The 70,378-nt window shown below is 48.3% G+C and overlaps 3 protein-coding genes and 1 pseudogene across 5 annotated transcripts in view; 2 read left to right on the forward strand and 2 right to left on the reverse strand.

Annotated features, from left to right (window-relative positions):
- Window positions 1–6,262: 6,262 nt before the first annotated feature.
- Window positions 6,263–36,679, forward strand: TBC1D20 (TBC1 domain family member 20). Its single transcript, XM_008140983.3, has 8 exons — window positions 6,263–6,442; window positions 13,133–13,318; window positions 16,010–16,090; window positions 32,524–32,710; window positions 32,880–32,981; window positions 34,757–34,898; window positions 35,861–36,048; window positions 36,322–36,679. The coding sequence occupies exons 1-8, from the start codon at window positions 6,373–6,375 to the stop codon at window positions 36,575–36,577; spliced, it is 1,212 nt and encodes a 403-aa protein (XP_008139205.2). The 5' UTR covers window positions 6,263–6,372; the 3' UTR covers window positions 36,578–36,679.
- On the forward strand, window positions 17,134–17,814 carry LOC103285595 (rho-related GTP-binding protein RhoN-like; annotated as a pseudogene).
- A 5,669-nt stretch (window positions 36,680–42,348) lies between the features above and the next one.
- On the reverse strand, window positions 42,349–60,551 carry RBCK1 (RANBP2-type and C3HC4-type zinc finger containing 1). Of its 2 annotated transcripts, XM_054724306.1 has the most exons (12): window positions 59,894–60,551; window positions 58,489–58,633; window positions 54,657–54,750; window positions 54,358–54,556; window positions 52,674–52,792; window positions 52,425–52,598; window positions 51,171–51,331; window positions 50,062–50,173; window positions 46,411–46,590; window positions 45,734–45,832; window positions 45,278–45,421; window positions 42,349–44,345 (listed from the first exon to the last, which is right to left on the reverse strand). In XM_054724306.1, the coding sequence occupies exons 1-12, from the start codon at window positions 59,913–59,915 to the stop codon at window positions 44,265–44,267; spliced, it is 1,530 nt and encodes a 509-aa protein (XP_054580281.1). In that variant the 5' UTR covers window positions 59,916–60,551; the 3' UTR covers window positions 42,349–44,264. The 2 variants fall into 2 exon arrangements, with proteins under 2 accessions (XP_054580281.1, XP_054580282.1); XM_054724307.1 differs by lacking the exons at window positions 51,171–51,331; window positions 54,657–54,750; window positions 58,489–58,633; window positions 59,894–60,551 and having other exon boundaries at window positions 54,358–54,538.
- Window positions 60,552–66,845: 6,294 nt separating this feature from the next.
- Window positions 66,846–70,378, reverse strand: part of TRIB3 (tribbles pseudokinase 3) — a 13,409-nt gene continuing 9,876 nt past the window's right edge. For both annotated transcript variants that reach the window (XM_054723829.1, XM_054723828.1), the window contains exon 4: window positions 66,846–68,194. In XM_054723829.1, the coding sequence (XP_054579804.1) occupies window positions 67,702–68,194 (493 nt within the window). In that variant the 3' untranslated portion in view covers window positions 66,846–67,701. The remainder of the gene's footprint in view (window positions 68,195–70,378) is intronic.

The following is a 70,378-nucleotide window of genomic DNA, read 5'->3' on the forward strand; positions in this document are numbered from 1 at the left end:
GCAGAGAGATATTTGGAGGAATAAATGTTGGGAATTTTCCAAAATTGACAGACACCACATCATAGATCCAAGACACTCAACACCAAGCAGAATAAATTTATACACACAAGGCATATCATGTTCAAAATGCTTAAACAGAAAATCTTAACCCAGGGAATAAAGTGGTACATACAGAGGATACTTAAGAATTACCAGACACCATTCAAGCTAGAAGACAATGGAATGGCTTTAGTGCTGAAAGAAAAAAAACTCAACCCAGAATCCTATGCCCAGTACAAATAACTTTCAAAAAAGGAAAAATACCTTTCTCAGATAAAAACAGAGGAAATACATTGCCAGAAGACGTATAAGAAATACTAAAGGAAATTTTCCAGGCATAAGGAATATGATACCTGACAAATTTAGATCTATACAACAAAATTAAGAATACTGAAAGTGGGCCCTAGCCAGTTTGGCTCAGTGGATAGAGCATTGGCCTGCAGACCAAAGGGTCCTGGGTTCGATTCCAGTCAAGGGCATGTACCTTGGTTTCAGGCTTCACCCAGGTCCAGGCCCTGATCAGGGCTCATGCAGGAGGCAACCAATGATGTGTTTCTCTCTACATTGATGTTCCTGTCTTTCCCTCTCTTTTCACTCTCCCTAAAAATCCATGGGAAAATGTCCTCAGGTGAGGATTAAAAAAAGAATACTGGGAGTGGAATAAATGAAATATTTTTATTAATTACCTTTATTGAAGTCTAAAGTATGAAGTCGGCAAACTTTCTGTAAAGGAGCAGATAAGTATTTTAGGTTTTGCAGGTCATGATTTCTACTGCAACCACTCTACTGTTGTAGCATAAATAAAAGCAGTCTTAGGCAATAGGCAAATGAGCATGGATGTTTCAATAAAACTATTTTTGGACTGAGATTTAAATTTCATATTTTACGTGCCACTAATCTTTTGATTTTTTTTTTTCTCTCCATTTAAAATTGTTAAAGGCCATAGAATGTCAAGTAGTGGACTGGTTTTGGTTTGTGAATGGACCATCCTTTGCTAACCCCTGGTCTAAAGCAAAAATATTAGCAATGAATTGTGTGTTTATAACATATGGATAAACGAATTGTAAAATCATACGATGAAATGTTGAGCAATAAAAAAATAAACTTGATACATGCAGCAACATGGATTAGTCTTAAAATAATTTTGTTGACTGAAAGCCATACCAAAAAGACTACATTCTGTATGATTCCATCCATTTAAAATTCTAGAAAATGCAAACTATAGCCACAAAACATAGTTAAGTGGTTGTCTGCAAGTGTGGGGCGGGGCAAGCAATGGGAAGAGATGGGGAAAAGAAGGGATTTTAGAAGAAAATAGAAGTATGATAACATGAAGAATAGGAGGAAGGAAATGGGAATCTACTGTTGTAAGGTCTTTAGACTTACTCTACATGAAGCAGGCTATTATTTGAAGGCAAACTGAAACCAATTAATTAAAGATGTGTGTTATAAATCCTAGGGCAATCATTAAAATCTTTCACCTATTCCCCACTCAGCTTCAGGGTTTTGGACAAGGCTTCATCCCTGGCTCAATGGTAGAGCCTAAGATTCAGCCCTCACCAGTGGGCACATGGTGACTGCAGTGACCGGTGCAGTCTAGGCAGGTGACAGTAAGACAAACACTCCTCTTGGAAACGCTGAGACAAAGAATTTAAGGTATTCACAGTCTGGCGTAGAAAGTATGGTGAGACCAGGTTGTCAGGGTCGTGTTAAGACCCTGAAGGCCTACGTGCGGTTGTAATTCAGTCAACATGAAGAGGTGGGCAGCTGAGAGGTAGAGATAGGGGATGCAGAAGGGCAAGAACTTCAGTTATGTGAGCCAATAAATCTTTGCCTGAGCTTTTTTTTTAAAAATATATTTTATTGACTTTTTACAGAGAGAAAGGGAGAGGGATAGAGAGAAACATCGATGAGAGAGAAACATCTATCAGCTGCCTCCTGCACACCAACTACTGGGGATGTGCCCGCAATCAAGGTACATGCCCTTGACCGGAATAGAACCTGGGACCTTTCAGTCTGCAGGCCGATGCTCTATCCACTGAGCCAAACTGGTCAGGGAACCTGACCTTTTTTGGGGTGAGATTTTTCAGTCGCTTGCTGTGTAACAAAATACCACAAATTTAATTATGTTAGTTTTTGCAGTGCAGGTATCCAAGTGTGTGTTAGGTCCTTTACTCAGGTCTCACCAGGCTAAAATCAAGTCAGGCAAGGCTGTGATCTCACCTGAGACTCCAGGCCCTCTGCCAAGCTTACTATTGGCCACATTTAGTTTCTTTTGGTATAGGACTGAGGCCCTCCACTCCTAGAAGCTGCCTGCTATACCCTGTTTGGCCTTCTCCACAACATGGGAGTTCATTTAAAAAGCAACAGGAGAATCGCTGCTTTGAATTTCTCCTTCAGAGAAGGCCCCCAACTTCTTTTAAATGAATCATTTGATTAGGTCTACCCAGGTCAAACTCCCTTTTTAGGGATCCTGGTTTTATCTGCAGAATCTCTTCATCTTTGCCTTATCACCTAATCACAAGAGTAAAATCCCATCATATTCAAAAGTGCTGCCCACACTCAAGGGGAAGAGGATATGTTACAGCCTAGCATGGGTTTGGTGTTCCATAAACAGTTGTAGGGGTAAGTAAAGGTGATTCTTATATTGGAAATGAAGATTAAAGTAGGTGACATCAAAGACCACGTTCACTGCTAAAAATATTTAATTCTACCCTGCTGATTTCATCCAGTCCAAACCCTCGAGAGTTCCTGCCTGACCTGTTCTAGCACACATCTCTGCCCTCACTAGTGTCAAAGTCCACTTTCTCTTTTATACTGTGCTATAAGAACACTAAAGCACAGTTTCTAGACTGATTTGCTTTCTCTTAGCTTCATGATAGTGCCTGTGCTATTTTCTCAGCTAAAATGCTCTTCCCTACACCAACTGACTGACTGTTACCCACCCCTCTATAAAAACTTAGAAATGTTCCTTCATCACCCCTCTATGTGGTTTGGGCTTCTACAACCTCTAAGCTTCTTTCCCCCTTTCTAGAACTTTTCCCCTCTTATATTTGAAGAGTCCATCTCCCTAACAACCTGAGCTGTCCAGGAAGGTAGAGAAGAAAGCTTCATTATGTTGGGTCCTATGATCTCTGAACACACTGGCCTGGACTGGTTAAGGTCCAGGAATATTTGTTGAGCAAACAAATGGGTTCAGTAATCTACATGTTTGTGATTTGGGATCTTCCAAGATACATGTGCTTCCTGGTGTCCTTGGCCCCATGGTAGACCAGCCCAGCAGGCTCGGGCTTACCTACAGGCTCCAAGCTCGTGTAACAGGGCAATGGACATGACTGTTACAATGCTTGAGTAGGCTCATCTCTGTTGACCCAGGAAGGCTTTTTTAAAAATTCCCATCTCACTCAGCCAGTGTCGCTCAGTATTTGAGCATTGACTCATGAACCAGAAGGTCACTGTTCTATTCCCAGCAGGGCACATGCTCCAGTTTGCGGGCTCAATCCCCAGTAGGTGGCGTCCGGGAGGCAACCAACCATGATTCTCATCATTGGTGTTTATCTTCCTCTCTGAAATCATTTTTAAAAAAATACATTTTAAATAAATTGCCAAAACCGGTTTGGCTCAGTGGATAGAGCGTCAGCCTGCGGACTGAAAGGTCCCGGGTTCGATTCCGGTCAAGGGCATGTACTTTGGTTGCGGGCACATCCCCAGTAAGGGATGTGCATAATCGATGTTTCTAACTCTCTATCCCTCTCCCTTCCTCTCTGTAAAAAAAAATAAAATATTTAAAAAAAATACATTTTAAATAAATGGTAATTCATTATTTTAAACAATTCTCATTTGCCACCTAGATCTCCTTTCAAAGAGAGGGCGCATTAGGAATTATGAGGCAAAATGACTGACATAGAGTTCCATGGTAATGAACTGCAATTAGACAACGTGCTGCACACAACTTGGGTATCAGCCTGGGACGAGAATGGGTTATCTCCATCTCACTAAGCACCTGGCAGTTGCTTGACCCTCTCTCTTTTCCCTGAGAGCCAGTCACTTTCTTGTTTTACAGAGAATGAGAGCTAGCCCAAGCCTCACAATAACAACATACTGTTTAGCCCTAAAATTGTGATAATGGGGAGGAGAGCAGGTCCTTGTCCCATCATTACTATAGGCAAGAGTCCACCAGCCAGCACAGTAACAAGGAAATAAATACCCCAGATTGCTTGAGTATATTACTCCCAAATTGGAACGACAATTCTTTAGGACAATAAGCATCTTTTAACCTCAACTACAATTTATATATTTTTAAAATATATTTTATTGACTTTACAGAGAGGAAGGGAGAGAGAGAGAGAGCTATAGAAACATCGATGAGAGAGAAACATCGACCAGCTGCCTCCTGCACACCCCCTACCGGGGATGTGCCCACAACCAAGGTACATGCCCTTGACCGGAATCGAACCTGGGACCTTTCAGTCCGCAGGCCGACGCTCTATCCACTGAGCCAAACCGGTTTTGGCTCAACTACAATTTAGAATCACGACTAGACATGTTTTAAACTCTCAGTACTAATATTTTTGCATCAAGCAATCTATGCAAAAATGTGATGCTTTAAATTCTTATAATATTTAAGATAATTTTGGAAATTCTAACAGATTCTTGTACTGATTACAAACATGTATTTGAATAATAGATTTGACTTGTGATTTTAAGTCGAAGTCTTATTAAATTTGTATTGACGCATTTAAAAGAACTCATGACTTAACATATACACTGAGTGGCCAGATTATTATGATCTCTGACGCATAATAATCTGGCCACTCAGTGTATATCCTATATAATAAAAGGCTAATATGCAAATTGTCCCCTAGACCAGGAGTTCAACCAGCAGGCAAGCCAGCCAATCACCCATGACCTTCCCTGTGGCCAGGCTGGCCAGACCCCACCCATGCACAAATTCATGCACCAGGCCTCTAATATATATATATATATATATATATATATATATATATATATACACACACACACACACACACACACACACACACACACAGAGTGGCCAGATTATTATGCATTCAGAGATCATAATCTGGCCAGTCAGTGTAAGTTTATTTCAGTCACAAGAATTACATAAAAATTCAAGAGGCTTTGTTAGAAAATTGTGATACTTAGAAAAGTGAATTATTAAATTTATAAATGCAATTTCAAATCTTCAAAAGGAATTTAAAGTTTATTCATGGGACCAATTATGTGATTGTTAGAATTGACTAGATTTATGAATGGAATTGTAAAATTTGTTCGTTGAAATTAAGAAAACTCGATGTGGGGATTTCTAATGTTAATAAATTAAATATTCGTTTTAAAAATCAAATTAACCTCAAAGTAATCGTTTCTGCTCATGAAACCTATGCAGAGGACCTTTTGAAAATGACTTGTAATGGCAGATAGACCATGGAGTTTGAATTGAACAGGATGAGCATGAAAGCAAGGGAGGCCAGTATCAAACCCAGTGGGCTAGATGTCTGGAGAGAATAAAGAGCTGTTTTGGTAGGGGTCATCCAGCAACCAGAATCTAGGGAACTTGAGGTGTGGGGGGCAGTTTCTGGCCTCAACAATCAGTGTGTGACCGAGGGAATGCGTGGTCAATCGGAGATGAGAAAGTGGTCAAAGATCTGATAAGACATGTTCATCTTAAATGAGTGGTCAGTTTTGTACAACTCAAAGGGGGACACTGGTCACATAATCGTCTGTGTGAAAGGCGCCTCCTGGCGTTGTGCAGTGAACAGACTGCGGAACCACATAAAATGGTTCTGATAAAAGCCTGAAGTCGCCAAGTATGATGACAGGAGTATGTGGGTAGGTGAGACAAGAGGTGAAATCCTTGTAAGCACAAACACGAGCTTTTAATTGTGAAGCAGTTACTATATGCTTGGTAGTTAGTATTCTAAGCACTTTCCCAATAACTCTGAGTTCAGTACTCTCATTATTATCAGTATCACTTTACAAATAAGAAAAGCAAAATAAATGACAAAATCTGGTCCGAAACGCACTTGCTCAAGAGCGCCACGCTCTATACTTCTGGTGGAACTCTCTCGGGCGCGCTCCCTGCGCGTTCTCTCCGTTTAGGGCGCCTGTGCGCCTGTGCGCCTGCCCGGAGACCGGCGCTCGTTCTCGCGTAGCGCACGGTCACGTGCCGGTACGGGGGCGGGGCCCGTGCGCAGATGCCTAGGCGCCTGCGCGCAGCGGGCAACCAAGCCGGGCCTGCCGGGAGGTGCGGGCGCGTTTCCTCTCAGCTCCGCCACCAGCCGGGGCTCGGGCCCGGGCCCGGGCCCCCGGGACATGGCCTCCCCAAGTGCGCAGGGCGACGTCCCCACCTCCAGTCACTGGGACGACGACGCGGAGACGGCAGGTACGGAAGCCGGCCGGGGCGTCGAGGGGTGGCCTGTGAGGACGGCCCGAGGGACAGGAGCGACCCTAGGAGACGGGGACAGCTGTCGGCGGAGCGGGTCCCGGCGCCAGCGGCGCTGGACGGGCCACCTGGGTGCGCCCAGGGCCGTGGGCCGAGGGCCGGGTGGGTCGGGACGGCGGGAGAGGAAAAGGCCGAAGGGAAAGAGAGCCTAGTCTAGGGGGTCCACGGATGCGGAGACCAGAGGAGCCATGGTGGCAGAACCGAATCCCCAGTGGGAAGGACGGCGGGGACTCGGCCCCGTCGCGTCTGAAAGGGAGAATTGGGTCTGAGAACTGGGGCTGAGCCTCACCCGGCCCGAAACTGTCGGCCACGTCCACAGACTCCTGCCTCCTCCCTAGTTGTAAGGCAGGTTTCCAGACTTCATCTGTCGCCGTCTTGACTTCCGTGGTGTGAGTGAACACATATTTCTTTTAATTGCCATAACATCCAATCCTTTTAAAGTGCACCGTTCAGTGGTTCTTAGTACTCTCACAGGGTTGTGCAATCATCACCACTGTTTAATTCCAGAACATTAATATTCCAAAAAGAAAGCCCATCCATCACTCCCCATGCCCCAATCTCCACGGTTCCTGGTAGACACTAATCTACTTTATGTCTCAATCCTGTCCCATCTGTGTTAATGTTATTTAATTGTGTAAAAAGCTATTTTCTATTTTTATACTGTTTCATCCTAAGCAATTATTTCTATGAAATCATGATTTCATTGTGCATTGTTTTCAAATACGTTTTACATATTAAGATATGACTGCTAAAAAGTATTCATGTTTATTCTGTACCAAGGAAAATAATCCCTTTTTCCTCTGGGGAAGATAATTAGCTTTCCCACTTTTTCATCCTCTAATGGGTGGTGTCCATAATAGAACCAGTTGACATATTCAACCCACATATTATGATGAAGCACCTGGTATCCACATCTTGTTTCTCTGGGCTCATTTTCTGTTATCCCCCTTTTCTCCTGCTCTAGTCCTGGATGGAAGTGGAACTCACTCATCATATTACTTCCCTGGGCCCTTTGGCCTTGTAACCCTTTGGTGGTGTATGACATCTGTCTTCATGGCATAATAGCCCAGGCCCCAAGTGGTACAGGTCTTGTGACCTGTTGTAGTGCAATTGTTTTGAGACTCTACCTCCCAGTTTCCTTCATTTTATTTCTCTGGATGAATGGGAGGAACTTAGAAATCAGAGTATTTTTATTTTGTTTTGTTTTGTGGTTTTTTTCCTGTTTGTTCTCGTTGTGGTTTTAATCATATTGGAGAATTGGACAGTTATTAACACTGGAAGCTCTCCTTTGTAGAGGTCATGGTTTACGCTCTAAAATATTTTTCTGCATTGTTGAGGTAAAGCAGTCTTTCTTAATGCACACTTGTTTTTATGTTTCAGTAACGAATCTCTGCTAACTCTGGTACTGTTCGTTGAAACTAAATAGGACCTCCAAAAACAAAGGCTACTATGTTTTATTTAGTTTTTAATAGGAACCTTACTCAGAAAAAGGTAAGGTTTTCTTCTCCCACTGTCTTTCTCCAGTACAGATATGAAGTTCAAGCATAAAATTTTAAGTTAATTTTCTTTGTTTGTTTTTAATTAATTTCAGAGAGGAAGGGAGAGGGAGAAAAACATCAATGATGAGAATCATTGATCAGCTGGCCTCCTGCATGCCCCCTACTCGGGATCAAGCCCCCTACTGGGGATCAGGCATGTGCCCTTGACTGGAATCGAACCTGGGACCTTTCAGTCCGCAGGCTGATGCTCTATCCACAGAGCCAAACGGGCTAGGGCTTAAGTTAATTTTCAATATCAACATCAAGAGTTCAAGGAGTGGGGTAGGGCAATATCTGTCTGAGGGGATGGATCTCTCCCTCTCTGATTGGTTCTTTCATTGTTTGATTAAGGCTAACATTGCTTAGTTTGAGTTTAACTTCTATTTAAAGACTTCAAAGCTTTCTTGATGTGCAAGCTTAAACCAAATAAGTATGGAATTTTGTACTCAAACCAATTAAGTATGTAGACCTTTTACCTGATGTAAGCCATTAATGTGTATTTTGCTGATATGGAAAAACTTTAAGAGGAACCATAGCTAGTGTTCATCTTTAGTCCTTTTCCTTTCCCTTTATATCCAGTTCCCAAGCCAGGTGTTTTTGGAAATAACCTGTTGCTCTGAGGAGGCAGAAATCTTCACCTGGGTTCTGTAGCCAGAGTTGGAAAATATTTGAAATAATAACAGGCTCATTCATCTTTTATCTGAACTGTTAAGAACTGCTGCTTCAGTGCCCTTATTAAAATGATCATTTTAATGGAGAGTAGGCCAAGTAATACCTCTATCCTTTTTTTCTGTGTTGAATGAATTGCTTTTCAGGCATCAAGAATTTATTTATAGCAGTGTCTTATATTTTGCAGCCAATTGTAGGATAATTATTTCATTCTGTCATGGTTATCATAGCCAAGATCTCTTACTGTAAAGGAATTTGGAAAGTCTCAACTTTGGAATATGTAATACATCTCTCTTATAAGGGGGGCAAAAAGGAATTGGAGAAGAAAGGATTTGGGGAATTGGGATTACATATATACTACTTCCTAATGAAATGTGGACTTTTATCCCAAGCCCAATATTAGCATTCTGGAGTCAGGAAGTGTGTGTCCCACCCCAAAATCCATATATAAAATTTATCTTAAAGTTAAATAGTAGGCATTAATTTTTATATTTTCCTGAGCATCCCAAGAATAGTTCTATAATTTTTCTCTGAGATGAAGAGGATGCGTGTAAATTGGTTTCAGTTGAGACTCTGCTAACCTTTTTTTCCCTCTTTGTGTAATCTAGCAGTTGACTTTATCATTCTATAATTTATACATTTCTAGCTTACTTGAGTTTTCTATTTTCTCTTCCCTTTTTATGTCACAATGGAAGTTTATATATTAAGTGTAATAAATGTGGGGTGGGGACACACTTAGGAGTGCCTTCTTTATCTGCCATTAATACTTAATCATTCAACTGTGGGATTAAGGAAGGTGATATTGGGGCCTGAAGAGACCCCACATTTGAGCAGCATCCAACTCTGGGAAGTACCAGTAGCTTTAGAAAAAAGCCAAAGAATCTGCATCTCTACAGTCATATGCTGCATAACAGTGTCAGTCAATGATGGACTGCATATACAAAGGTAATACCATGTAGTCTAGGTGCATAGTGGGCTATACAATCTAGGTTTGTGTAAGTGCACTCTGTGATGCTCACACAACAACGAAATTGCCTAACAACGTATTTCTCAGAACGTATCCTCGTTGTTAATTAGCACATGACTGTGTTTAGAGTTGTGCAGTAAGCATATTCTTAACAGTAGTATGGGCAAAATTATGTCATTTATTATAGGCCAGTGTTTCCAAAGGAACAATAGCTAAGCTAGCTTTTCTATTCTGTACATACTTACTGTGTTCCCACAGAGCACCGAAAACCGAAGGTAGTAGTAAATTTTGTAATGCAGGATTAAAAATAGAATTGGAACTGTGTTAAGAGAACTAAGTACAGGAGCTGTGGTTTGGGTTTAGAAATAGTAAAAATTCTGGCAGATTACTTACTCAAACCTAATAGAAATCCAGGTGATTGCAAACAGTGTTATTTCCTTCAAGATACAAGCAAGGATTTTCCTTTCCCCCAGATTGCTGAATGAATAGCTTACTTGGAAAGAGGGGCAGGGTGAATATATGTCTAAACAAATGAAGGAAATTTTTCCACACTCTTAGTAAGTAGGTTAACAAGATTTCAAAAGTCAGCTTATCTCAAACAGTATTCATATTACCATTTAATTGTTCTTAATTTGTAATGTGTAGAAAATACAAGGAAACTAAGTAAAAAAAAAAAAACAACTTACAGGCTATCTGGTACTTTATATTCTTTGTTGGAAATTAATTCAATTCCTGCTCATATTTTAAATAAAAAGTCTTCTCGCCCTAGCTGGTTTGGCTCAGTGGGTAGAGTATTGGTCTGCAGAATCAAGGGTCCCATGTTCGATTCCAGTCGGGGACACATGCCTGGGTTGTGGGCTCGATCTTCATCGAGGGGCTTGCAGGAGGCAGCTGATCAGTGATTTTCTCTCATTGATGTTTCTCTTTCTCTCTCCCTCTCTTTTCCTTTCTGAAATTAATTAAAAAATATATATTTTTTAAAAAGTCTTCTCTGTGTCTTATCTGTGATCCCTCTTTGAAAACATACAGCCTTCTGGATGGCCCCTCGACCCTGTCTTTCCTGAGTGTAGGATAAATCAGCCCACACTCTTCCATAAGCTACATTTTTTGCAGTCCTTCAAGTCTCTGTCCTCTTCTTTTAACTAACACTTCAGCCTCATAGAATTATCTCTGTGTTTTCTGGACATGATATGTCTTTCATGTAACAAGGTCTTTGCACACACTCCTCTCCCTGGAATGCTCTCCCTTCAACCACTCTTCCATGTGCAGTTTTCTTTAAGAAGATACCAGATATATTCTTGGCAAAGCCTTTCCTGATTGCATGAGAAGTAGTCATTCTTTCCTCAGGAGTTTCATAATTCTGTTATATCATGTATAATAATTGTACCCTCCCTACTGTGAGCCTCTCAAGTGCTGGGAAGGAGTCAAATTAATCTTTTTATCCTTATTACAGTGCTTACTATAGATGTTCATTAAATGATAGGCTGATAAATGTATGGACTAATGGACAAGTGGGTAGATGGACAGATGGATGGATACACTCAAGCCAAGAGCATGAAGCACCTTGTAAATAAACATTTAACTAGTTAGGTGCCATGCTGACAGAGGAAATTGGGACTTAATTTTTATGATTTCTAGATAGAGTAACCATTTAATTTAGCATCCAAGCTCGGACATTTTTGAAAGTACAGATAGCAGGAGGGATTTGCTATGAACAATTAGGCCAGAATTATAGGTGTGAGCCAGGAATCTCTCAAACTTGAAAGAGATGATCACTCTACTTACTAGGTTACCAGGGAAAAGAACATTCTAGACAGGAGTACAGGTTTACCTAGGTGAAAAGTGACCTGTGTTATTTTCCTGTCTGCACCTCCAATTGCATGTGACTCTAAAGCAGTTATTTTATGTCACAGCTCTCATAGGTAGGTAACCATGACCACTAGGTACCAACTTTCATTTGTGTTAATAATGTGCAGCTTTGTTATGGAAACAATTTGTAGACTGTTGCCTCAGAATAGAAAATTATTGAGGATGACTGCTTGTTTAGAAAGTGTCTCTTCTGAACCTAATCTACCTTCCGTTAATCTTCTCTAAAGCCTAACCTACTTTCTAGTGTTTATCTTCCCCCTTCTATTACTCCAGTGCCTTACACCTAATATATGCTACATATGTATTTTCAATGATCTGTTTGCTATTAAAGGAAAGGGCCTTGTGTTTCCTATCTCCAAGCTTTTTTCTGCTCTCTGCCTCTCTTCCCAGCCCTCTCTGTCTCTCTTCCCAGCCTCTTGAAATCCTCCTTTTCCTGTTTTTTAAAACATGTTAACTTTATTATATATATTTTTAAATCCTCACCTGAAAACATGCTTTTATTGGTTTTAGAAAGAGAGGACGGGAGAGAGAGAGAAACATCAATCCGCTGCCTCCCCCAGGCGCCTGACTGGAGGTAGAACCCGCAACCTGGGTATGTGACCTAACCGGAAGTCGAACCTATACGTTTCGGTGTATAGGATGACGCTCTAAACAACTGAGCTACCTGGCCAGGGCCCTCCTTTTCCTTTGTAAATTATACTCTTTGCTAATGCTTTCTCAGTTTAGTCTGACTCACAGCATTCTCTGAGCTCTTAGTGTCTGCACATTCCTCTTTTTTTTTGGCAGTTATAGTGCACTTCTTTGTGGCAACTCTTTTATGGTGTCTGTTTAACTTTTGTTGTGTTTGCTGTTCTTAAAATTAGACATTCTGCCTGAAAACTCTAGGAGCCTGTTACTCCATTATTTTAAATAGAATAATTATAATAAGATAAACATCAACCACAAATTCTCAACCAGTTTCCTAAAAAGACAATTAAACACAGTAAAATGCCTAAGTATAAATAACAAACTATCACATAAGGATGTAAGATGCTTAAAATATAACTTCCTGATCACAGTAATTAATACGGTTTTTAAAAAACAGTTGTTTTGTGTGTAGTATCATGCTTCTCTTACCACCCACACTGGAGACCCAAGTATACCCTTTGACATTCTGATTTTGAAAATATTTCTGTAATTTTGATATTTTATCAGTAATTGGGAACTTTTGTGGTTTGTTTTAAAATGTATTACTGAATTTTGGTGGCATGTATATACATTTTTCCTCTATAAACAACAGGAAAAATATTAAGAGATATATATTAAGAAAGAACAGGCATTCTATTAGGAAAACATTAACAGTAACAGTTAAATATGCCTGAATTTACTGAGCATTTATTATAATTTCTTGCTGATTACTTACATGGCTTATCTCCTTAGTGTTTTATACATAATGTGCTAATTAAATATCTGTAGGTTGGCTTTAAATATACCTACCTGTACCTCAGACCAAATAAGGAGATTGAGCCCTAAATAGAAAATGTACACATGCTGCATATGTGCCTAATGCCCCTTCAACCCCTGTGTGTTGTTTGTTTGTTTTTGCAGGCTTTAATGCCAAAAGGAGAAAGAAAGTAGCAAAGATATACCAGGCTCTGAACAGTGATCCCACTGATGTGGCTGCCCTTAGACGCATGGCTATTAGTGAAGGAGGGCTCCTAACTGATGAGATGAGACGAGAAGTGTGGCCCAAGCTCCTCAATGTCAACACCGATGACCCACCTCCTATATCAGGTAAGATGGGGAGTACTGTGAGGGGAGCTCATTTAGGAGGCAAGGAAAAAAGAATTTCAGAATCTTTGATTTTTATGCTAATGTCAAACCAAGAGTAGATGAGTAAATCTAAAGCATTTGAGGATATGATTGGTCCAACTCTGAAAATAAGGCCAAACTAATAAGTAGAATTTTATTAAAAAATGAAATGAGCTTTTATTGGCTAAGTAGAGAAGTTTATTAAAAATGTATATTCCAGCCGAAACTGGTTTGGCTCGGTGGATAGAGCGTCGGTCTGCGGACTGAAGGGTCCCAGGTTCGATTCCGGTCAAGGGCATGTACATTGGTTGCGGGCACATCCTCAGTGGGGGGTGTGCAGGGGGCAGCTGATAGATGTTTCTCTCTCATCGATGTTTCTAGCTCTCTGTCCCTCTCCCTTCCTCTCTGTAAAAAATCAATAAAATGTATATTTTTTAAAATGTATATTCCAACCTGGCCAAGAACCAGGAGATCAGGCTCAATTCCTGGTTAGGGCATAGCCCCAGTTTTGGGCTCAATCCCCAGTAGGGGTGGTGCAGGAAGCAGGCAATCAATGATTCTCTCTCATTTATGTTTCTTTCCCTCTCTCCCTCTTCCTTTCTCTCTCTGAAATCAATTAAAACATCCCTTGCCGGTTTGGTTCAGTGTATAGAGCATTGGCCTGTGGACCAACGGGTCCCGGGTTCAATTCCAATCAAAGGCATGTACCTTGGTTACAGGCTCCTCCCTGGCCTGGGCCCTAGTCGGGGCTTGTGCAGGAGGCAACCAATTGATGTGTTTTTCTCACATTGATGTTTCTCTCTGTCTTTCCCTTTCTCTCCCACTCTCCCTAAAAATCAATGGAAAAATTCCTCGGGTGAGGATTAATAACAACAAAAAATAAAAAATAATGTTGTTTTTTTTAAATGCATATTCCAGTCCATATTCACTTAGAGATGGGTTGTAGGAATCTGTATTTTAATAAGCACTCCACCTAATTCTTTTTTTTTTCCCCCCGAGCGGTTGGGATCCAGCAACTCCATCTAATTCTGATATAGATGGACTACATTTTGAGAAACAGGCTATGGGGAGAAATAATATCTTTTAAAAAAAACAAACACAAAAGCCCTAGCTGGTTTGGCTCAGTGGATAGAGCATCGGCCTACGGAGTAAAGGCTCCCGGGTTCGATTCCAGTCAAGGGCACGTGCCCAGGTTGCCGACTCGATCCCCAGTAGGGGGTGTGCAGGAGACAGCCGTTCAGTGATTCTCTCTCACCATTGATGTTTCTATCTCTATCCCTCTCCCTTCCTCTCTAAAATCAATGAAAATACATTTAAAAAAAAAAAACACAAAAGAATTTTTATTGGGAAATACTATGCTCATTTTGGATTCTAAAATTCTGTAGTTCTGTGAAAAGCTATAACTTTAACTAATCTGCAAGGCCTGTGTGGTAAAAGGAGTTCCTTGGAATATAGTGTAGAATACAGATAGAAGTACTACAGAACAATGAACCCATTTTGTCATTCACTCAACAAACATTTATTGCTTTATTGCTATGTATGGCAAAAGTCTGGCTCTTGGGGATTCTTTCACTCATTTGGAAGATATTGGTTGTGCTCCTGTTGTGTGCCAGATACTGGAGACAATTAAAACAGCCTCTGCCAGTAAAAGTTCACAGTGTCATAGTGCAGCAAGTAGGTGTTAAGTTGCCACTTGTTTAATCTTTAAAACTGGCTGCCTTGGAGCAGTAAGCCTTTTGTTGGGAGGAAAAGGCATTACCATGTTCACACTCTGAATCCTGAGATGGTATTCTTCTATCAGATTCCAGATTTCCCCTATCTTTGTAAGATGAAGTTTGTGTGGGGAAGTTTTGCCCAGGCTCCTCTGCTACCTTTTGATTTCGGTTTGTGAAGGAAATGTAGACTTGTTACACAACACTCAGTTTGGGTTGAGGGAAATGTACACTTGTTATATACGTATATATAACAGCTAGAGACTGCCTCCTTACATTCACACTGTATTGGGCTTATCACCTGAACAGAAATACAATGTCCTATTTGCAGTGTGTTAGCTTTAGAATTTCTGGGTCAAGACAAGTTAGGTTCTCCTTTATATGAGTTTATTTTAATACTCCTTTCTGAACAGCTCAGTGCTTCCTAGACTTTACATATGTTAGAGTTTTTTTTAGTGGTCTATGGTTTCCACATTTATGATCTTATTTGAAAGATAACCTGAGAGGTATATTATAGAAGGAAACAATGCCATTTTTATAGATGTGGACTTTGAAATTCAGAGCAGTTCCCCAGTGATACCACAGGAAGCCTCTGTCCTATTTGATCCTTACAGTAACCTGAAAGGTACATTATGGAAGGGAATATTGCCATTTTATAGATGTGGACTTTAAACTTCAGGGCCCAGTGACAACACAGGAGGCCCCTGGCCTCCCGACTTCTCTGCAGCTTTTCCACCTAACTCGATTACCTCTTGGACAATGCGATGCTTCCTCTTAGGTCATCAAGACTGCATGTTTGCAACTAAACTAGGATTTCTCTCCAATTGTATTTTGGGTCATGTTCTTTTCAGGAAAATGCAGGAGTATGTCCTCCTGGCCTTTGGTATAATACCACAATATTTTGTTCCTGATCTGGCTTCCCAGACATTCCTACAATGACATGTTCCTTTTTTTCCAATAGGAAAAAACCTACGACAGATGAGCAAGGACTACCAACAAGTGCTGCTGGATGTCAGGCGGTCCTTACGGCGGTTCCCTCCTGGTGAGAAGCTCTCTCCGTCTGTCTTGTTACATGGAGGTTTCTGTCCCAGTTGCACTTACTTTCTTGTGTTGATGCTTGCCAGTTCCAGGGAGTTTCCATCCCAGCACACAGTGTGACCTAATATCAATTCCCATTCTGCTGAGTCATTCTTTATTCTTTTTTATTCCTAAAATTAATTTACTCTATCACACTCAGACCCCCACTGAAACCCTGAGCCAAAAGTAATTTCTCTTGGCCTAGAAGTGGTAAATGAGAGAAGTTTCTTCCCCCTTTCAGAGCCACAGAAGAGACTTCATAGAGATTGCTAGAGCCATGAGTCTGGCTTTAAAGAGCAGGTTGGTTTGAAAGGGGGCATTAACAAGAACTTTTTTCTTTTCTTTTTCAAATTTTTACTGATTTCAGAGAGGAAGAGAGAGGGAAAGAGAGAGAGAAACATCAGTGATGAGAGAGAATCATTGATTGGCTGCCTCCTGCACACCCCCCACTAGAGATCGAGCCTGCAACTCGAGCATGTGCCCTGATCAGGAATCAAACCGTGATCTCCTGCTTCATAGGTCGATGTTCAACCACTGAGCCACGTTGGCCAGACTAACAAGAACTTTTAACATCTTCTTTGATTAGATTTATAAATAGTGATATCTTGCATATATATGTATTGAGTTCCTTGGACTAGATGGGAGGCCATTCTCTGCATGTTTAAAGAGTTTATTCCTAAAATTGCCTCCCCATTCCAGGAAGAATGAGAAGAATAACCATTGTCTCCATTTTCACAATGAAGGCAGTTGGGCAACAAACCTCATGTTTATGATCTATTTCTCTTTTGGCAACTCCACATTTAGGTCCATGAAGAGAGGAGAATTGCTAACAGAAAATCAGTTGCCATGGCAAACCAGTGTGTCCCAAGAAATTTTAAGGGGTTGGGGATGCAACAGAGGGGGCGCAATAGCCTGGGTGGAAGCTTAGCATGGTCCTAGAGATGTGGAGATGCCGGTGTCTGCAGTGAGGCCTGGGAGGTAGAGCTGTGCCAGGTACGGCTCTGGATCATGTTGGGGCAGACCCACTGCTGCACCATCATGTTGGGGGATTTGGGGAGTGTGGCAAGACAGCACTCCTTCAGGTGTTTGCCAAGAACACCTACCCTGGGAGTTATGTCCCCATCATGTTTGAGAACTACACTGTGAGCTTTGAGGTAGACAAGTGCGCATTGAGCTCAACTTGTGGGATACTTCAGGTTCCTCTTACTGTGATATCGTCTGGCCTGTGGCCTCTCCTAATTCAGACGCAGTGCTCATCTGCTTCAGCAGCCAACAAGAAACACTGAATAGTATCCTCAAGAAGTGACAGGGAGACTCAGGAATTTTGCCCCAGTGCCAAGGTTGTGCTGGTTGGCTATAAGCTGGACATGTGGACTGACCTGGCCACACTGAGGAAAGCTGTCCAAACAGTGGCTTATCTGTTGCACATGAGCAGGGCACTGTGCTTGCCAAGCAGGTGGGGACCGTGTCCTACATTGAGTGCTCTTCCCGTCCTCTAAGCACAATGTCAGGGATGTCTTCCATGTGACCAGAGTGGCCTCATTTGGCAGTGACCATAGGTAGCTGTGCTGTAAGGACTCACACCTGCGACTGCAGCAATCTGCTCAGCTGGCAGAAAGGCCAGACTGTGGGAACAGGAACAAAGGCGAGATACACAAGAATCGAGCCAAGCATTGCAACCTCATGTGAAGGGCCAAGGAGGAATAGAGTGTCAGGAGAGGTGGTGAAGGGCACAGTTGTTCCTCTGCTCGCACCTTGTCTTCCTGACCTCCTGACTTTGGCTAGAACTTCAGGGCAGGCTGAATGAGCAATTCTCTTAGGCAAGGGACCCAGAGGCAGAAAGGGGTGCCACCATTCCCCATATCTTCATCCCCCTCCTCTCCATAAGAAGTTGAGGGAGCTAGCAGGGCAGGCATCTGGGCCCGGAGCTGGGAGAGGGCAGGGGCGTTAGGGAAGCTGGCATTAAGCAGTGACCTTGGTTGAGTCTCGGTATATGAAGGGTGCCTTCTCTCCCCACCTCCAGTCTCCATATCCGGGTTCAGGCTTCCTTCCCTAAGGAAAGTGTCCATTCTATGACCTTCCCTCTTCCTCTTCTCTCACTTCTACAGCTGTTCTCACTCATCCTAACCTCCAGGCAACTAATTTTAAAAAAGCAAGTTGAAAAGCCCCTTCCCCTATATATCCACCAATCCTAGCTCCTCCCTCTCTTCCTCCAGTAGTCCACAAATAAAGCCCATGTCCATGGGGGGGAGGAGGCTTTTTTTTTTAACATGCAATAACTATTTAGTCAGGGCCCATGGCGGGGGGAGGGGGGAGGCAGTGTCGATGGGGTGGAGGAGGATTTTTTTTTAACATGCAATAACTATTTAGTCAGGGCCACTGATCTCTTTTTCCTTAGCATGTCAAATTTTAAAATAACAACAGATGATACAAAAAAAAGCCATCTGGTGTGAATAAGTCAAAATTATACCTTTTTCTTTGGTCAGGTCAGCAAAAAATATAAAATATTTTAGTAATGTGTTTAGCAGAATTTTAGTAGTTTATGTGTGCCATGAGATAAAAAAGGTTGAAAAGCATTGCTAAACCCATTGCTTCACTCTTCTGAAACCATGCTTTGGCTTGGATTTTGTCGGTTAAAGAAAGCTTTCTTTCCTGCTTATATCTTTGCTCCCTGGAGGGCTTCTTGTGATTCTTGTGTAGCCAATGACCTGCCATCTTGGTTTTTAATGTTTATTTTATTTATTTTTATTGAGGTACTAGAGGCCTGGTGCACAAAATTCATACACGGTGGGGGTGGGGGGAGTCCCTCAGACCGGCCTGCGCCCTCTCGCAATCCTGGACCCCTTGGGTGGGGTCCCTAGGCCTGGCCAGTGATCAGGGCCTATCAGGGCTTTCCTTCCCCCGGCTGCTGGCAGCTGGCCCCGCCTCCACCGCTGCCACTTTGCCATCTGTGCAGCACTGCTCCTCCCCTCCCCCGCCACCGGTTGCCTCCCTCTGCAGGCGACAGACATGCAGTGCAATCACTTGGCTGGCCTGGGTCTCCCTCTGTGGGGCGATAGCTGGCCAGCCCCGCACACCCGCCATAGCGTCACTGGTCAGTGGCCTGGGCCTCCCTCTGTGGGGTGATCACAGAGCTCCCCGTGCCCAACACCTCCCCGACCCCCAATTGATTGCCCCGCCAGCCGGTGGCCTGGGCCTCCCTCTTTGTTGCTATCGATCGCAGAGCCCCCACATCGATCGCCCTGCAGAGGGTGGCCTGGGCCTCCCTTTATGGGGTGATCGTGGGGCGATGGCAGGGCCCCCCTGACCAATCGCATCGTGCCCGCCTTGGCTGGCCTGGCGCTAGTGTGTGTCATAGCGTGGTCATCCGGAAAGTCATCCAGACGGTTGTTCTGCTGTTCAGTCTTTCAGTTGATTTGCATATTATGCTTTTATTATTATAGATAATTGGCATATAACAATATATTAGTTTCAGGTGTACAACATGATGATTCAGTATTTGTATATATCCAACTTGGTTTTAATGAAAACATGTGCCCATAGTCCAATCCCCATTTCCCTATCCTGTTACTTTTATTCTTTTTTTTATTTGTGTGTGTGTGTGTGTGTGTGTGTGTGTGTGTGTGTGTGTGTGTGTGTTTAAAATATATTTTTATTGATTTCCGAGAGGATGGGAGAGGGAGAGAGAGATAGAAACATCAATGATGAGAATCATTAATTGGCTGCCTCCAGCACGCCCCACACTGGGGATCGAGCCTGCAACCCAGGCATGTGCCCTGACCGCAAATCAAACCGTGACCTCCTGGTTCATAGGTTGATGTTCAACCACTGAGCCATGCCAGCCGGGCTTATTTGCATGTTTTATAAAAATAAATTTAATTTAGGTTTTTATGTTGAAGATCAACTTTTTAAAAAGAACTCTACAGTGACATTTATTTTTTTAATTTTTTAATTGTAGTTGACATTTAATATTAGTTCAGGTATAAGGCATAGTTAGACATTTATATAACTTATGAAGTAATTTCCCTGATAAGTCTAGTACTCACCTGGCACCATACATAATTATTACAATATTATTGACTACTAGTGACCCGGTACACGAAATTCGTGCACGGAGGGGTGTGGGGTTCCCTCAGCCTAGCCTGCACCCTCTCCAATCTGGGACCCCTTGAGGGATGTCCGACTGCCTGTTTAGGCCCAATCCCCTAAATGGGCAGTCAGATATCCCTATCACAATCCAGGACTACTGGCTCCCAACCGCTCGCCTGCCTGCCTGCCTGATTGCCCCTAACCACTTCTGCCTGCCAGCCTGATCACCCCTAACTACTCCCCTGCCAGCCTGATCAACGCCAAACTGCACCCCCGCCAGTCTGGTCACCCCCAACTGCCCTTCCCTGCCGACCTGGTCTCCCCCAGCTGCCCTCCCCTACAGGCCTGGTCGTCCCCAACTGCCCTCCCCTGCTTGCCCGGTCACCCCTAACTTCCCTCCCTTGCCAGCCTGGTCGCTCCTAACTGTACTCCCCTGTAGGCCTGGTTGCCCCCAACTGTCCTCCCCTGCAGCCCAGGTCACCCCTAACTGCTCTCTCCTGCAGGCCTGGTCCCCCTCAACTGCCCTCCCCTTCCGGCACAGTCACCCCTAACTGCCCTCCCCTGCAGGCCTGATCGTCCCCAACTGCCCTCCCCTGCTGGCCTGATCGCCCACAACTACCCTCCCCTGCTGGCTATCTTGTGGCAGCCATCTTTGACCACATGGGGGTGGCCATCTTGTGTGTTGGAGTGATGGTCAATTTGCATATTAGCTCTTTATTATATAGGATATTCCTTGTGCTGTACTTTACATCCCTGTACTATTTTGTAACTACCAATTTGTACTTTATAATCCCTTCACCTTTTCCCCTAGCTCCCTGGTAAACATCAGTTTGTTCTCTATGAGTTTATTTTTATTGTTCATTTAATTTTGTTTTGTTTTTTGGATTCCACACATAAGTGAAATTGTATGCTATTTGTATTTCTCTGTCTGACTTATTTCACTAAGCATAATTACCTCTACAGCATGATCCATGTTCTTGTAAATGGTAAGCTTTCACATTCTTTTTTTATGGCCAAGTAATATTCCATTGTATATATGTCCCATATTTTCTTTATCCAATCGTCTGTTTATGGACATTTAGGTTGCTTCCATATTTTGGCTATTATATATGAAATGCCCTTCGTGGTCGCTTGTTTATAGCCTTTGTTTTAAAGTCTATTTTGTCTGATATAAATATTGCTACCCCCAGCTTTTTTTTTATTTCCATCTGCATGAAATACCTTTTTCCATCCCTTTACTTTGTCTCTGTGTGTCTTTTTTCAAAATTTCTTTTGTTAATAATTCTTTATTCTTGAAAGTATTACATATGTCCCCTTTCCCCCCCCCCCACTGACCCCCTCCAACCCCCCCTGTGTATCTTTTTAAAAAATACATTTTTATTGATTTCAGAGAGAAGGGGGGGGAGAGAGAGAGAGACATTGATGAGAGAGAAACAACAATCAGCTACCTCCTGCATGCCCCCTACCTGGGGATCAAGCTTGAAACTCTGGGCATGTGCCCTTCCTGGGAATCAAACCAGCAACTTCCTGGTGCATGGGATGATGCTCAACCAACCAACTGAGCCACACCAGTTGGGCTCTGTGTCTTTTGCTCTAATGTGGGTTTTTGTTGGCAGCATATGTATGGATCTTGTTTTCTTCTCTATTCAGCCACCATGTTATTTGATTAGAGCATTTAATCCATTTACATTAAAGTAAATGTAAATGGATTAAATGTTCCAAATGACATAAGTATATAGTTATTGATAAATGATGGGTATATAGTTATTGCTACTTTATTTTCATACTTTTGGTCTCTTTTTTCTCCCTCTTAAAGAAGTTCCTTTAACATCTATAATAATAAAAGCGTGATATGCAAATCAACCAAACGGCCAAACAGTGGAATGACCGTTCGGGTCACCTTCTGGATGACCTTCCAGATGAAGCCGGGACTGTGAGGGGCAGCCGGGGCTGCGAAGGCCTACTCTTGCATGATTTCGTGCATCGGGCCTCTAGTTTCTTATAATACTGGTTTGGTGGTGATGAACAACTTTAGCTTTTTCTTCTCTGGGAAGCTGTTTATTTCTTCATTTCTAAATGATAGCCTGTGCAGTAGAGTAATCTTGGTTATAGGTCCTTGCTTTTCATCACTTTGAATATTTCATGCCAATCCTTTCTAGCATGGAAAGTTTCTGTTGAGAAATCAGCTGACAATCTTATGAGAGCTCACTATACATAACTAACTGCTTTTCTCTTGCTACTTTTTAAAATTTTTATTGATTGCTTTTTATTTATTCTTAATTTTTTTAAATTAAGAATGAGAGAGAGAAAGAGAGAGAGAGAGATACCAGTTTGTTGTTCCAGTTACTTATACATTCATTGGTTGCTTCTTGTATGTGCCCTGACCAGAGATTGAACCTGCAAACTTGGTGTATTGGGACAATGCTCTAAGTGAGCTACCTGGCCAGCGGTAGCTCAGTTAGTGTGTTTTTGTTGTTGTTGTTAATCTTCACCTGAGGATATTGATTTTTAGAGAGAGTGGAAGGAAAAGGGAAAGACAGAGAGAGAAACATCAATGTGAGAGAGACACATCAATTGGTTGGGGTTGAGTCTGCAACCAAGGTACATGCCCTTGACTAGAATCGAACCTGAGACCCTTCCATCTGCAGGCCAATGCTCTATCCACTGAGCCATACCTGCTAAGGCTTTCTTGCTACTTTTAAGATTCTCTGTCTTTAACCTTTTGCACTCGGATGTCGAGTGTGACTCGACACGGTTAGCATTAGAATAAAGGAATCGAGAAAAAAGCAAGCGAGTGCAAAGGGTTAATCTTTGGCCTTTTAATTATGATCTGTCTTGGTGTAAACCTCTTTGGGTTGACCTTGTTTGGGACTCTTTGTACTTTTTGGACTTGCATGTCTATTTCCTTCACCAGTATAGGGAAGTTTTTTGTCATTTTTCCAAATAGGTTCTCAATTCTTTGTTCTCTCCTTTCTCCTTCTGGTACCTCTATAGTATGAATGTTGTTAAGGTTGAACTCAACCCTTTGCACTCACTTGCTTTTCTCGATTCCTTTATTCTAATGCTAACCGTGTCGAGTCACACTTGACATCCGAGTGCAAAAGGTTAAAAAAATTTTTTTTCTCTTCTGATTGGGTGTTTTCTACTTGTTTTCCAAATCGCTGATTTGATTCTCTGCTTCATTTAGTCTTCTATTGATTCCATTTAATTCTTCACTTTTGACTGGTTCTTTTTTTATGGTTTTTATCTCTTTATGAAGTTCTCACAGAGTTCATCTATTATTTCCCTTAGTTATTGAGCATCATTATAACCAGTGTTTTGAACTCTGTATCTGGTAGATTGTTTGCCTTCATTTTATTTAGTTTTTTTTTTTTTTCCTGGAGTTTTGTCCTGTTCTTTTATTTAGGACTAGAGGCCCGGTGCACGAAATTCATGCATGGCAGGGGTGGGGGTTCTCTCTTAGGCCAGCCTGCACCCTCTCCAATCTGGGACCCCTCGAGGGATGTCCAACTGCCCGTTTAGGCCTGATCCTGGTGGGATCGGGCCTAAATGGGCAGTCGGACATCCCTCTCACAATCCAGGACTGCTGGCTCCCAACTGCTTGCCTGCCTGCCTTCCTGATTGCCCCTAATCGCTTCTGCCTGCCAGCCTGATCACCCCCTAACCACTCCCCTGCCAGTCTGATTGATGCCTTACTGCTCCCCTGCCAGAGTGTTTGCCCCTAACTGCCCTCCCCTTCAGGCCTGGTCAACCCTAACTGCCCTCCCCTGCAGGGCTGGTCCCCCCCCAACTGCTCTCCCCTGCAGGCCTGGGTCCCCCCCAACTGCCCTTCCCTGCAGGCCTGGTCACCCCTAACTGCCCTCCTCTGCAGGCCTGGTCACCCCTAACTGCCCTCCCTTGCAGGCCTGGTCCCTCCCAACTGCCCTCCCTTGCAGGCCTGGTCCCTCCCAACTGCCCTCCCCTGCTGGTCATCTTGTGCCGGCCATCTTGTGTCCACATGGGGGCAGGATCTTTGACCACATGAGGGCAGCCATATTGTGTGTGGGAGTGATGGTCAATCTGCATATTACTCTTTTATTAGATAGGATAGAGGCCTGGTGCATGGGTGGGGGCTGAAGGGTATGCCGGATCAGGGTGGGGGTTCACTTGGGGTGTGGGGCAGCCTGGGTGAAGGGCCTGTGTTGGTTTGCAGGCCGGCCATGCCCCCTGGTGACCCAAGCAGAGGCCCTGGTATCTGGGATTTATGTATCTTCTACAATTGAAACTTTGTAGCCTGGAGTGGAGCCAAGCCTCCTGCTCACTCTGTGGCCGGCAGCCATTTCTGTTGGAATTTATAATTGAAACTTTGTAGCCTGTAGTGGAGGCCTAGGCCAGCCAGGGCTGCAGAAGCTTTGCTTCCTCCATTGCCAGGGGGCAACCCTTGCCTCCTGCTCTTTCCAGCTCTGTAGCTGCCGCCATTTCTGTTTGGATTTGTTTAACTTTTATAATTGAAACTTTGTAGCCTTGAGTGGAGGCTTAGGCCTGCAAGGGCAGGGAAACCTGTTGCTGGAGCAACCCAAGCCTTCCTCCTGCTCTCTGTGGCTATAGCCATCTTGGTTGGGTTTATTTGCATATTTGCTCCTGATTGGCTTGTGGGCATGGCTTGTGAGTGTAGCAGAGTTAGGGTCAATTTGCATATTACTCTTATTAGGTAGGATACTAGTGGCCCGGTGCACGAAATTTGTGCACATTAAAAGGGGATTAATTAGAGGAAATATTTTAATATTGCTGTTTGCCCTTTCTCTATAATAGAAGTGTCAGAGACAAAAGAAAATTAGTAAAATGTATATGAAAATCTTCCTCCTGCCAAAACCGGTTTGGCTCAGTGGATAGAGCTGCGGACTCAAAGGTCCCAGGTTCGATTCCGGTCAAGGGCATATACCTTGGTTGCAGGCACATCCCCAGTAGGGGGTGTGCAAGAGGCAGCTGATCGATGATTCTCTCTCATCGATGTTTCTAACTCTCTATCCCTCTCTCTTCCTCTCTGTAAAAAATCAATAAAATATATTTAAAAAAAAAAAAATCTTCCTCCTGTCAGAGTCTGGGGCGCACCATGGGACCCAGAGTCAAGTCCCCGCCCACCTGCAGCGCCTCAAAATTGCGCGAGACCCAGACCCAGCCGGCCCCACCCCCGTCAAGCCCCACCAGGTGGGGGGGTGCAGCCTCAGGACCCCCGTCAAGCCCTGCAAGGTGGAGGGTGCAGCCTCAGGTCTCCCATCAAGCCCCACCGGGCAGGGGGCACAGTCTCAGGTCCCCCGGCCCTGCACTGGGCAGGGGGCACAGCCTCAAGTCCCCCAGCGCACCCTCAGGTCCCCCAGCCTGGCGCCGGGACAGGGGGCGTGGCCTGAGGTCCCCTGGCCCGGCACCGGCGTGGGGGGCATGACCTGGGGTCCCCTGTCAAGCCCCACTTGGCGGGGGGCACGGACTTAGGTCCCCTGCCCCAGCCAGCAGGGATGATGGGAAGAACTAATGCCATGCAGCCTCAAGTCCCTGCTGATTGCTCCTTAAGGCTCGTTACGGGAACTTGGCCTCTGCTGTGGGTGCAGCCATCTTGTGTTACGGAAACCCTGCCTCTGCTGTGCGCGCAGCCATCTTGTGTTACGGAAACCCTGCCTCTGCTGTGGGCGCAGCCATCTTGTGTTACGGAAACCCCGCCTCTGCTGTGGGCACCGCCATCTTTTAATGGTGTGATGGTCAATTTGCATATTCCCTCTTTATTAGATAGGCTGTTTCTTTGTTTCTTCATTTTGGCTGCCTCTCTCTGTTTGTTTCTGTGTATTAGGAAGATTTGCTACATCTCCCAGTCTTGGAGAGTGAGTGGCCTTCTATTGGAGTGCCCCATGGGGCCCAAGGTTCAGACTCCCTGGTCACCTGAGCCAGGTGCTCCAGTGGTGTCCCTTTTGTCAGTTGAGTGTGTCCCTCTGTTGTAGTTGGCCCTTGACTACTGTTAGCACGTCACTGGGTGGGATTGATCCTCAGGCTGACTGACTGTGAGGACTGACCGTGAGTATAGCAGATGAGCTATTGTGCAGGGGCTGACCCCACAGAGCAGGATTCAGTTTAGTGTGGCTCTGGTGCCTGCCAAGTCCACTCTTTGGGTGTGTCATTTGTGGAGCTAATTGGGTGGTGCTCTTAGATGGTCTGAAGCTGGCCATTGGGTGTATTGGTTCTGGGGCCTCTTGGGAGGAGCTCTGGCGCAGGCTGAAGTCTGCCACTGCCTGTCCTCAGTCCAGGTTTACCTGGTAGTAGCTATAAAGTGATCTGTGGTTGGTAGCTGGGTATGCTGGACTTGGAGGTACCTAAGAGATGCTGCAAACTGATGCCGGCTGTCACTAGTGCCAGAGCCTGCTTAGCAAGAGGGACAGAGCATACCGAGGCCAGTGGCTGCTTAATTAGGGTTTGTGGACCTTTGAGAGGTTTTAGGAAAGTCTGCAGCGTGGGCTGAGATCAGTAGCTTGTGAGCAAGAGCTGTTGAAAGAGGTTGGGGCTGGTACACAGATTGGGTGGAGCGGTCAGGGTCTCCCTATCCTGCTGCTTTGGATGAGACCACCTAGTACAGATGCCTCCCATATTTTTTCCCTAGGAACCCTTTATCCTTTTTCTTTTTATGTAACATCAGCCTATGGTATTCTTTTTGTAGGCTGAACTTTCCATGTGGTTTCATATTCTTTGTGCATTCATGTTCTTCTTAGCTTAGCTGAGTACTCTTATACTGAAAATTCAAACAGGGTTTAATATTTTCTATTATTACTTTTACTAGTGGCCTGGTACACAAAATTTGTGCACGGGGTAGAGGGAGGGATGTCCCTCAGCCCAGCCTGCACCCTCCAATCTGGGACCCCTCAGGGGATAACAGGCAGTCGGACATCCCGCTCACAGTTCAGAACTGCTGGCTCCTAACCGCTCACCTGCCTGCCTGATTGCCCCTAACTGCTTCTGCCTTCCAGCCTGATCATCCCTAACTGCTCCCCTGCTGGCTTGATTGCCCCTAACCACCTCTGCCTTGGCCTCGCACCTAGGACCCAGGATTCCCTCCTTCTGGTCAACCATAAGCACCCGGGACCCAGGCCGGCTTCTCCCGGGCCAGCTGCAGCCGCAGGGGATGGTGGGCAGGTGGCTTCACCCGGGCCACATCTGCAGGCACTGGCACCCGGGACTGTGGGGTGGGCGGCTTCTCCATCTCCCGGGCCACAGCCAGCCACAGGTGTTGGTGCCCAGGACTGCCAGCAGGTGGCTTCGCCCAGGCCCGGCTTTGTCAGGAAGGACGTGCAGATGTTCGTCCGGAAGATGTCCAGTCTAATTATCATATTACCCTTTTATTAGTATAGATCATGGTGTGTTTTTTCTTGCCATCATTAACCATAGTAACTGTTGCTTATGTATTAAAGTTCTATTCCTGCTAAGTCTAGAAGCAGCCTCAGAATCCTTCTCACCATTTATCTTAAGTCTGATGCTTAGTTGATCAGAATTAATACCTGAGGTGAAGCCTCTTACTGCAGATGTATCCCAGAATGTATGGCATCCTCTCTGCTTTATGATCCAGCTAATAATACATCGCCTCAATCATGTTGATTGAGGTCATTTTCCCCCTTTCAGTTTCTAGTAGTAGATTACCATCTATGCCTAGGAAGCAAACTGACTGTCTCCATGTAGATCGCAAAATAAGGTATTTTTCTCATCAATAAAATTTCATTCTTTCAGCATGAGTAATTTTGTCAACGTTTTGAGGTAGTAACAGTTTATAACAAATTGAGTAAACTATTGTTTCAGGTACTGTGCTGTGTCATACACAGATTTCATTTTATCTTTGCAATAACTCTATACAGTAGGTACTATAATTACACAGATGAGAACACTGAGGTATAGAGAGATCAGGTAACTTTATCAGTAAAACCTGAAAGTGGCTGAGTCTCATTTCAAATCCATGAGCCATGCCCTTTAACCATTATACTCCACTCTGTATTGTGCTGGAGCCTGCTCTTACAGGCTCACAAATTTTCAGGAGTTTGGTAAGCTGTTTGTTAAAAATTGTTCATTATTAAAAATTAAATTATATGATCTTAAAAGTGAATAAATTACATTAAAACCAAAGGTAATACATACTCTAAATTCATCACTCCTCAGTTATTTACTACACTTTACTGTTCTGACTCTTGACATTATATCTTTTGGGTCTTTCTGGTGGAATATAATAGTGTATTACTGCATGTTTCTCCTCAGCTCTGCATTTAGTGGCATCACATTAGCAGCTGAAATCAGCCATGGATGGAGAATTTATGCCACAGAAATTGGCCGATACTATCAATCAGGGTTTTGTTTTCTTTGATTGAGAGCCAGTTGTTAAACATTTACCAGCACAACACTGACCACATTGGTGGCGGTGGTCTCATCAGAATGTGTTATATTATGCAGATGAAAATCTATTTAAACAGACTTGATATAGATATTTTCAAAGATGGAAGAATTGTCCCTGTCAACTATTATCGTTGATTCATATCTTCACTGATTGTCATCATTGCAAAGTTTTCAGTCCCCACATGGATTGCTGGATACACTATGTCTTGCCCTGTCCCTGTCCCCTCCCTTTCTAGCCTTTGTTACTTTAAGGACTCTAGTTTTCCATTTATATGTTTAAGTACCAACCTTACCTGCTTAAAAATGTAAGCTTTTAACACTGCTCTCTCTGTTCCCTATCCTTCAGATGAAAAGTGGAGTTGGGTTGGGGCAGCAGAGAGAAATTCAGAAGGGGAATACTGGAGTAATGACTGTAGTGGGAGAAGAGGGAACCTATCTCCCGGGCCGCAGGCGCTGGCGCCCTGGACCACAGGGCTGGCAGCTTCTCTGGGTGGCTGCAGCCTGGGACCTCAGGGCAGGTGGCTTCTCCGTCTCCTGGGCCACAGCCAGCTGCAGGCGCTGGCACCTGGACCGCAGGCAGGCAGCTTCTCCATCTCTCCTGGGATGCAGTGTGGGCGGCTTCTGCTGCTGGCTGCGGCCTGGGATCACGGGGCAGGCAGCTTCTTCATCTCCCGGGCCGCAGCCAGCCTCAGGCGCTGGCGCCCGACTTCTCCATCTCCCACGGACCCGGAGCGGCCAGCGGGGGACGCTTGCCACCGCCAACTTTGTCACGTTAATTTGCATATTCCCTCCTGATTGGGTTGGGTGTCTCGGAGTGATGGTCAATTTGCATATTTCCTCTTTATTAGATAGGATGACTTGACCTATTCATAGTACTTGATTTACTTTGTTTTCTTTTTTATTTATCTTTTACAATGTTCTCTTTTGAAAGGGGTGGGGTAAATATAGCCAAGAGATGAGGTTTGCTTTCACCTTAAACCTTTCATTCAGTTTAGTCTGGGCCCTTACATTAGCTGTTTTGTCTCACAGTATCTTTTTAACTGACAAAGCTAATGGTGTAGGAAAACTCGGCTGTGTGCTGTTCTTCTAAAGCAGTTCACAAGGTCAAGATTTGGTCTTTTTATACTAAAAGTCAGATGAGCTAAGGAACCACACTGACCACTGCCAGAACCAGCTGCATTCTCAGAGCTCCCAAGACGGCTCTCTTTTTCCAGCCATATCTTTGGAGCAAGGAGATCAATATTTCCTATATTTAGTTTGCTTTAGTAGGGAACATGCAATTAAGTCTTTTCTTGTTTTTATATGATTTCATACTTACAGAAAGTTACAAAAATAGGACAATTTCCCACATACCTTTTACCCAATTTTCTTATATGTTAATATCTTATATTTGCTTTCCCTCTTTCTCCATATACATACATATAAGTTATTTTTATTTCTTTTTTTTAAATCTTTATTGTTGAAGGATTACATATGTCCCCTTTTTCCCCCCATTGACCCCCTCCAGCCTTCAGTCCCCCACCCCCACCCCAGGCCTTCAGCACCCAATTGTCTGTGTCCATGGGTTATGCATATATGAATACAAGATCTTTGGTTGATTACCTCCCACCCACCTACCCTCCCCCAGCTTCTGAGATTCCACACTCTGTTCCATGCTTCCATGTCTCTGGATCCATTCAGTTCATCAGTTTATTTTTTTAATTAGATTCCACATATGAGTGAGATCATGTGATACTTGTCTTTGACTGACTTATTTCACTTAGCATGATACTCTCCAGGTCCCTTCATGCTGTTTCAAAGGGTAAGAGATTCTTTTTTACTGCTGCATGGTATTCTATGGTATAAATGTACCACAGCTTTTTTTATCCACTCATCTGCTGATGGGCACTTGGGCTGTTTCCAGATCTTAGCTATTATAAATTGTGCTGTTATGAACATAGGGGTGCATCCATTCTTTCTGATTGGTGTTTCAGATTTCTTAGAATATATTCCTAGAAGTGGGATCACTGGGTGAATTGGCAGTTCCATATTTAATTTTTTGAGGAAACTCTATAATGTTTTTCCATAATGGCTGCACCAGTCTGCATTTCCACTAGCAGTGCACTAGGGTTCCCTTTTCTCCACATCCTCGCCAACACTTGTCATTTATTGATTTGTTGATGGTATCTATTCTGACAGGTGTGAGGTGATAATTCATTGTTGTCTTAATTTGCATCTCTGATGATCAGTGACTTTGAGCATTTTTTCATATGGCTCTTGACCATCTGTATGTCCGCTTTGGAGAAATAGGTATTTAGGTCCTTTGCCCATTTTTTAATTGGATTGTTTGTCTTCCTTTTGTTAAGTTGTATGAGTTTCTTATATATTTTGGATATTAACCCTTTATCAGATGCATCATTGCCAAATATGTTCTCCCATACGGTGGGCTCACACACACTTAAGTTTCTTTCTGAATTATTTAAGAATAAATTACAGCCCTAACCGGTTTTGCTCAGTGGATAGAGCGTCGGCCTGCGGACTCAAGGGTCCTAGGTTCGATTCCAGTCAAGGGCATGTACGTTGGTTGCAGGCACATACCCAGTAGGGAGTGTGCAGGAGGCAGCTGATCGATGTTTCTCTCTCATCGATGTTTCTAAATCTCTATCCCTCTCCCTTCCTCTCTGTAAAAAAACAAAACAAAAACAAAACAAAAAAAAAACAATAAAAAAATATATATATATAAAAAAAAAAGAATAAATTATAGACATGGTGTCCCTTTGTTCCTAAATATTTCAGGGTGTAGTTCCTAAAAAACAAGGCACATATATAATCACAGTACGTTTATCAAAATCAGTAACAACGTTAAAAAATACTGCTGTCTAATCTACAGATTTTATTCAAATTTCATCATTTATATCACTTATGTTCTTTATAGGAAAAGGAAACATAAATTCATGCATTTCCCATTCAGGCATCAGATCTCTTTAGCCTCATTAACCTGGAATAGTTTGTATTTTATGACAGGCCAGTTATTTATTGATTTCAGAGAGAAAGGGAGAGGGAAAGAGAGAAACATCAGTGATGATAGAGAATCATTAATTGGCTGCCTCTGCACAACCCACACTGAGGGTCGAGCCCGCAACCGGGGCATGTGCCCTGACTGGAAATTGAACCGTGACCTCCTGGTCCATAGGTCGACGCTCAACCACTGATCCATGCCGGCTGGGCAACAGGCCAGTTATTTTATAAAATTTCCCTTAATTCTCACCAGAGGATTTAAAATCAATTTTTCCATTGATTTTTAGAGAGAAAGTGTAAGGGAGGCAGGAGAGGGAGAAAGGGAGGGAGGGAGGGAGGGACGGAGGGAGGGAGGGAGATGTGAGAGACACACATCGACTGGTTGCCTCCAACCAAAGTACATGCCCTTGACCCAAACGAGGGAGGGAGGGAGGGAGGGAGGGAGGGAGGGAGGGAGGGAGAGAGAGACACACATCGACTGGTTGCCTCCAACCAAAGTACATGCCCTTGACCCAAAATCTAACCTGAGACCCTTCCGTCTGAGGGCTGATGCTCTCACTACTGAGCAATTGGCCAGGGCAGTTTATACACTCTTCATAGGAATACCACAGGAGTGATGCTGAGTTCTTTTCAGTACATCAGCGGGGACATGCTGTCAAATAGTCACACCTCTGGCCTTGTGAACAGTGGTGACTTAGTTAAGAAGGTGACTGGGCTCCCACTGTAAGGTTGCTAGTTGGTGGCTCTTTTCTGTATGTCACCTATTTCCTATATGTGTGTGGATCTAGAATTGTGTTATTAAGCTGCAAATTTTCTTTTATTAAATACTTTCTCTGAAAATCCATTACTGTCCATATTCCTAATCTCTGTTACTAGGCTGCTTGCCATACTTAAGTGCATCTCTCCTCCCCACCCCAGGCATGCCAAAAGAACAGAGAGAAGGGCTCCAGGAAGAACTGATCGACATCATCCTCCTCGTCTTGGAGCGCAACCCTCAGCTGCATTACTACCAGGGCTACCATGACATTGTGGTCACATTTCTGCTGGTGGTAGGAGAGAGGCTGGCAACATCCCTGGTAGAAAAAGTATCTACCCACCACCTCAGGTACCAGCACAGAGGGATATAGGAGACTGGGCATCACTTCCCAAACCCCCTGGGGGTAACTCCACAGGCCATTTTCTAATCAGTGTTTTCAGTGGTGTTAGCTCCATTCCATTCTCACCCTTATCTGAGTGTTTGGTCTGATCATACTCATTGAATTGTCTCCCTCTAGGGATTTCATGGATCCAACAATGGACAACACCAAACATATATTAAACTATCTAATGCCCATCATTGACCAGGTGAATCCAGAACTCCATGACTTCATGCAGAGGTATATATGTGTCTATATTTATGTGTACACACACACACCCCTTCAACTTTCTCTACCCTTTATTTCTTCCTCACAAGTCTAGCTCATCATTATCTTACTTGAGGCCCGGTGCACAGATTCGTGCACCAGTGGGGTCCCTCATCCTGGCCTGCACCCTCTCGCAATCCAGGACCCCTCGAGGGATGTCAGACTGCCGGTTTTGGCTCTGCAGGGATCAGGCCAAAACCGGCAGTCCGACATCCTCCAAGGGATATAGTAGTGTACGAAGCCGCAGGCAGCCAGGGAGGAGCCCAAGCCCAAGCCAGGTGCCATGCCGCTCCCACTCATTCCAGCCCCGCTGAGCCTACTGTCACAGCTGTGCTTGCCAGCCGTGAGCCTGGCGTCTGGTGCCTGTTGGACAGCTGAGCAGCGCTCCTGCTGTGGAAGCGCACTGACCACAAAGGGGCAGCTCCTGCGTTGAGCGTCTGACCCCCTGGTGGTCAGTGCGCATCATAGCAACCGGTCAATCGGTCATTCAGTCTCTTAGGCTTTTATATATTTAGATAGATATAGATATGTATATACTGATCTTCTGAGTTTTCTTTTGTTTAAAATATATTTTTATTGATTTTAGAGAGGAAGGGAGAGGGAGAGAGATAGAAACATCAATGATGAGAGAGAATCATTAATCATCAGCTGCACCACACTGGGGATCAAGCCAGCAACCCGGGCATGTGCCCTGACCAGGAATCGAACCGTAACCTCCCAGTTCATAGGCCGACACTCAACCTCTGAACCATGCTGGCCGGGCCTGAATTATTCTTTCTAATTAACCAGCGATCTGGATAATTCAGTTCTGTACACACTCTAAGAGCACATTTTGAGTGCTCTGCTCTTTTGGGGATATATAGGAGATGTGACAGCTCATTCCCTTGAGGAGTTTACATCTACAGGGAGTAGTTGGACAAGTTAAGTATGTCAACGTAGACTTTGAGGTTATTGCCATAAGAGAAGTACAGAGTCCTATAGGATCCAGGGGTAAGAAAGACAAGGCCATCTGTGGTTGGTAGTATTTACCAAGTACCAAGGAGAAGAAATACTTTGCAAATTTCATATGATTTATATTTCTCTTCTGTTTAGTTGGAAATTTGTCCTTGGCCAATGTCTGACTTTTTAAAATTTTTATTGACTGATTAATTGATTTTTAGAAAGGGAGAGAAACATCACTTTGTTGTTCCACTTAATTTATGCATTCATTGGTTGATTTTTGTATGTGTCATTACTGGGGATTGAACCTGCAGCCTCGGTGTATCGAGACAACGCTCTAACCAACTGAGCAACCCAGCCAGGACCTTTTCCTTTCATATAATAGCTATGTCTTAATATGTTTCAGTCACCTCATGTTAACTAAAAAATTAACAGAGTTGTTTTCAATCCTGAGAATATGTACCTGTGCCCCCCAAAAGAGCATGACTTTCTCAGAAGGAAAATTATGCTATAGTTTTCTCTAAATTAGGTACTTTTTGTTCCTGTAGTAGACATTTGTTGGTCATTAGGAGAGCACCTAGTGAAATAAGGCAATCAGGGACGTATTATAGTGTTAATATCATGATGGGGGGTACAATTTAAGGACTTTGTGTTTTTTGAGGAGAAAATGCTGAATTCCTAGGTGGCTGAATTTTCCATAAAGTATATTTCTCAAATGCTTCCTTCTAATAGCACTGGGACAAAGAGGGCATAGAAAAAGGGAAGGGATGACTCAGCAGGGAGCCTAACATCTGTTTCCTTGTTTCTAGTGCTGAGGTCGGGACCATCTTTGCCCTCAGCTGGCTTATCACCTGGTTTGGGCACGTCCTGTCTGACTTCAGACACGTGGTGCGGTTATACGACTTCTTCCTGGCCTGCCACCCTCTGATGCCCATTTACTTTGCAGCTGTGGTAGGTACAGGCCATAAGCCAGCAGCTAGGTTCACATCACCCAATCCAGCTTGATCATTTCCCCTAAAGGGAAACCAGGTGGTTGGAAAGATGCAGAAGACAGCGTTTCCCAGGCTGGTGTGCCTGGACACCATTTTGTGCAATGGTAATGGGGAATGTCATGGGGGGAAAAATGTTTTGTGTAACACTAAGGTTGGGAAATGTTGGTTAAATGAAGATAAACAGATTTGTTTAGTACATGACTAGAGGCCTCATACACGAAATTCGTGCAAGGGGCTCAGCCCTTGCAGCCCCAGCTCGGCCGGCCCTCGCAGCCTCGGCTTCGTCCGGAAGGTCGTCCGGCTGTTCGGTCTAATTAGCGTATTAGCTCTTTATTATATAGGATTCTTCTGAACATTTAAAGTGCTTCCCCACACTTGAATTCTGTGTTCTTGTTGTCATCTTCTGGAATGAGTGCAAATTGCCAACTTTGGGTCTAAGAAAAGATGGGGTGTGGTATTATGATAGAAAGTTGAGATGGTTTGGGGGTACTCCAGTTATTAGAGGGCCTGAATCATTGGGGTGGGGTGGAGGTGAAGGTGTGGACTTACAGGCACTCTTCATTGTTCTTTAATGAGAGCAAGACCATTCTTTCTGCGGTTTTGAACCATTATTTCCTGTGCTGGAGCTCCAGGAATCTTCCAGGAATCCCTCTCCTCTTCTCCCTCCTAAAAGAATCTCCTTCATTTAATTGGTCAGTCTTTCACATCTTAGGGTAGAAGTTTGCCCCCCACAGGAAGACCCAGCCCAATAGGAAAAGCACTCAGATATGTACATTATTATGTCGTAGATGGATACAAGTGTTTGCTGAACATTTGGAGTGAGCCCTGTCACCAGTTTAAATTCATCTCTAAGGAGAATGAAATGCACATGGCAAGACTTTGTATGTTCTGGTCCCTGATGTAAGGCCTTGCTCTTCACAGATCGTGTTGTATCGAGAAGAGGAAGTCCTGGATTGTGACTGTGACATGGCCTCGGTTCACCACCTGTTGTCCCAGATCCCTCAGGACCTGCCCTATGAGATGCTGATTAGTAGAGCCGGAGACCTTTTTGTTCAGTTTCCCCCATCTAGACTTGCTTGGGAAGCAGCTGCCCAACAGCAAGCCAACAGGTGAGTGGACCCAAGCCACTGGTTGGGGGTGGGAGGTGTTTGTTAGTGAGCAGAAGTGATGGAAGATGGTGTCTGGTCAGGACAGGGCTGGGGAATGTTTCCAGAGTTCTAAGCTTATCCAGCAGAATCCCTACTTCAGTCTTGATGGGTCTTTATCAAGAAGAGTTTCTGAGCAGTGGATGGCTCTGCCCTCAGCCTATGTAATCTAGTTTTTCTTTCCTGCCTTCTCTGTTACTTTCATATTCTTCCTTTCTCCTGTCTCCTTTTCTCCAGAACGGCAGCCTCTACCTTCAAAGACTTTGAGCTGGCATCCACCCAGCAGAGGCCTGACATGGTGCTGCGGCAGCGGTTTCGGGGACTTCTTCGGACTGAGAATCGAGCAAAAGACGTCCTGACCAAACCAAGGACCAACCGCTTTGTGAAGCTGGCGGTGATGGGGCTGACAGTGGCACTTGGAGCAGCCGCTCTGGCTGTGATGAAAAGTGCCCTGGAGTGGGCCCCTAAGTTTCAGCTGCAGCTGTTCCCCTAAATGCCAGAGGAGATTCTTCCTCTGGCATTACGTTAAGGTCTCGCCCTTCCATGGAAGGATGGGGAGGGGTGGGATGTCCTTTATTAAAAGGGTTTCTGTCAAGGGTTTTGTATTCCTACCACCCTTCCCTGCCACTCCATGGTTTGCCTTTGCTTCAGAGGCCAATAGCAGAACCTGTGTGACACTGGGCACTTGGGGCCTGGGCATAGAACTCTTCTCCCTCACAGTGGGCTTCCGAGTGTGCTCTCCACTGCCTCCTCTTGTGTTGGAGGAAGTGGGGTTTTTAGCTCCCAGCTGCCTTTGGAACCTGCTGGGCCTGGTCACTGGGGACCTTTTGGCTGCTGCCTAGTAGTAAGCAAGCTGGACCTTTGAATGCCCGCCTCACAGCTCCTCCTGTTCTGTCTGCTTTGGCCAAAGAAGTCCGACGGTAGAATGAAGGCAAGGGGGCAGAGAAGGCAGCCCAGGAACAAGATTGGCCCTTGTTAAGAGCAGCTCTATTAGCTGGTCAGAAATCAAAGAGACAGTTGGGAACTGGGTTACTGGATAACTCCTACTGATTTTCAGTCTAGAAATCACAGTATTTCCCAACAAACAGGAAGGAATGTTAAGTTGTAGGGCCCAGATATAGACTGGTTTTGCCTACCGTTTTTCTTTTTTTAAATCCTCACCCAAGGATATCTTTCCATTGATTTTTAGCGAGAGTGGTAGAGAGGGAAAGACAGAGAAATATCAATGTGAGAGAAACACATCGCTTGGTTGCCTCCTGCATGCACTCTGACCGGAGCCCAGGCTGGGGAGAAGCCTGCAACCAACGTACGTGCCCTTGATCGGAATCAAACCCAGGACCCTTTGGTCTGCAAGCTGATGCTCTATCCACGGAGCCAAACCGGCTAGGGCAGGGCTTTTTTATTTTTAATCCTCACTCCGAGGATATGTTCCTTGACTCTAGGGAGAGAGAAAGAGTGAAACATCGATGTGAGAGAAACATGGATAGGTTGCTTCCCTCACTCACCTTGACGGGATCAAACCCGCAACCTAGGTATGTGCCCTGACCGGGAATCGAACCTGTAACCCCTTTGGTGCACAGGATGATGCTCTAACCAACTGAGCCACCCAGCCTGACTTGTCTGCCCTTTTTTTTTTTTTGCTACCTATTCTCTTCCACAAGCCACACAAAGTTGCTTTAAAAAAGATACTTTTATGACTATTTTTAGAATTATGTAACACCCAATATATAAAGCACCCTCGCTTTAAAAATAATAGTTCCTTCATGGAAGAAAATAGTTCTCATCGGAAGGATGAGCTTCGAAGACCGTGAGGGTTCCTTTTTACCCAATTATTTAACATTTCACATCAGCCAGAGCTGCTGTTTGTAAACAGCCCCACCCTCCCAAAGTGCCCTCCTCGTGTCTCCCTTTCCTGTTTTCCTCAGATCACCTGTCTGTTCCAGATAGGCACCCACTCACTACCTTGGCTCGTTTGGGGGTTTGATTTATCTCCTTAACTGCGGTCTCTCCTTCCTGGTTGGAAATGTCAGTGGAGACGTTCAGTTCCCAGAAAAGCCTGAAGAGCGGCAGGAGCGGAACAGGCCACTCCTCACTGTAGCCTGAGGGAACAGGCCTGGGACAGCTTTTCCTGTGAGCCACGCCAGCTTTGTTTTAGGCGAGCTCTGGCTTGGAAAAAAGTGCCTTTTGCTTTAAAGAATTCGGGTGTATAGTCTGAAGCAGCCATGGTCTCTCTCCAGCACTGTTCTATCTTGACAAGTGCTTTAATGTGAACGTGCCAGAAGCACTCTAGCTCCTCTGCTCGGACCTCCCCTCCTTCCCGTATGCCCCTGTGTGCAGAGTGGAGGGCATGCAGCGTGCCAGGCAGCTGGCAAGCCCAGAGACATTCAGAGAGGCGGCTATACTAAGTTACGCTCAGCACTTTAGAACCAAAAAAGCTCAGTGATGGGTCATTCTCCATAGCAGGAGTCCCACCTGGGGTGAGTGTGGTGTGGATGGGTTAATCCAGAAAGTGGAAGATATGTCAAGACAAAGGAAATTCTTTCAGGATCCAGAGGTGATGACGTGACATATTCCCCGTCTTCTCCCTCAGCAAGTTTGTCCTCTTGTTACAAATGGACAGCAGCAGCAGCACCTCCTGCCACAAGCACTCGAGCCTGTCTGTAATACTGCAGGAATTGGGGGAGAGGAAAGGAGGTGCACATGATCAGGGTCCCAAGGCCACAGCTTTTTGGAACCCAGAAAGCAAGTGGCTTTTGCTTCAGTTGTGGCCTAAGAAGGAACAAGTTCATTTGTGTGATAAGCTTTGCTGACATGAGGATTCACCTTGTTGATGAGAAGAAACCATTATCTTTTTACCTTCAGGTGGTTACTATTCTGTAAAGAATGTGTGTAAATATTTTGTACAGAGCCATGTATGAAATACACAGTCATATGTGGTTACTAATCTCTCTGTCATTCTGTCCTGTCTGCCACTTGGTAGGACTAGACTCTGGTCTTAGACAAATGGCCTTCATGCTCCCTGCCTTCCACCCTGGCCTGGGACTGTGCTCTGGTCTCTGGACTCCTGGTCAGCCTTGAGTTGCCTGGAGAGCTGGGATGATACCTGCAGGTCCTGTTTCTGTTTCACCTGCAATAAGTATGATCTACACACGCCGGCTGCTGCCAGGTGCCACTGGTTAGTTAAGCAGCAAAAGTGGCGTGGGGTGTTAGTCTGGGCGATCTTGACTATTTTTCACACTAATCTGGGGATGCCCTTGTTTCCAAAGGCTGACATTCGGGTTTGGAACCTAACCAGAGCCTCGTGAACATAACTTTGCCTCCACATGTAATTTCTGTCCCAGAGGAGCTGTGAGCGCTTTTTCTTGCCAAGCTTTTCCAACATGACACTCCCAGCAGTTGGGTATTGGGAGCCAGAACAGTTGCCAAGTGCCTGTTGCCGCCATCCTGTGGATGGGCCCATCACAGAGGCAAGAATCCATGTCGTCTGGGATGTTTATTGTTTCCCTGTCCCTGAGGGTGAGGGGAGAGTGCCCAAGGTTGAACGGCATCACAGCCCCCTGACCTTGTCCCATCACTATAGCCAGCTGTCCATGCTGCCCTCTGATCTGACGCGGAGAAAGCAGAGCTGGGACACAGGCCAGGACACTGCTGGCCTTGAGCTCACACCGGAGTTGCATTGAAGGAACAATTTGTTTGGGTGGCCGATTCACTGGCAGTTTCATGGGAATTGATTAGTGTACAAAGTAGAATTTTGAAAATTGGAACATTGAAGGAAAGGTGTACGCTGTATGAGAAATATTTGTGTGGGGGTTTTTTGTTATGTTTCCCTAAAATTCTTGGAATTTCCTGTTAGGAGTAGATGGCTTACAGTGGGACTGCTAAATGGCCTCAAAATGGGGCAGGTCCCCAGAAAGGCCAAAGTGATTAGAGAGTGGGGACTTTTGGCCCCATCCCCTGACCTTCTAGGAGAGGGATGGCTGGAGATTGAACTCCACAACCTTGATTCAGATTCTGAGAGCTTCTGGGGTGGTGAACACATCGAAATGCTGGGAGGGGAGTGCACCCAGAGAGGACCTGGGAGGTCTGCACCCTCTCTCCACACCTTGCTCTATTCATTTCTTCCATTGAGCCGTTTCTGAGTGATATCCTTTATTAAAAATTGGTAAACGTGTTTTCCTGAGTTCTGTGAGCCCTACTAGCAAATTAATTGAGTCTGAGGGGAAGTTGTAGGAACCCCTGAATTTGAAGTTGGCCAGGAAGTGTGGGTAGCCTGGGCACCATTTGCGGTTGGCATCTGAAGTGGGCCAGTCTTGTGGGCCAGCCCTTTAATTTGTGGGATCTGACGTTAACTCCAGGTAGTGTCAGGATTGATTGTTGGACACCCAGTTGGTGCTGGAGGATTGGAGAAGTGCAAGGCTGAGGGGGAAGAAGTACAAAAATAACAGCAGAATAAAGTGTGTGGGTGTTCTGTAGACAGCAGAGCCTGGGAGGACCGGAGTTTGGGATGTGGAGATGGAGAGGGCAATGGCAATGGAAGGTGCTTAGGGTTCAGGTCTGGGACAACGTTGAGCTGTGGAGGAGAGTGGGACTCTAGGCGATTTGGGGGTGAGGATGGGCCCAAAACTGGGTCGAGAGAGAGAATTATTGGAAGCATTATGGCAAGTGTGTCACTTCATGACAGTTTGAGCTGTTGCAAGTTCAACATCTGAGACTGATCCTATTATAATAAAAGGCTAATATGCAAATTGACCAAAACGACTGGTCACTATGATGTGCACTGACCACCAGAGGGCAGATGCTCAATGAAGGAGCTGCCCCCTGGTGGTCAGTGCGCTCCCACAGGGGGAGCACCACTCAACCAGAAGCCCTGAGCTGGGCTCATGGCTGGTGAGTGCAACAGTGGTGGCAGGAGCCTCTCCCACCTCGGTGGCAGCCTTAAGGATGTCCGACTGCCGGCTTAGGCCCGCTCCCCGCATGTTGGACATCCCCTGAGGGCTCCTGGACTGTGAGAGGGCGCAGTCCAGGCTGAGGGACCCCTCCCCCCGAGTGTACAAATTCTGTGCACCGGGCTTCTAGTTGTCAATAACAGTAAGACAGGGATAGTCCCATCTCACACGGACAGTAATGAAATATTTGAGAAAATGCTTTACAAACTGTGAGGTCATGCCAGTGTTTTGATTCCATTTTGGTGAACAGTTATTACCAAATGCCTTTAGCCAGCCCTGGGCTTGGGACCCATGTTCATTCAGAGATTAAGTGGTGATTAAAAGGAATAGGCCAAAGGCTTTTGCCAAATCCAGCCAAGAGATAATGGGTCTGAGGCTCAGCCTGACTGTCCTTTCCCTGCCCTGCTGTCCTTCGTGTTTTCTGTGGCTCCTGCTGCCTTTTTCCCTGTCTTCACAAAGGCCCTCTACTTGCTAGCAGTATTCTTCCCAGACTTACATATGGTTGGAATTTGCCCAGGAGCCTTTGTGAGCCAGCAAGGCTGTGGGCTTGCCTCCCGCTTCCTGCTTTTGCGTGAGTAGCTTTCATGCCAGCCCAACACTAGAGGACACATGCAGCTGACATGGGCTGTGGGCACGTCCTCCACTCCCTGCCCATAGCAGCAGCTGCAGCGCTTTATCTGAGCAGAGGGCTTCCACTTGCCTTTTCCTGTCCGGGAGAGAGATTATGTCACACAAGTATATTTGGGACCTCCTGCTGCTTCCTCAGGTAGGTGGTTTGAGTCTAAAGCTCATGAGGCTTGGTTTCAAGTCTGCTCTGGCCAGTTGGCGATGGATTCTCAAGAGCTGGGGCCCGGGTCTGGGGTGGCCCCATGGGAGAGGGTGGCACTTCCCCTTGACCCTGCAAGAGAGAGCACTTGTGAACCTCACCCCCTGGTACATTGAGCGTGGCACTGGAGGCTAGAACCCTGGGGCTGCCCTGACCCCCCTCCCCCCCCCATTTTGGCTGCAGCAGACTCGCTCCCTGTGCGTGCTGGCGTGGATGGAGTGGGCCGAGGGAGAGACGTAGCCAATGAAGACGAAGCCAATGAAGTCCTTATTTTGATGCAGCCACAGGTAAACACTTCCTCAGCACCTCGCAGTATGGGGAAGAACGGCAGGCAATGAAAAGACCTGTGTTAGTCCGCATCCTCTGAACCAAGAGAACTGTCTCTGCTTTTCTCTTGTGCCCCAGCCCCTAAGGCAGAGGTGGGGAACGTCCGGCCCTGCCAAAGCATTAGGGGTGAGTTAATTAAATGTCTGATCAAATAGAGCAGGCTAATTTTTCAAAAACGTATTTTTATTGATTTCAGAGGAACGAAGAGGAAGAGAGAAATATCATTGATAAGAGAACTATCAATTGGTTGCCTTCTGCACGCCTCCCCACTCCCCACCCCCACCAGGTATTGAGCCTGCCACCCAGGCATATGCCCTGACCAGGAATCAAGCAGTGACCTCCTAGTTCATAGGTCAATACTCAACCACTGAGCAACACCGGTGGTGCTAGCAGGCTAATTTTTAAGTTGCTAATTTTGTATGGCCCATGCATGATGTTATATCCAAATGGCCCTTGGCAGAAAAAAGGTTCCCTGTCCCTGCCTAAGGGACGCCAAGATGGACCCCGGCAGGAGAGGAGGGAGGAAGGAGGTGGTAAGAGAGCGCTCTGCTCTGATCTGGGCCCCATCTTACTCCTGTGGTCCAGGTCTCCACTGCTGTCCTCCAGGTCAGTGGCTCTGCCTGTGTCTCGCTCAGAGTGGGAGGCTGCCCGAGCGTGCCCTCGAGCTACCACAGCTGCTGAGCCAGCGCTGGCGAAGCAGGAAGGCATTCATGTTCTCTGATAGCTCTGCTCTCAGTGCCTGTGGTCAACTCCAGTCTTGGCCTCCAAGGACAGGGTGGCATTGCGTTTCCAGGGGTTAGAATAAGCTCATTGCCCCAAAACCACATGCCCCAACTTCTGGAGCCTGGAGTCCAGGCCTTGGACAGAGAGACACGCTCTGCCTCTTTGATGATGACCCATGGCACAGCGCAGACTCGCTGTTGACTTGATGTTGGCCATCAAACACCAGGTCTCACAGGGGAAGGGAGTGGGTCCAAGAATGCAGTAAAACTTACAGAATGAACACCCAGAACTCGATTAATCCCTGACCAACACAAAAAGGAGACGATAAATATTGCTGGACCAACGCTGTGCCCTTTTTACCTGAGATGCTAAAATTAGGATGGGCAGCCTCACCCCTCAATTGCAGCAGTTTTACCTGATTCTGAAATGTTTGTTCCCCGACCTTGGATGCCCACTGAGCAGCAGAGGGAGCAGCAAGCCTTTCCTGCTGCCTGGACCTGCTGCCTTGGCCCCTTCTGCCCCTCAGGCCCACACGGACCTGCAGAACCTGCTTTGTGGCCTCTCAACACACTGCAAACTTCCCCTGTGCAGGCGAACGACTCGAGAACATCCTACCCGCTCAAGCCGGCCACAGGGATGCCAAGCGGCTCACACACACACTTCCTGCTGCAGTTCCTGGAGAGGCTGGGATCCTGCTTTCTGCGGAGTCCCAGCCCATGTCCCTCTCCCTCCCTCGGACATCACACTCATCCCTTCCTGGAAAACCATCTTAATGAGCTGCACAAGCAGCAGAGAGGGAGATGTGGAAGCTGGGCCAGATGAGCTATGCTTTAGAAACTGCCAGGTCTCCCTCCTGGCTCTGAACAGGATTAGCAGCAGTTCTCAGAGGCCCCAGGCCTCCAACAGCAAAGCCAGAGGAAAGTCAGCCCAGAAAGCCGACAAAGTGGCAGGCCGTGAGTGCGTGGTATTCAGGAGACGAGGTGGTGGGTGGGGTGGGGATGTATGGACTCGCACAGGGCTCTCGGAGGCTCTATCCAGCAAGGCCTATGGCCAGGGCTGTGTTTAAGGCTGGGCCAGGCAGAGGTGGGAGCCACAAAGAAGAGATGAAAGGTCTGGCCAGCAAGCCCCAGGGGAAGGGCAGAGGCGGCTATGGACAACAGCCAGCTCAGGTGGGGCCCTTGCAACACCCACAACAAACAAGGCCGCCGTGCAGCTCAGAGGCCGTGGGCTCTGCTGGGTCCGTCTCAGCCAAGCATAAAGGCATCTCCCAGGCCAGAATTCAGAGCCAAAGCACCTGCCCTGTCCCACAGCAACTGTGGACGTGGGGCTGGGTCGGCATGGGGACGGCCATCTTCAGCTCAGTGACAGTTCTGACAGCTGGGGTGGCAAGGAATCCCATTCACCCGGCAACGGCAGCCCCCGCTGGTGTCTCCAGGGCCCTACAGAACGGGGGAAAGAGGTCAGGGCAGGGAAGACAGTGGCCCATGATATTCCATCACACCAAAAACACTCCAGGCCCTGCCTCTAAACGGGCCCTCGGCCTCAGCAGCCTGATGGAGGCCATCACGAAGGCCTTTCTGGGCACCCAATTACATGGCCTCAATCTGCCTCCCCCGAGACCCAGAGCAGGGAAGGAGCTGATGGATCTTTGCATATTCTGGAAGGGTCAGGACACAGCAGCATGAAAACGGCTGCTTCCTCCACCTCCACTGTCTCAAAGCCTGCAACAACGACCCCCCAATTCCAGGAACACACCCCTAATTTGATAGCTACCACATGTGACGTGCTCGCAATATGACAGGCATCCTGCTACGCCCGTTTCTTACCCTTTTTCATTTGGTTCTGACAATAAGCCTAAGTCAGACAGGCCCAGCTATCACCTCCATTTTCCAGTTGAGGAAACGGAGGCTCAGAGAAGGCAGTCACAGCCTAACCACACAGCCCACTGTGCCAGAGCCCAGGACCCACGCCACCTCTGCCTCCACACTGAGCCCTTCGTCACTGGCCTCGGGCAAGGGCTGCGACTTTCTTCTGTGAAAAGCCAGACGGTGGTTTCCGGCTTTGCAGCCACGCAGTCTGCCTTTGGAGCACAGAAGCCGCCAGACTCCACGGAAAAGAACAAGCAGGACTGCTCCCCTAAAACTTCACTTACGGACCAAAAAAATCGGATTTCATGTGATTTTCACGTCACAAGATACTCTCTTGATATTTTTTAACCATTTAAAAAGTAAAAAATGTTCTTACTTCACAGGCTGTACAAATACAGGCGGGGGGTTGGATTGGGCTGTAGTTTTCCGATCCCCACTCCTGGGCAAGGCCCACGAGGGCCCCCTCCCCACCTCTCCTGAGCCTCTGCTCCCTAAGGACTCACCCCCGGGCCCCAGCGCGGGCCCTTGGTGACCCAGCAGATCTCGGTGTGGCAGACAGTGCAGCGGATCCAGTCACAGCCGTCCTTCTTCTGCACCACGATCTGGCACTGCGGGCAGTGCATGGCCTCGCCCTGCTGCAGCATGGACTGGGGCAGAGCAGGGGCTGACGTTGGGGCCAGGCGGGGGCAGCGGCCCGGCCTCGCTCCCTCCCTGCGGCCCTCCCGACTATGGAGGAAAACCGCGACTGTGCTGGAGTGTGGAATCCCTCTCCTAGGCTCCCTGTTTCTGCGGTCTCCTCCCTCCACCCAGACACTTGTCCTGCTGCTGGCCACCTGAGCACCCATCCCAAGCCCCAGCTCTGGATGGGAGTGATGCCAGAGCCTCCAGGGCCCATAAACCACAGCCCTTCTAGCTCCCAAAACTCAAATCCCCAGGTCCTCAGCCCTTCCCAGCCTCACCCTCAGCATCTCCGTCGTCTGCCGGGCAGCCATGTCGTTCTGAGCCCGCAGAGCCAGGTCATCCTGGTACTCCCTGCAGTTCATATGCTCGTGGATGGCCTGCAGGGAGTGGGGAGCTCGAGATGAGAAGGCTCCCGTTAGGAATCTGGGAGAGGCGGGGGACAGAGCAGGCACCCACACAAGTACATAATGCCTCTAGGTGTTGTCACTGACCGGGCCTCACGTTATAAACCATACACGCACTTTACAGAAGACACTGAAGCCAGGGAGGTGAAGCCAAGGTCAGCATGTATGACAATATTTACCTATTTATTTTACGTCCCGATGGGCACAGAAACCCTCAGCCACCTCTCCCCAGGCTGTGGCCCCGTGTGCCTAGCTAGGCTGAGACTAAGCCGGCGTGGGGTGAGTAGGCTCAGACCTGTCTCCTTTCACCAGTCTCTTTAACCATCAACTGTTGAGATGACAGGGGCAGGGACAGGTTGGGGCCAAGGCTCAGTGTGGGGTTAAGGGTCAGGGCTCAGGTGAGGGTCAGGGCTTGGTCCAAGGGCCCAGGTCAGGCCCATCAAGGACACGCAGCTCTAAGTCATGACGACCGGGCCCCTCACAGAACAAGCACTGAGGGGCATGAGCTCCCAGCAGGACTCGGTGACTAAGCAGCGTGGGTCCCATCCCACCTTGCAGAGCAGGCAGTTGACGCGGAAACACACGGGGCAGGTGAACTCGTTGACGTCATCCTCAAAGAAGCACCACCCCCTGCAGTCCGGCGTCTTGCAGTGGTAGCTGAAGGCACTGCGGTTCTCGGCGATGGAGACACCCAGGTCCAGAAACCGCTGGTAATCCTCGGGGGTCAGCAGCTGCCAAGACCATAGCCTCAGTCTCTGGGACTCAGAACACCTGCCATGCGGCCCTCCCTGCCCCCAAATGTGCTCCTGGAAGCCCCCGATCCAAAAAGTCCCGCCCAGCCCCAGGCTCGTTTCTCCTCGTCAGTATTTAAAAACTCCGTTCAAAACGTGGATTAACGTTCTGGAGAGGCGTGGTGGTGACGGCTGCACAACAGTGTGAATATACTTAATGTCACAGAACTGTGCGTTTAAAAGTGGTTAAGATGGTAAATTTTATATACATTTTACCACAATAAAAAAAGAAAGAAAAATATGGACAAAAATAATAACAAGCAACGCTGGGGAATATGTGCTTAAACTAGTGCCCTGTACATTTCACTCTGAGAAAGCAATGTGGCGGTAACATTTCAACCACCCAAACTTTTCTGATCTTTTGGGACTCACTCCACTTCTACAAGTTTATCCTAAGAAAATAATATTAAGGAGAAAGAGACACCATGCAAAATGTTCCTTGAAGCATTACTTACGAACTGAGACGTTGGAATTATTAAGAGGTATAAATAGGATCTATGCCATAGAGACAATAACCTTTAGAAAGACTTTGTAGCAAAATAACAAAGGCTGCCCTAGCCAGTTTTACTGAGTGGTCAGAGCGTTGGCCCACAGACTGAAGGGTCTTGGGTTCGATCCCGGCCAAGGGCACGTACCTTAGTTACAGGCTCGATCCCCGGTGCTGGTCGGGGCAGAGGCAGGAGGCAACCAGTTGATATGTCTCTTTCACATCAATGTTTCTCTGTCTCTCCCCCTCCCTTCTACTCTCTCTAAAAATCAATGGAAAAAATATCCTCAAGTGAGGATTAACCAAAAAATAAATAAAATTTAAAAATAACAAAGGCTGTTGTATCTATGCTGATTATTACAGTAAAAATCATGCCCGGCCGGCATGGCTCAGTGGTTCAGCATTGACCTATGAACCAGGAGGTCAGGTTCGATTCCTGGTCAGGGCACATGCCCAGGTTGCAGGCTCAATCCCCAGTAGGGGGCATGCAGAAGGCAGTCAATCAATGATTCTCTCTCATCATTGATGTTTCTCTCTCTCCCTCTCCCTTCCTCTCTGAAATCAATAAAAAAATATATTTTAAAAAAATCATGCCTACATTCTATATCTTGATTGGGGTGGTGGTTACAAGAGACATTTGTCAAAATTCACCCAATAGTACACTTACAATGAGTGCATTTTATTGTATGCAAAGTATACCTTAATGAAGTTGATTTGAAAAAGGAAAAATATCATGTCTGCCCAGAGACACCAAAGTTAACAGGAGAAAAATGCAATCAGGGATCTGCTGGGATGGTGGGGTCGTGGGTGACTTTTCTTTCATTCCCGTTCTAGTTCTATGTGGTTTAGACATGTTTTTTTGTAAAAACACCTGCACTGCGTTACTCTGCTGATCCCCGTCCCTTTTACTCGCTGCCACACTTGATCACTGTGAGGCCATGTCAACTCTCAGGGGCTCCAGGCAAGCGTGGGCCCTGTGCCCCTGGCCTGGGAGGACTGCACAGGGAACACCTCTGGGCACCGGTCATAGGGACTGACCCTCCAGGCCCCAGAGAGGAGGCCTCAGCAACCTCCTAGAGCTCCCCTTCTCAGAGACCCCACAGAGGAGATAAAATGGGGCTGCTCGTGGGGTTAACTGTGGAAGTTCTCAAGTCCTACCCGTCTGTCGGCCCTTTTCCCTTGAGGCACAACTCCTTGGGCTCCACGAAATGCTTGGCGAAATCAGAGGGTTCTCAGAGGCAGGGTCACAGGAGAGGCAGGAGTGATGGGGAGAAACAGGGGTCCGGTGTATGTGCCTGTGGGGTCCCCCATTTGGACCTCAGCCACCTTGGCCATGCCTCATGTTTTTGCCTGGGTATCTGAGGATGCCCAGTTCTGGGAAGGCCACTGCTCAGCAGTTTAAAAACCATAAATCAAGCCCAACAGTCCACTTTACAGATGGGAAAATGGAGGCCCAGAGGAGGGAGAGATCAACAGCAGTCAGGGAGAGAACGTGATAATAGCATTAACAGCAATAGTGCTCACACACTCACTCACACACACACACACACACACACAGACAGCACTGTGATAGACGGCACACACACACACACACAGGTGCACACACAGCACTGTGATAGATGGCACACACACACACAGGTGCACACACAGCATTGTGATAGACGGCACACACACACAGACAGCACTGGGATAGGTTGCACACGTGCTCACACACACACATAGGTGCACACACAGCATTGTGATAGACGGCACACACACACACACACACAGGTGCACAGATAGCACTATGATTGACTGACTGCACATGCACACACACACACACACACACACACGGACAGCACTGTGATAGACGGCACACACACAGGTGCACAGACAGCACTGTGATAGGTTGCACACACACACACAGGTGCACACACAGCACTGTGATAGACGCACACACACACACAGGTGCACACACAGCACGGTGATAGACGGCACACACACACACAGGTGCACACAGACAGCACTGTGATAGGTTGCACACGCGCGCACACACACACAGGTGCACACACACACAGGTACACACACACAGGTGCACACACAGACAGCACTGTGATAGATGCTGGAGGAATGGCCCCAATTTGTTCATGTCTCCCTGACTCCATGCTCACGGGTGGTCCCCTTCTGCACAGAATCCGGGCTTGAGCCTGTGACTTGCTGAGCCAGTGGAGCAGCAGCAAGTGTGAAAGGAGCAGACTTGAAAAGCACTCCTGCCCTGGGGCTCCCCTCTGGCTGCTCTGGGAACTCTGAGACCCACCACGTGAGCAGCCTGGCCAGCCTGCTGGCAGACGGGAGACCCAAGTGGGAAGAGGCCCAGCCATCCCAGCCATCGCAGATAAGCCCATCATAAGCCAGTCCAGGACAGCTGACCACCAGCTAAGCCCAGATGAGGTCAGCCAGGCCCAACCTGGACCAGAAGAATCGTCCAGACAAGCCCCACCGAAATTACTAAGTGGCAGATTCATGAGCTAAATAAACGGTGGCTGTTTTAAGCCACTAAGTCTGAATGACCTGTTACACAGCACAAGGTACTGATAAGCACTGACCATGTGTCAAGCGCTACTCTCGATTCCTTACACAAATCCTTCACAACTTTGAAAGAGAAAATAACGCTAACTTTGCCCTTCATCGAGATGAGAACACAGGCACACAGAGGCTGAATCTGACTGGAGGTCACCCTGCCCACTAACTGCTTGGCTGTCTTTCCTTCGTAAGGAGTTTCTTGACTAGCTGCCTCCCCCAATTCCTGTCCTGTTGACTACTTGGGCCCCCAGCACCCCACACAGAGAAGGCTCTTGATAAATGTCTGTTGCCCGAGACCGGCACCTGAGCCAGTTCCCACCTGCCAGCTCAGGGCCCAGCTCCCTCCCCGCCCCCAGGCTTACCGCCCGGATCTCCCTCTCCAGCAGCTTGCCGGAGCACGAGTAGGTGTTGTCAATGAAGGGGCAGGCGACCTCTGCCTCCTGGCTGTTGCGGATGGTGCCCTGCAGACACTCCCTGGGAGAGGGATAGAGTGGAGGTGAGGGTCATCTGAACCCCACCCACCGGGACGCCACCCTCGCAGGGTGAGCCTGTCCCCAGGTGGGTTTCTCCTCAATGTCTCCCTTCCGTCCCACCAACCCGTCACCATGGCCTCAGCTCCTGCCCACCCCACTGCTCTGGTCCAGGTCTCCGTCCCACTCACCTGGAAGCAGCGGTAGCCCCCTCCTGGGCTCCCAGTGTCCCCCACACCCCTCCCCAGTGGCTCCCATCCCGTCCTGCTCAGGCTCAGAACAAATCCAAACTCCTGTGCTCATAAGCACCCCCATGACTTGCCCTCCCTAACACCTCTCTGTCCATCCGTCTGCTCCAGCACACTGACCCCTTGCTCCTGTAGAGGCCAGGCACATACCCACGCCAGTGCCACCTCCAGGGCTCCCTGGCCCCCTGCTGGAGCAGGGCCCCGTTATAATCCGCTGGTAATTATAGGTAATTGTCACAATTATAGTTAATCTGTGGTTAGGTGATGACTAATCGGCCTCCCCTCTGGAATGACCCCAGAGGGCAGTAACTGAACTTTCTGATCCCTTCTGGATGCCCAGGCCTAGCAGGCCCTGGCACCCAGGGGCCGCTCACCAAATGTGAGGACGTGTTCTCCACAGCCCAGGACGGAGGGGCCGGGAGAGGAGCCTGGGAGGGGGGCAGACTGCCCACCAGCCAGGTGCAGGGCGAGGTTGGCTCAGGTGGCCAGGGCTAGGGCCTCAATGCCCCGCATGGCCTGGGTAGGAGTAGAGAGGGGCACAGGCTCTGGAGCCAGAATGCCTGAGCTGTATGGCACTGAGCAAGTTGCTGGCCTCTCTGTACCTCACATTTCTCCCCTGCGAAATGGGGAGAAATGCCTGACAGGATTTTGTGGGTGTCCAATGAGATGTGAGAGCACACGATCCCCCCCCCCCCTCTGCCTGGTTAACTGGTGGCCGGGACCCATGCTGCGTTGCAGGGGTGGGGCCCGCACCTGCAGAAGGCGTGCAGACACTCCCGCAGCACCACGGCCTCGCCGGGCGCCAGCACCGAGTAGCACACGGGGCACTCGGCGGGCTCGGTGTTCAGCACCAGGCTCCTCTGGTCCAGCTGGACGTGCTGCAGGTAGTTCCCCTCCTGCTGCTGCTGCTTCCGCTGGGCACAGGGGGCGGGGCCGTGGCGGTCAGGGTCTCGGGGAAGGGTCAGACCAGGAAGGGGGCAGGACGGGGGGTCCTGGTCAGACCCCAGAGAGGGGACAAGGCGGGGAGAGTCAGGGTTCCCAGGGAGGGGTGGCGGTGGCTGGGCAGTGGGCATGAGCGAGAGCTGCTGGGAAGGGGGAAGCCCGGAGCAGGGCCAGGCAGAGCAGCCGGGCAGGAGGAGGGCCAGGCAGGGGCAAGTTGGGGCTGCAATCAGGAGTCAAGCCAAGCCAGGGAGCGATGGCGGTAAGGACAGGCCAGGGTCTGAGGAGGCAATCAGAGGTACCAGGGCTCACATTTCTGCCAAGCTGAGCAGGCGGGGCCAAGGGCTGGAGGTGGGGCGAGGTCAAGGTCACAGAGTAGTCAGGGTTATGGGAAGGGGAAGTGATGCTGTGGAGCAGAGCAAGGCGGGAGGGGGAGGAATCCGGCCAAGGTTGTAGATGGACCAGGAGTGAGGTCATGGCTGGGTGGGTCAGGGCAGCTCTGGGTCCAAAGGAACGAGGTGGAGGATGGGGCCTCCGATCAGAACAGGGAGCATCAGGGTCAGGTATCTGTGTGAGCAGCACTGACAGGGCGGGACTACAAGAGGGACGGGCCAGAGAGTGGGAAGCAGTGAGGGGCTGGGTCCTGAGGTCACAGGAAGTCAGGGGTGGGATACAGCCAGAGAGGCAGGGTGGACAGGAACAGTAGGACCCAAGGTGAGGTCACAGGTGGACGAGGGGTTGGCAGGTGGGACACGGTCAGGGTCTCAGCCAGGATGTTGGAATCCCAACCAGGCACACCTGTATGCACAACTGGTGTGTATGTCAAAGCGAGGGGTGGACCCACAACCCACAGGGGGCAGGACACGAGAGCCCGGCTGGGGCCACAGCCAGGGAGCAGGGCCGCGGCCCCAGGAGAGGGAGGGTCAGTCAAGTGCAGGGTCAGTGCCTGCGGTCTGTCCAGCAGGGGCCAGGCAGCAACTGGGGAGGAGCAGGGTGTGGAGGGCCTCCCGTCCTGGCTTCCTCCCCCCGGCCCGTCTGCAGTGCCTGCCTGGGGACATCCCTGCCCACCTGCTGGTACTGGCGCAGCGCCTCCTCCTCGCTGGCCAGGCGCGCTCGCTCCTCTGCGTCCGGCTGGTACGTGGCGGGGACCTGGTAGGTCTCGGGCCTCGCCCGGCAGCACATCTCACAGCCGGGCCGTGTGGGCTTGTTGATGAAGGTGCAGCCGGGGCACTGCCAGCCCACCTGGGGACAGGGGGGCGGTGAGCTCGGCGCGTCGAGGGGCCAGGCAGGGTGAGTCGGGGACCAGGGGCGGCTTACCGGTGGGGGCTCAGGAACGGTGTCAGGCCCCTGACCTGGCTCCTGGGGGGCCCCCGGCTTCGGAAGTGCTGGCTCCTGTGGGCCCCTGGGCTGCAGCGTGAGGTCCTTAAAGCCCAGATCTGGGAAAGAGGGTTAGAAGTTGGTGCATCCCTGCAACCCACTTCATCCACACCCCCTGGCCAGCCAGGACCCACACCCTGCACCCCACTCCCTCCTCTCCTCTCCCTCCTCCCTGGAGGCGTCTCCAGCTTGGTCCTACCAGGTGGACCCAGACCTGGCTGAGTGTCCTGGTGCCCACAGGGTCAGAGTCCCTCCTCCACCCACGAGTGCCCCTGTGTCCTGGGAGCTTAAAAATCCTGCCTAACAACCGGCCTCTTGTGCTCCGGCAGTGAGGCACCTCGACGGACAAACGGCACTCCTGAGCTGGACCTGCCAAAATACTGACTCTGAGCCATTCATGAGACACTGGACGGAAAAACAAAAACTGGACTCAACACATCAGTATCAGGAGGGTCAAGGGAAGACTGAGTAGACCAAGGACTGAAGGGACGGAGAGGGCAGCTGAATGCCAGGGCTTTTGTTACAAAGGACATCTATACTGATAAAAGGGTAATATGCTAATTAGACCACGTCTTCCGGATATCATTCCAGACATCCTGCCTGACAAAGCCAGGGCCGGAGGGAAGTCAGCCCGGGTCCCAGGCGCCTATGGGCAGCCGGAAAAGGGAAGCCCGGGTCCCGGGTGCCAGAGGGAAGCCAGTGCCGGCAGCCAGGGGGAGAAATGCCTCCTCTTGCACAAATTTTCATGCATCGGGCCTCTAGTTAGTACATAACAGTGCTACATCAATGCTAACTTTCTAAATTTGATAGCTGTATATGGTAATACAAGAAAATGAGTCTTTTTTTTTTTTAAAGGAAACACACACAGAAGTATTTATGGGAGAGGGCTACCATGTCTGCAACTTACTCTCAAAACAGTTCAGAAAAAAATTATTTATACCCATACCAATAACTCTAATAAATAATGCTATGGAAAGATGATAAAGGAGAACAAATATGGGAATTTGTTATACAATTATTTATACTATTTTGTAACTTTTCTGTAGGTCCGAAATATTCAAAAGCATAAAGCAGCCCTAGCCGGTTTGGCTCAGTGGATAGAGCATCAGCCTGTAGACCAAAGGGTCCCGGGTTCGATTCTGGTCAAGGGCATGTATCTCAGTTGCAGGCTCCTCCCCAGCCAGGGCCCTGGTCAGGGCTCCTGCAGGAGGCAACCCATCGATGTGTTTCTCTCACATGGATATTTCTGTCTTTCCCCCTCTCTTCCACTCTCTCTAAAAATCAATGGGAAAATATCCTCAGGTGAGGATTAACAAAAACAAACAACAAAAACACAAAAAACAAAATAAATAATAAAAATGTGAAGTAAAAAATTCAAACACTAGTAATTATTATCTTATCTAATTTACAGTTAGAAAACCAATGAGCAAAGACAGGAAGGGCATTGCCAAGACCACCCAGCTGGTAAGTGCCAGAGCCAGGACTGAACCCTGCCCCTCTCCCCTAGGCCGCTGTCCCCAAAATGGATCCCGACACGACGCCCTCCCGGGGTGTCCTTTGTCCTCTCTTCCCCACTGCAGGGAGGGTCCTCCAGGTGACCTGTCCCTCAGGAGCGGACCCTCACCTTCCAGCATCCGCAACTGGCGCTCCCGCTGCAGCTCATGGGGGTTGAGGGAGGTGTTGCAGGCTGACAGCAGGTAGAGGTAGGCACTGTCGCCGTTCCGCCGCACGCCATGCGAGTGCAGCGTCTCCTGGTCCCGGGCCAACCGCTGCCCAATCACCCATTGCTGCAGGGCTGGCGGGAAGCCATAGTCCAGGAACACCTGGAGGGGAGTGGAGGGGGGAGTGGGAAGGGGAGCAGGAAGAGTCAGAGCGAAATGGGAAGCCTCCGCCCGGATGCCTCCCTTCAGTCCCCTCACTCACCATGTCCTTGAGGGAAGCCACTGTCATGTCAGGACGCACCGTGAGCCAGATGGTGACAGTGTGCATCTGAGGGTCCTCCACACTCACCCACAGCCTGCGGGGAGGACAGGGGAGTAACAGGGCTCGGGCTGCAGGTCCCACCTCAGCCGCCAGCTATTCGCGTGGACATGTTTGTACACTTGTGCATGACATGAACACACACACACAAGCCCCCCCCCACACACACCATCCCCCCCGACTGTGTCAGGGGCCTCTCCTGGATTCTTTTATCAGAACCCACGGCTTACGCCCCTCCAGTGGCTCCACGGTGCTCCGAGAATAAATCCACACTCACTGTGCACCCAAGGGCCTCTGTGATTGACCCCTCACTACCTCTCCAACCTCTTCTATCCTTCTCTCCCTTGCTCCCTAACGAAGCCACCCACAGTTATTATTTACCACATGCCAAGACTCTGCAAAGCGCTTGACATGCATTAACTCACTTAATCCTCTCAACATACTCCTGAGGCAGGTACTGTTGTTATCCCTAATTTACAGATACAAACACAAGTCCAGCCCTAGCCGGTTTGGCTCAGTGGATAGAGCGTCCGCCTGCGAATTGAAAGGTCCCAGGTTCAATTCCGGTCAAGGGCACATGCCCGGGTTGTGAGCTCGATCCCCGGTGGGGAGCTTGCAGGAGGCAGCTGATCAATGATTCTCTCTCATCATTGATGTTTCTCTTTCTCTCTCTGCCTCTTCCTCTCTGAAATCAATAAAAATATATATTTTTTAAAAACACAAATGTATAAAAAGACAAAACAAAACACGAGCCCAGACAGGTTACCGTGACTTTGCCAAGTAACCAATTAGTAACTGTTAGAGGCAGGATTTCAATCCAAAGAGTCTAATTCCAGAAGCATAAAAAGGGAAAGCTAAGCCTCACCCCGTTTGGCTCAGTGGATAGAGCGTTGGCCTGAGGACTGAAGGGTCCCGGGTCTGATTCCAGTCAAGGGCACGTACCTCCGTCCCCTGCCCTGGTGGAGGGTGGGGGTGGAGTGCAGGAAGCAACCAATTGATGTGTCTCTCTCACATCAATGTTTCTCTCTCTCTCCCCGCTTTCCTTCTACTCTAAAAATCAATGGAAAAATATTAACAACAAAACCAAAAAAGGGGGGGGGGGGGGACTAAGATGAAAAAACAAAAATGAGGCCAGAAGAACCGGATAAATTAGGGTACAAAACAATAACAGTAAAGTCTACTTCCTGTCTTCAGAGAGATTTGGGAGAACACTGCATCCATAAGCAAGAACAGCAAGAAGCAATCATAAAATGAGGAAGAGATCCTGAAAATTTACAAAGTGACTCCAGATTAACCTAGCCTTTAGATCCAACTACAAGTTCACAAGAAAAACAGGAGATATTAAATGACACCCTGAGGAGGCAATTAATAAATCCATAATGTAGGAAATTTCTAAAAGTCAAAGACCAGTTTTCTTAAAAAAACTAATGGCATAAAAACAGAGGAGAATAAAACAGTCTTAGACAATATTAAGAAACGCTATGTGTAGATCTCATTTGGTTCCTGATTGGAACAAACCAAGTATAAAAAACAGTAATGAGCCGAAACCGGTTTGGCTCAGTGGATAGAGCGTCGGTCTGCGGACTGAAGGGTCCCAGGTTCGATTCCGGTCAAGGGCATGTACCTTGGTTGCGGGCACATCCCCGGTGGGGGGTGTGCAGGAGGCAGCTGGTCGATGTTTCTCTCTCATCGATGTTTCTAGCTCTCTATCCCTCTCCCTTCCTCTCTGTAAAAAATCAATAAAATATATTTAAAAAAAAAAAAAAAAAAAAAAAACAGTAATGAGATAATTAGGGAAATTTGAATATAAACAGAGTATTAGGGGATTTAAAGGAATTAGTAATTTGTGAAAATGGTTTTGAGGTTATTTTTAAGTCCTTTTTTTAAAAGATAGCAAATTGCCGAAATGGGTTTGGCTCAGTGGATAGAGCGTCGGCCTGCGGACTGAAAGGTCCCAGGTTCAATTCCGGTCAAGGGCATGTACCTTGGTTGCGGGCACATCCCCGGTGGGGGGTGTGCAGGAGGCAGCTGGTCGATGTTTCTCTCTCATCGATGTTTCTAACTGTCTATCCCTCTCTCTTCCTCTCTGTAAAAAATCAATAAAATAAAAAAAAAATAAAAAAAAAAGAAGCATGAGGCTCTGAGGACCCAGGAGCAGACCACATCTGGAATACCTGCTATCAAACTTGGTTATGCCACTGTTCTTATGTTTTTTCCTGTCATATGAGCCCTAACATACTAGTATACTAATATACCTCCTAACAACCCCATGAGATAGCTACTGTTATTGCCCCATTTTTTTTTTTAATATATTTTATTGATTTTTTTACAGAGAGGAAAGGAGAGGGACAGAGAGCTAGAAACATCGATGAGAGAGAAACATCAACCAGCTGCCTCTTGCACACCCCCTACCGGAGATGTGCCTGCAACCAAGGTACATGCCCTTGACCGGAATCGAACCTGGGACCTTTCAGACCGCAGACCGATGCTCTATCCACTGAGCCAAACCGGTTTCGGCTGTTATTGCCCCATTTTTTAAATGGAAAAAACCAACCAAACAAACAATGAAAACTCTGAGAGGTGAAATGATCTGCCCCAGATTTCACCGTTGATTAGTGACAGAGTTGGGGTCTGAAGCTAGGTCTCCTGACACCCCAGAACCTTCTATGAAGAATAACTATTCTAGTGGGGCTGAGAGTCCTGAATTCTTACTGGGTTGGTGAAGACTCCACGTAGTTTGAGGTTATCCTCTTCGATCCATTCCATCAGGCTATGAGAAGGAATCCCGACACCCAATGGATCACCAAACCCGTCCACAAGCACAGGGAGACGTGAGGGTCGGGGGTGGCCTCGGAAAGGCCTCGGGCCCACCACACCACTGGTGGTTCTCACCGTGCAGCACGGAGAAGGCGCAGGACTCTCCCGCGCCACCGTTACTGCTAACGTAAGTAACGTGTGAAAATTCTTCCCTGGCAAACAACTTAGGACAGTCATGTCTGCGTAAAAGTGTCCTCTAATTTGCTGAAACTAGTTGTCTGCAGGTTGTTTCATGAACGCATTGTCAAATAATGGACGTTAAAGTGCAATAATGTTTGAAGACTATTTAAGTGATGGATGGTGTATCTCCTTTCTCATAAGTTAAAAGCTTTTGTCTTTGCTTTATCTTATTAGGGGGTTTTCTATGTCAGTGATTAAAATGCTGTTTGGTAGCCCAGCTGGCATGGCTCAGTGGTTGAGCACTGACCCATGACACAGGAGCTCACGGTTCAATTCCTGGTCAGGGCACATGCCCGGGTTGTGGGCTCGATCCCCAGTAGGAGGCGTGCAGGAGGCAGCCAATCCGATTCTCTCTCATCATTGATGTTTTTCTCTCTCTTCCTCTCTGAAATCAATAAAAATAAATTTAGCCGAAACCGGTTTGGCTCAGTGGATAGAGCGTCGGCCTGCGGACTCAAGGGTCCCAGGTTCGATTCCGGTCAGGGGCATGTACCTTGGTTGTGGGCACATCCCCAGTAGGGGGTGTGCAAGAGGCAGCTGATCGATGTTTCTCTCTCATCGATGTTTCTAACTCTCTATCCCTCTCTCTTCCTCTCTGTAAAAAATCAATAAAATATATTTTAAAAAAAAAATAAAAATAAAATGCAGTTTGGTATAATAGGTATAAAATAAATTCTGTGGAAGAGGGGAAAAAATAACTGTTCTATTGGCGAGAATATATTATGGCCCACTAGGGTGCAGCAAGCCCTCTGTCCCTGGCCAGCTGTGCACTCCTCACCTGATGTCCTGTGTTGGGGAGATCTCAGGCTTCAGTTGCACTCTCAGGGGTACCCGTTGCTCTGCCAGCCAGGTGGCACACTCCATCGCCACCTGCTCGTCCCCACCCGCCACTGCTCGGCTGAGTCTCAGGGCCATCTCCTCGGCTAAAATTCAACACAGTGGAAGCAAGTTAGCACAGGGTTTATTTTTCAGGATCTGGGGATGAGGGAGTGAGAAGTAGGTGATCCTTTTACATGCTGCTTCCTCTGTCATCCTGGTGAACTCCTACATATCCTTCAGCACCCAGCTTAAAAATCCCCTTCTTGCCTGGCCAGAATGGCTCAGTGGTTGAGTGTCGACCTATGAACCAGGAGGTCAGGGTTCGATACCCGGTCAGGGCACTGGGGACGTGCAGGAGGCAGCCAATAAATGATTCTCTTTCATCACTGATGTTTCTATCTCTCCTCTCCCTTCCTCTCTCTGAAATCAATAAAAAAAATATATTTTTTTTTAAAAACCCCTTTCTCTGGGAAGTCTTCTCTGATACTCCCCGGTTCCCCTCCCTGCTCATTTGGTTCTATTTTTCCTTCATACTCCCAGGTCCCCCATACTTCCATTCATTTATCTGACAAGCATTTATTGAGCTCCTACTGTGTGCCAGCCACTGTCCCAGAAACGGGGATTCAGCCAGTGAATTAGCTAAACACAGTCCCTCTCTTCATGTACGTTTTCACCCTGGTAATGACACAGACAACAAGTTTAATAACAGGGGGAAAAATCAGATTGTGATCCATGCTGCAAGGAAATAAACAGGGTGAGGAGATTAGAGAAGGCCTCTAGGAGGAGGTGACCCTGAAGCCGAGACCTGAAAGAGGAGCTGGATATTTCAAGACCCAGTTGGGGAAGAGTGTCCCAGGTAGAGAGCAAGGTAAGGGCAAAGGTCCTGAGCAAGAAAAGGTTGGATTAGATCAGAAAGAATCGGGCGGGGGGGGGGGGGATGTCACTCCAGCAGAATGAGCAAGAGAGTGAGGTCAGCCAAGGCAGCAGCGGGGCCTGCGGGCTATCCAGGGCCCCGGGCTTTGTTCCAAGAACCCGGAGGCGCACAGGAGGGTTGAGCAGGGTGGGGACAGGGGGCAAGAGGCGAGGCAAGGGCCCTCGGTGTTCAGGTCGGCGAGGTCTGCCTCCCCCCAGCCTGGGAGGTTTGCTGTGTCCTCTAGGCGCCCCCATCGCGGCTCAGACCCGGCCCACGGAGGCCTCGCGTCAATGAATGGCCAGGCCCCTCCGGAAGGAGCCGGGCACCCCGGGAGGAAATGAAGGGCAAGTGGGCAGCGCCCTCTCCCAGGCCTTTCTTGGCAGGGGAGGCTGCGTCCGGGCAGCACCCCCCCCCCCCGGGAGTTCCCCGGGCGCCTCCAGGCTGTGCCCACCTTTCTTGGTCTTCTCGTCCATCTGGCGCGGTTGCTCCCATCACCCCGGGCGGGGCCGCAGCTCCGGGAAAGGCTAGTCCAGGTCGCCGGGCAGAGGGCGCGCGACCAGGGGCAACGCAGCCCGGCCCGCGGCCTCCGGCGGGGCCCGAGCCCTCGGTGTGCCTCGCGGTCCCCGGCAGCCGTCGGGTGGCATCACCCTCCCGCGCACCGGGGACGGGGCCTGGGGCAGGGGGCCAGCCGGGACCCCGCGTGGGAGGCGAACGGGCGGGAAGCTCCGAGCCCGGCCCGCAAAGGGCGACCGGAAAAACGAGACACGCCTGGTGTGCGGGGGCCACGCCGCGCAGCCGGGACGCGGGCAGCCCGGGCCGGGCCCCCACTTCTCCCTGCGGCGAGCGCCCCCCGGCGCCCGGCGGTTCAGCCGAGCTCCCGGCCCCCGGTCCGGAGGAGGAGGAGGAGGAGAGCAGTTTCGGCGGAAGAGAAAGTGAAAGCGGCGGCCCCGGAAGTGGGGCGGGAGAGTGTCGCCAGATCCGGGACACCTTCGCCCGCGCCGGCCCACCCTAGGCAGTCCCGGGGGGTGCCGCCCGCTCCTGAGGTCGACGGCCCCACTGCACCCCCCGAGCGGACTCCGACTCCCCACCCTGCACTCCCGGACGGGCCGGGCCGCAGCGCCGCGGGGGGCGGGGCCGGCCGCCGGGGGGCGGGGCCGGCCCCAGCTCCGCGGAGCCGCCGGCACGTGGTGGGCAGACGCGGTCCTTCGCTTTGTTTGCAGAAGAGGAAACGGAGACTCCGTTTAAGCGCTGCCCGAGGCCCGAGTCGGACCCGCCCTGAGCCACCAGGCTCTGTCCGCCGCCGCTCGGCGATCACTCTCCGCCTCTGATCGGGCCGCTGATGACGTTTGCATTTGCTCGCCCGCCACAGGCTGGACGCTCTTTGCATCCGCTAGACAGCCTGTCCCTTAACTTTCCTTCCACCCCTCACCCCATAGCATCTGAATCCCAGTTTCTGGGACAGTGGCCGGTACACAGTAGGAGCTCAATGGCAGAGGTCACCAGGTTACCCGTGGGCTCCACCTGCGGAAGAGATCCAGGATCTGTCACCTCTCACCTCCGCCCCGCGGTTCCTCCATTTCTCCTCCGGTGTTTCGCAGCAACCTCTTCATGGGCTCCTTGCTTCTCCTTTTGGCCCCTCGTCCATTTTCCACCCAGCTGTCAGAGGGCCCTGTTAGAATGTAAATCAAGCCCTCACCGACTGGCTCAGTGGACAGAGCATCGGCCTGCGGACTGAAGGGTCCCAGGTTCAATTCCGGTCAAAGGCATGTACCTTGGTTGCGGGCACATCCCCTAGTAGGGGGTGTGCAGGAGGCAGCTGATCGATGTTTCTCTCTCATCCACGTTTTTAACTCTCTATCCCTCTCCCTTCCTCTCTGTAAAAAAATCAATAAAAAATATATATTTTTTTTAAAAAGAATGTAAATCAAACTATGTCACTCCTCAAAACAGTCCCGATAGTTCCCATCTCACTAAAAATAAAAGCTCAGTAAAAGCCTGTTAGTGCTTCCTCTCCTTTGACTTCTCCCACCTGGCTCACTGCATTCAAGCCCCACTGGCCTTCTAGGTTCAGGGACAAGGCAGACTATACACCCACCTCAGGGCCTTTGCACTTGCCATAACCCAAATATCTTCATGGCTTGCTCTCTCCCTTCATTTTGGTCTTTTCCCTAAAGTTTTCCCTGTCCACTCTACCTAAAATTTCATATACACCCCTACATGTAGCATTTCATAGCCTCTTTCCTGGCTTAATTCCCCCCGCCCCCCAAGCATGTATCACTATGTAACAGCATATTTTATTTATTTATCTTGTTTTTAGTCTGTTTCCCTCTTCTAGAGGGCAGGGACTTTTGTCTGCTTTGCTCACTACTGAGATCCTGGTGCTTAAGGATTATAGTACACTAGAGGCCCGGTGCATGAAAATTCATGCACTGGAGGGGGGGTCCCTCAGCCTGGCCTGCCCCCTCTCACAGTCCAGGAGCCCTCAGGAGCGGGAGGTGACCCAGCAATCAGGGGAAGGCGATGTCCCCATCACACCTCTGCTGCTGCCACTGCCTGGCCTCACCTGGCCCTGGTTACCTGAGCCTTGGGCAGCCACCATCCAAGGCTTGCCTGCACCTTGGGTGTCGACTGGGCAGCTGCCATCTGAGGCTTGCCTGTGCCTCGGGTCGGCCCTCCCTGGCTGGGGGGCTGAGGAGACTGGGGGACTCCGGAGGCAGTCATACAGAGTAGCAGGACCCGCCTGGGAGTGGGCCCGGCTGTGCCTCGTGCCTGCCGCCCCGGCGGGGCTGAGGGGACTGGGGGCCGCCATCTTGTGGCTGTGGGCATCGCCATCTCTGAGGGCGTGGCAGTCAATTAGCATATTCCCTCCTTATTGCCTGTGGGCGCCACCATCTTTGTGAGGGTGTGATGGTCAATTAGCATATTCCCTCTTTATTAGATAGGATTAACTAGAGGCCGGTGCATGAATTTGTGGACGGGTGGGGTCCCTTGACCTGGCCAGCTATCAGGGTCGATTGGGGAGATCGGGGCCAACTGGCCGTGGGGGTCGGGGCAGTAGGGACCCTGGGAGGTTGGCTGGTCAGGGAGAGGGGCTGCAGGAGGTTGGCTGTGGGAGCACCCTGACCACCAGGGGCAGCTCCTGTGCTGAGCGTCTGCCCCCTGGTGGTCAGTGTGTGTCATAGTGACCAGTCGTTCTGGTCGCTTAGGCTTTTATATAGATAGATAGATTGAATCATCACTTTCATCTGTGATCACTTTCCTTTTGCCTGAAATGTATCCTTTAAAACAGAGGTTCTCAACTAGACTTTTGAGTCACCTGGGGGAGCTTTAAAAAAATCCTAAAACCCCACCACATCTCAGGTCAATTGATTCAGAAACCTTGGGGGTGGGCCCAGGTGTCGGGAGTTTTTACCAATGTCACTGCCTGGTGTTCATAATGAGAAGCCAAGTTTAAGAACCACTGTTGAGGAGAGTCTTCTGGTGACAAACTTCCTTGGTTTTTGTTTGAAAATATTTATTTAGAACTCATTTTGTTGTTGTTAATTCTCACCTAAGGATGTATTTTCCATTGATTTTTAGAGAGTGGAAAGGGGGGCAGAGACAGAGAGAAAGAAACATCAATGTGAGAGAGACACATCGAATGGTTATATCCTGCACATGCCCCGACCATGGCAGGGGATCGAACCTGCAACCGAGTTACGTGCCCTTTACCCTTCAGTCTGTGGGCCGACGCTCTAACCACTGAACAAGCCAGCTAGGGCCAGACCTCATTCTTGAGAGACATTTTCACTGGGTATAGAATTCCAGTAGCATCCCAGCACCTTGAAGACAGCATTCCGTTGTCTTCTAGCTTCCGTGTTTGCTATTGAGACATCATCACCTGTCAGTCTGACGGCTGTGAGTTTTTTTTAACAGTTTCATTGCTGTGTAATTTATTTTATTTTGTTTTTCTTTTCTGCGATGTAATTTATATACCATAAGATCCACCTACCTAAAGTGTACAATTTAATGGTTTTAAGTACATTTAAAAGTTGTGCAACCATCACCACAATCCAATTTTAGAACATTTTGATCACCCCTTTAAAAAAACCCAGTACCCAGTTGCAGACACTCCCCATCTGCCGCCCTCCAGCCCTCAGCACGAATCTACTTTTGGTCTCTGTAGATTTTCCTATTCTGGACATTTTATACTAATGAAATCTTACCATACACGGTCCTTTGTGACTGCCCTTCTTTCACGTAGCATAATGTTTCTTGACGTTCATCCATGTTGTATGGCTGTTCTTTTGAAAATAATCTGGTTTTCCTTTCTGATTCCTTTAAGATTGTATCTTTGCTCTTTTTGCATTTTCACTATGATGTATCTATGTGTGAAAACTTGACTCTGGGATTGATGTCTGACTTCTATCTCAGTAATGTCCTTTTTAGCCACATCCAATCTGCTGTTCAACCCATCTTTTGGATTTTTAATTTTGGTTATTGTGTCTTTTATTTTAGAAGATCTGTTAGGTTTTCAAATCTGTTATGTCACTTAATATAATCCCTGGTCATAGTATCAATGTGTCATTTATTTAAGCCCTGTGAGTAAACATTTCTGTTTTATAACTTGTGCACGATCATATGCTGCCTGAGCTCTGAATGTCTGTTCCTGCTGGTCTCACTCCCGTTGCCTTGTTTCTCCTGCCGACCCTGCTGGCGTATGGTGGCCATGTTCCCTTCAGCCCTGAGGTCACCTGCACAAATCTGTCTCAGGGTGTCTTTCAGGTGTTCTGGTCTCAGCCTTGGCCCTCCAGGGGCAGAGACCCTTCATCCCAGTGGGTAAACTCCCGTCATTCAAACCTGGGTTCAGTCCCCCGGTTCACTATCTGTGTGACTCTGGACAAGACAGCCCCCCTCTCTGGGCCTCAGTTTTTCCCTCTGTACAATGGTGATCATGATGGTCCCTCCCTCATAGGGTTGCTGTGAGGATTTGTATCAGTTATTGGTTATTGATACGTAACAAATTATCCCCAAACTTAGCAGCTTAAAAACAACAGTTTCTATGGGTTAAGAATTTGGGAGCAGTTTCTGATGTCATTTGACTAAAGGTCTCTCATGAGGTTGTAGTTAAGATTTTAGCTGGGGCCTCAGTCATCCGAAAGCTTGATGGGGCAGGAGAATGAACTTTCAAGAAAGCCCACTCATATGCCTGGCTGGTGCTGGTTAGTGCAGGATGCTGCGTCCCTCACCACATGTACCTCTCCATGGGGTGACTTGCGTGTCCTAGTCCCATGGCAGCTAGCTTTCCCCAGAGCAGATGATACAGGCATCAAGGCAGAAGCCACAGTATATTTTATGCCCTAACATGGAAAGTCATACTTCATCATTTTCACAGTCTCCTATTAGTTACACTGGTTAGTCCAGCTCAGGGTGGGAGGGAACTACACAAGGGCATGCATACCAGGCCTCGAGGACCAAGGACAAGGCTGGCTATCACATGTCCAATGAGATAATGTATGTAAAGCATGTAAAACCATGCCTGGCATGTGGTACTAGTATGTGCTCACAGTAAACATTAGCCATTCCTAATAAGTGTCCTGGCTTTGCTCTAGGCATGTAGGATCTACACAGTAACCACTTTCATTCAGTCATTCAGCAAACATTTATTGAGCAGCTGTGTGTGTCAGGCACTGTTCTAGGAGCTGGGGACACAATAGCAAACAAAACATAGTATGAAGCTAACACAAACAAACATCTAGAATGTTCTGCCAGGTGGTTCTAAGTGTTATGAAGAACCACAAAGGCAGGGAAGCGGGGGGAGAATGATGAGAGGATGAGGGCTATAGGTCTCTCCCCATAAAGCTGGTACAACAGTGTGGAGAGCGACTACAGTGTTTGGACAGGTTCAAGCCTTGGACTAATGAGAGGACACAGTCCTCTCATGGCCACGTGCAAGTCCCAGCTTGGAGGGCAGAGCCCTCTCAGCACAATTATAGCCAACAGCTATAGTTGTAAGCTTGAACCTATGGTCCGAACACATGGCCCCACGTGCCCGAGTGACGTGGGCTTGATAGAGTTCAGGTGCATTAACTGAGTAGGATCGAACCCGCGAGAATGTTGTAAACATCCTGACCACGCCCTTACTTTGCCTCGTGGAATCTGGCTGTAAAATAAAGACACGGCTTATAGTCCGTGGTGCTGGCGCTGTCTCTCCATTAGAGGACAGTGTCCCACCGAGACCCAGCTTTCATTCTCTTGTCTGTCTTTCTCAGTCCTTCACCGCCCCCACTCAGGCTCACCGAACCTGGCTGAGCTGGCGCGGCACATAAGGTGCCCTGGGGCTGAGTATGCCATGGCCATGCCAGCTTGCCACAGTAGCTCAGAATTTGACCTCTGATAAAGCCCCCCACACCTGTGACCCCATCCTAGCCTCACAGGCAGGTAGAATTTATACCCATTTTCCCCTGAGCTGGAGTCAAACACACAGAAGAAGCTGAAATGAGCTCTGAGTCCCTAAGGAATCAGGATTTCTCCCGATACAGAGGTTCTCCAACTAGAATGCACAGCCATCGCCAAGAGGCTTGTTAGGAGGCAGGCACCTCCCCCCTGCCCCCCATCCCACATCTGACTCACTAGGTCTGGGGAGAGTCCAAGACTCTGCATTTTCTTTTATTTTTAAAAATTATATTTAAAAAAAAAGTATATTTATTTCAGAGAGGAAGGGGAGAGAGATAGAAACATCAATGATGAGAGAGAATCATTGATCAACTGTCTCCTGCTCACCCCGCACTGAGGATGATTGAGCCCCAAACCTGGGCATGTGCCCTGACCGGGGAATTGAACCTTGACCTCCTAGTTCATAATAGGAGGACTCTCAACCATTGAGCCACACCATCCCAGCAAGTATCTGCATTTTGAAGCAAGCACCCCAGGGGGCTGCCCAACCACATCTCAGAAACCCCGTTGTGAGGGCTGCGGCGGTGCAGGGGCGGGCAGGCCTGCGCTGACAAGTGCCGGAAGAGGCTCCAGGTCCAGCCGCACAGGAAGGGAACAGACTGAGGCCCAGAGACACCACGCAGCTTGACTCCAGGGCCGAGTTCTCAAGTACGACAGCAGACAGCGCCACCCTCCTTCCTCAGGGCATAGATGTCTCTAATGTGACAGCAAGGACAACAGAGCAAAGAGGCAGAAAGAGACTGGAGCCTTCCTGAGTCAGCCAGCCCTGAAACCACCCACCTACTGACTCCTTTCTTTGTGCGAAATACATTTCCTTCTGCTTTAAGCTACTTTGACTCGGGGTTTCAGGTACTTGCAGCCAAAATTGACCCCAGGTGAGACCCACAGCCTCCAGAAGAGGAGTCGCCGTGGGGCTGGTTTGGGAAAACTGATGAGAGACCAGAAGAACTGCCTGGGAGAAATAAAAGTATTCCATAACTCCTTTATTAGGCACAAGGTAAAAATATATTCTCAGAGCATCCAAAACCTATAGTGCTGATGTGGGGTTCTGGACCCCAAGTGTCCCCAGAACTGGACTTAGGCCTTTCCAGGAGGCCAGGGGCAGGCCCCACCAAGTCCTGTCCCCCAACTCCAGTCAGCAGCTCAGGTCCCGGGCTGCTGAGACGGACAGGCCTGGACCCTCATTCCAAACCACTCCTTGAGCTGGAGGAGGACCCGCCTCACAGCTTGAACTCTTGGTCTTCCAGCCCAGATCCTTGGCTCAGACCGGACAGAGGATCCTCTGGCCAAGGGGACACAGCTGCTGGAGCGGATTCGCAGCAGGGCCTGGGCTCCGGGCCCAAGGTGCAGGGGAGGGCCTGCGGGCTTTGGCACGGGACGCTTCCCTTCCTCTCAGGCGCAGCATACAAAGGCCGCTGGGTGGGCGGGAAAGGGACTGTCCGTGACAGCAGTGCGGGGTGCCAGCACGCGTGGACGCCGTCGCCTGCACTGACTGTGCCCGGCCCAGGGCAGACGCTGGCCTGTGGGGTGGAAGAGGACAGACAGCCCGTGAGCAGGAGTTCTGTCTCGTGCTCACAGCTGTGTTCTCAGCACCTGGAACAAGGCACACAGTGAGCTCCCCACAAAGACGTGTCGAATGCACCAGCCCGTGTGCACAGGCGTGCGAGCCACACAGGCGTGCCTACAGCACACTTCAACACGCCTCCTCCTTCCTCCCTCCTAGAAGGCACTTAGGGTTTATCTCCGTTCAAAGAGGCGGGAGAGAGCTCGGGGGCGCCCCAAACTCAATCCACAGTTCACAGCTGAGAGTCGGGTAGGGGAGTCCTAGCCATACAGGCCCGCTTCCCTTTCTCCCTCCTCTGCCTCCACTTCCTCCAGCCCTGGCCCTTCGGGGACCACCTGGTCAGCCTCCCAGAGGTGGGCTCGGGATGGGACTGGGGGGGTCAGGTTCTCTCGCAGCCAGGGGTGCAGCAGGATCCCCGAGGCTGTGAGACGCTCGGCTGGCTCCCGGCGGAGGAGGCAGCGGACCAGGCAGCGGGCCGGGGCGGAGAGGCCCCGGGGCAGGGCGTAGGCGCCCCTGCGGATCTTGCCGAAAAGCAGGGCAGGCTCTGAGTCCTGGAACGGGTAGTGGCCGGCCAGCATGGTGAAGAGCGCCACGCCCAGGCTCCAGACATCCGCCGCCTTGCCCGAGTAGGATGCCCGCGAGCTGAGGATCTCAGGCCCCACGTAGGCCGGGCACGCGTGCTTGTCCCACAGGGAGTCGTCCGGCCCAGTCAGCACGCAGGCGTCCTCCAGGTTCTCCAGCACCAGCCTGGTCCTGTGGCAGCGAGAGGGCAGGGTCAGGGTCGGCTCCCGCAGGAAGGCCCACGCCCCACCCCGCCGGTCTCCCTGCTCGTTACCTGCTTCCCCAGGGCCTGCTGCGACTGGCAGACACCAGACAGTGCTGTATGCGGGTCACTGAGCTCACTGTCCCGATGAGGAAGCCCAGGCCCCGGGAGGTGAAGCCATTGCTCGAGGTCACAGAGCAATTAGATTTGAAACTGGGACTCTGAGAGGAACACAGTTCCCAACAGTCTCTGAGGGAGAGGGCTGAGGGCATTAAGCTTCTCATAACACAGAGGCAAACTTAGGGTCCAAAATGAGAGAAACGGGAAGGGGGACTGGGCCAAACATCTCAGCACAAACCCTGCCCAGAAAAGGTAACATGACAGTCAATATTTACCCACTGTCCACCGGGTAGCTGGCCCGGAGCTAAGCTCGGGACCTGACGCATCTTATTCCACCTCACACCACCTGTGAGCAGGACACCGCTTCACACCCCCAGGGCGCGGGATGGGATGTGAACCCCGCTCTCACGCACTGAACAGCGCTAGGAACTGCGCACATGCTTCCCAAGGGGGCCCCACATTCTCACTTTTCTCCAAGAGAGGCCAGAAATCATATTCCAGCAAAAAAGTCCTGGTTTTTGAAATGTTGGCCACCTATGTCAATTGAAAACAAATGAACATGTATGCGGGGGCCAAAAAAATATGTGTGTGGCCTACCATTTGCAACGACTGCTTTAAACAACTCCCACGGAGCATTCTAGTTTACTTCAATAATAACCGTTCTGCCCTGGCTGGTTTGGCTCAGTGGATAGAGCGTCCGCCTGCGACTGAAGGGTCCCGGGTTCGACTCCAGTCAGGAGCACGTGCCTGTGTTGTGGGCTTGGTCCCCAGTGGGGGGTGTGCAGGAGGTGGCCGATCAATGATTCTCTCTCATCATTAATGTTTCTCTCTCTCCCCCCCCCTTCCTCTCTGAAATCAATAAAAATACATTTAAAAAAATAATAATAACTGTCCTGTTCCCACTGCTATTCATCTTATTCCCATGGCGCCACTTCCTGGGTGCCTGCTGGCATTTCATAAACACTGATCAATCCTGTGAATTACAGTGGAGTGTGTGGGGGTCAGTGTCAACATTATTGGCTCATTTTGCAGCTGCAGAAATCAAGGCTTAGGCAGGTGAAGCCATTGCTCACGGCCAAAGAACAGGTTAAAAATTAGAATCAGGCCCTAGCTGGTTTGGCTCAGTGGATAGAGCATTGGCCTGTGGACTCAAAGGTCCCAGGTTCGATTCCGGTCAAGGGCACATGCCCAGGTTGCGGGCTCGATCCCCAGTAGGAGGCGTGCAGTAGGCAGCCGATCGATGATTCTCTCATCATTGATGTTTCTATCTCTCTCCCTCTCCCTTCCTCTCTGAAATCAATAAAATATATATATATATATTTTTTTTTTTTTTTTAAGTAGAATCAGGATTTGAACCCAGGTCTGTCTGACTCCACTGCCCCTCTTCTACCAACAGTGCTTTTCAAACTATTTCCTTGAAAAAAGAAGCACTTTCTCACCTCTGGGAGATCTGGGGGTGTTGTACCCACCCTTAAGCTCAAAATGATTTGAAGTTGTGCATTAGCTTAAAAATTTTACATTCCACTTCTTACTAAAGGCATTTTAAAATATATTAAAATGGGTTTGGGGCTCGATCCCCAGTAGGGGGCGTGCAGGAGGCAGCTGAACAATGATTCTACAGTTTATACATTTTTAGTATAAAATGTAGAAGGAACTAGAAAATCACCCTTAGACAAACATCACAGTGTAACTGCTACAGGGAAGACAGATGGCTGCTAAAATTAGTGGGTGGAAGTCTGAGGAGAAACACATAACCTCAAAGCGCCTCGAGGTACTTATTAATGACGAGGTATTACTCAAGGCATTTATTAATTACAAAGGGTAAAATGGGAGCTTTACAGTAGAGGCCCTTGGCAGATGCCACCCTAACCAATGACCGATGTTAGTATCACAGTAATACATATCAACATCATGTACTTCCTGATATCATGCACTGAGAAGGACCTATCACTTTTATCCTCACCTGAGGATATGTTTATTGATTTTACAGAGAAAGGAAGGAAGGGGGGTGGGGGTGGGGGAGAGGAAGGGAGAGAGAGGGAGAGAGAGAGAGA

This window comes from Eptesicus fuscus, chromosome 12 (assembly GCF_027574615.1).
Source record: "Eptesicus fuscus isolate TK198812 chromosome 12, DD_ASM_mEF_20220401, whole genome shotgun sequence".
In the NCBI taxonomy this organism is placed as follows: domain Eukaryota; kingdom Metazoa; phylum Chordata; class Mammalia; order Chiroptera; family Vespertilionidae; genus Eptesicus; species Eptesicus fuscus.

Bases quoted from the DNA above. Each gene is read 5' to 3' on its own strand.
- TBC1D20 (XM_008140983.3), top strand. From the start codon at position 6,373: ATGGCCTCCCCAAGTGCGCAGGGCGACGTCCCCACCTCCAGTCACTGG. The intron at 13,319-16,009 runs GTAAGATGGGGA...TTTTTCCAATAG, and splicing joins TGACCCACCTCCTATATCAG to GAAAAAACCTACGACAGATG. The intron at 32,982-34,756 runs GTATATATGTGT...CCTTGTTTCTAG, and splicing joins CTCCATGACTTCATGCAGAG to TGCTGAGGTCGGGACCATCT.
- RBCK1 (XM_054724306.1), bottom strand. From the start codon at position 59,915: ATGGACGAGAAGACCAAGAAAG. The intron at 51,332-52,424 runs GTGGGCAGGGAT...CCCTGTGCCCAG, and splicing joins CGCTGCGCCAGTACCAGCAG to CGGAAGCAGCAGCAGCAGGA. The intron at 45,833-46,410 runs GTGGGATGGGAC...CACTCCCTGCAG, and splicing joins TCAACTGCCTGCTCTGCAAG to GCCATCCACGAGCATATGAA.